Below are 68,325 nucleotides of genomic sequence, written 5' to 3'. Positions count from 1 at the left end.
CACAGTCAAAATCCCAGTTTCAACAACAAGGACAAATAGTCAAAGCTGCCGGAGAAAACAGCAAAAAATCCATTATAAAGATAGAACCATTACAGTTTATAGCACTTTTCAACACACAAATTTAAAGACCAGAAGAGCATAGGGGAAGTTATTCAAGCCCTAAGAATACAACATTTTGGGTTTTTTTAAAGACATGGTCTCACTTGTAGTTAAGGCTGTCCTTGAACTCACTACATAGCCCTGGCTGGCCTCAAAGTCATGGTGATCCTCTTGCTTCAGCTTTTCAACTGCTGAATTACAGGCATGCACTACCTCAGCCAGCTAGAAAAATGACTTTTAACTGTAATATATCTGGCATTATACAACAAGGATATATGCACACCCATGTTTATAGCAGCACAGTTTGTAATAGCTAAAGCAATCAAGTACTACTCTGCCATAAAAAAGGATAATCTTGAGACATTTCTAGGAAAATGAGTGCACCTTAAAACCATACTCTTAAGTGAAATAAATCAGACACACATGTTTAAATATCACGTTGTCTCTCTTGTGTGAGAAATTGAAATGGTAAATAAGAAACTAAATATATATAATAGATATTGTGAAATAGGAAGTAAATGTTCAAATAGGAAGGGGAAATAAGGAGGGAGAAAGAGAGAAAGGAAGGAAAGGGAAAGGAAAAAGAGAGTAGAAGGAAAAAATGGAAACAAAGAACTGGGCATGGTTGGCATACACCTATAATCTCATCACTTGGAGGCTGAGGCAGGAGAATTATGTTGATTCAAGGCCAGCTTTGGCTACAGAGTGACTTCAAGGACAACCTGAACTACAGAGTGAGACCCTGTCTTTAAAAAACTAGTTATCTACAGAGTATTCGACGCTACTGCCATAGAATACACATTCTCAGCAGCATATTGATGTTTTCTGCAAAATCCACCACAAAGCCCAAAAATCTTGCTTAAATAAATACACAAGAATAAAAATTATCCCATGTACATTATCAAATCATAGGACACTGAAACTAGAAATCAATTTCAAAAGAAACAACATAAATTTTGCAAACACCTGGACATAAATAACACAGGCTGGAAAACTCAATGGATCACAGAAGAAATCAGGAAGAAATTAAAGAATTCCTAGAAACAAATGATAATATCAGGGCCAGGGATTTACCTCAATGGTTGTGCCACCTGCCTTGTAAGCACAAGGTCCCCAGTTCAAACTATGGTGCCAAATAAATGATGCCAGAACAACATGCCACAACCTATGGGACACAATGAAAGCACTCCTAAGACAGAAATTTATTTCTGTGAATGCTCACATTAGAAAAACTTAGTGAGCCCAAATAAATAATCTAATGATGCACATGAAGTGCCTAGAAAAGCAGAAACAATCCAAACCCGAATCTAGGACAAGGAGGAAAATCACAAAGAGCAGAGTGTAAATTAATGAAATTGGGACAAAGAGATACACTAGAAAGAATCAATGAGTTGAAGAACTGATTCTTCAAAATAATTAACAAAATAGACAAGTCTTGAGGTAAACTTACCAAAGAAGGAAAAAGACCTACATCAGTGATGGTGAACCTTTTAGAGACAAGTGCCCAAACTGCAACCCAGAAAACCACTTGATGATCACAAAGTGCCAACATTGCAATTAAACTCAAATATGAGTGTTTAGTTTAGAAGAAATAACCATACATTGATATCTTTGTTTTAAAAGAAAACACAAATAACACATGTGCTTTACGTTCACCACCACTGACCTTTATCAAGGCAATTAGAAATTTAAAAAGCAAAAATACAACAGATACCACTGAAATCCAGAATCATTACTAAATAATGTGAAAATTTACACTCCAGCAAATCAGACTGTAGAAAAAATGGACAGATTTCTAGATACATATGAATTATCAAAACTGAATGAAGAAGATGGAAAATCCTGAATGTTCCAGTAACAGGGAATAAAAATTGGGGCAGTAATAAAATGTCCTACCAATCAAGAAATCTCAAGACCCAGTGAATTCACTGCTGGATTCTACAAGAACATCATGGAAGACCCAATGCCAGTACTCCTCAAACTCTTTAATAATGTGGAAAAGAAAGGAGTACTTCCAAACATATTTTTGAAAGTGACATTAACCTGATTCCAAAACCAGATCCAGTGAGAAAAGCATCTAGTGAGAACTGGATCCAACGATCCAAGGATCCAATGAGAAAAGAATAATACAGGCCAATCTTTTACTGAATACAGGTGCAAAAATGTCCAACAATATACTGGTAGTGAGAATGCAACACATTGTCGAAAAGATCATACATCATGACTAAGTTTCATCACAGAAATGTAACTTGGGTTCAACATATGTAAATCAATAAATGTAGTACTCAAAATAAACAGAACCAAGGATAAAAAATCATCCCAGAAGATGCAAAAACAAATCCCTTTGATAAAATACAATATATATTTGTGATTTTAAAAAACCTTATGTAATCCATTCATGACAAACCTAGTGACAACATCATATTACATGGGGAAAAACTCAAAACATTTCTTCTGAAATCAGGAACAAAAGAAGGATGTCTACTATCATTATTCCTGTTTAATATACTACTTGAAACATTTGCCAGAGCAATCACCCAAGAGAAAGAAATAAAAGGGATATGTATAGGAATTGAAGAAGTCAAACTATCATTATTTACAGATGATATGATCCTCTACATGGAAGATCAAAATAATGACACCAAAAGATTCCTAGAATTAATAACAAAATTCATAAGTGCAGCAGGATATAAATACAACACACAAAAATGAATAGCATTCCCGTATATCAATAATGAATTCAATGAGAAAGAGATTAGAAAAGCAGTACCATTCACTGTAGCATCAAGAAAATTTAAGCACTTAGTAACTAACCTAACCAGGAAAGTGTAAGGTTTAAATGAAACAACAGTAGTCTGAAAAATGAGAACAAAGAGGGATGAACAGATTGTCCTTTGTCCCTGAATAGGTAAAACCAATATTGTCAAAATGGCTATTCTTCCAAAACTTATTCATCGATTTAATGTAATCCCAATAAAAATAACAACCGCATTGCTCACAGAACTAGAAAAAAATTCTAAAATTTATATAGGACCCCAAAATACACAAAATAGCAAAAGCAGTCCTGGGCAACTTAAACAAAGCAGGAGGCATCACAATCTCAGATTTCATGTTATACTACAAAGGTAAAAAATAGTGATAAAAAAACAGCATAGCACAGGTATGGAAACAGACATATAGCTCAATGGTGCAGATCGAGGTTGAAAAAACAAATCTATGGACACTAAGTCATCTGATCTTTGACAAAGGAGCCAAAAGCACATGCTAGAGGAAATATAGTCTCTTTAAAAATAGTGCTGGAAAAGCTGTTTACACAAAGGCAAAAGACTGAATCTAGAACCATATCTATCACCATGTATCATAACAAAATCAAAATGGATCAAAAACATAAATATTAAAACAGAAATGCTTAATCTGCTGGAAGTTAAAATAGATAAAACTTCTTAAAGACATAAGCACAGAAAAAGAATTTCTGAACAGAATCCCAGTTGCACAAGAAATAACTTCAAGCATAACCAAATGGAATTATATCAAATTAAAAAGCTTTTACACAGCAAAGGAAACAACCAGTAGAGTAAAATGACAATATATGGAATTGGAAAACATCTGTGGTAGCTACTCTTTGAAGAGAGGACTAATGAAAGAACACATGAAGAACTAAAATAAAAAAGACCCCTCAAATAAAATACCCAATCAAAAACTAGATCACTGAAATGAATAGACATTTCTCAGCAGAACTACAAATGGACACAATAAATATATGAAAAATGTTCAGGATCTCTGGCATTAGAGAAAAGCAAATTGAAACACCATAAAGATTCCCTTTGTACAAGGAAGAAAGGCTGTCATCAAAAAATCAAATAATAAGAAATGCCAATAAATGTGCAGGAACAGAAGCCTTCTCGATTGTTGGTGGGAATGTACACTAGTACAATCACTATAGAAATTAGTATAGGGTTTCCTCAAAAAGCTAAAAGTAGAAATTCCATTTGATCCAGCTATTGCCCTTTTAGGTATCTTCTTCATAAAGTTAGACATCATATCACAGTGTTACATCCATGCCCATGTTTATAACAGCACAAATCATCTAAATCTTGGAAGCAGCCTTATGCTCACCAACAGATTAATGGATAAGGAAAACATGATATTTGTTCATAACCGAGTAATACTCTGCCATAAAGGAGAAATTTTAATTAGTTGTAGAAAAATAGATGCACTTGGAGACCATGTTAAGTGAAATATACTTGACACACAAGCTTAAATATTACATGACTTCTCTTATATGAGAAACTCAAAATGCAAATGATTTAAAAATCTAAATAAAAGGAAATGGGAAATGGGGAGATGGATCTTTTGCAAATAGGAATAGCATCTAGAGATGAAGGGCATGGAGAGAGTTGAGAGTAGGGGAAGAAAATGAATAAAGATATTTTAAGTAGATGCACCTACACCCTAAGATGAATGTAAACACTATATACTCCAAAATGTACTAATAAAATAAATAAATATAAACTACTGAAAAAATCAATACCATTCCTGTATACCAACAATGAGCATACAAAAAAATAAGGAAAATCATCCATTCCTGAAATAAAGTTTTGGGAACTGTCTCATTCTTAGTAGATACTTAGCACCCTCTTGTCAAACACCAAATATTCCTAGGTGAATTTTATCTCTCATGGAGAACCACTGACCCAGAGTTTTAGATCTATCATGATTTCAGAATTCAAACCAAAGTCCTATTAATTACTTGATTTATAACATTTTTAGCATTCTTTTTGCAGGAGAGATGGGAGCACTACAATATCATAGAATAGACATTCTAAAAATCAAAGTTATACAATCTTTATTAGGTGGCAAGCTCAGGTTATAGTGGAAAAAAGAATTAAATGAATCTCTTCTAATTAAACATTTCAAAAGGAGAAACTACAGATTTGTTATTTTAAAATCTTATAAGTTTTGGAAAAAAGAAGGCAAGAGGCAGTTCAAGGATTTATACCAAATAAACACTATTCTCTCCCTTGATAAAGGAGGAAATGGTGATTTCTTTGGAGGTACCAGGTGCTTTTACACACCAGGAAACAATGCTTTGAATATCCAGTAGATGTAACTGAGCTAGGTTCGTGTGTCAGACTTATAAAACTACTTAAAGGAGTGATAAGGTGCTAGGAGGTTATACCTGTAAAGGGTAGGTGAGTTCATAGAGGTGTAAGAATAAAAAGCAGCTTTCCTGGATTGTAAACTGGTGACTTGGGAACAGAGAATCAGCAGGAAAAATTTCTTTTTTTCCATCCCAGTTTTCCACAGAGACACCAGCCAGATAGAGGATGATGTAAAAGTGGGAAAAGTGCCTAATGAGCAGTTATAGGGAGCTGCAACCATTTATTTTGATGTCCCCCATGAGTACCGGCTTGGAATGGACTGGATCTGATGGTTTCTTCTAGGGAACCAACACCTGACTCTTTTCATTTGTCTTTTCTGGAGATAGAGCTTCAGTATTTACGTCAACCATTCAGGGAAAAATTAGCACTTTTATGAGACTTTCCTCTCAGAAACTGTATCCAGGTGAGTCAAATCTAACAGATACCGCAGGTGAGGATCAAAAAGAATAGAATGCAAGAATGTTTATCTGAGGTCACCTGAAAGCCACTCAGACCTAACTGAGAGCAGGGAGTGCTGTGGTTCCTTGCTATTCTGATGTATTAATTATTCATAATTATGAATTTATAATGCTAAAATGTGCAATGAATATTGAACTGATTAATGCAAGTTTCATTGGTGACAATGAAATTATGGTCACAGAGGCCTGAATGGAATAGGGAATGTGAGACAAAAAGTCCTTCCAGGAAAAGAATGAAAATCCAAAGATCTTTGCAACTAGGATGAATACATAAATGGGGTGTTAGTTAAGGAGAGAAATGCAGTGTAACCAGGATATTTTTTATGTTTGAGATGAGACATATGTTTCTGTATCGATGAGAAAGATCCAGAGAAAAATTCTTGCAAATTTTATCTTGCAACAAAAATTCATGAGACATACTTTTCAAAGTATGAATTTTGGAAGACTTCCTGTCATATGGTAATATTTTGAAGTCTCTGGCAACTTAATCATGAATTAGCAACCCATGTTGAGATCATTAAATAATTACCATTTTTATCTTTTCTGATAGATCTTTTAGATTTTCCTTCCATTTTGTTTAAATTGGCACATGCTGTATACATATTTATAAATACCACACTGAACCACTCTAACATATGCAATGAATGTATGCTAGTCAAAAGCTTAAAAAATTAAAAAATAAATTCAGTGGAGGGTAGATTAGAGAGCTCTTGAAATTAGGCAGGCTAGGGGGAAGTGACAATGGGAGTTTGAAAAAGGGATATCCAAATATATTTATATTGACGAAATAAGTTCTAGAGTTATATGGCATTGTGGGGCAATAATAATTTACAATGTATTACATATATTTTTCTGTGAATGATTTTTATAATCATATAAAGCAATTATAAAATTACTTCTAAAGGGGTTATGCTAGGTTTTTATTATATTCTTAAAAAATAGAAAATAGAAATGCAAAGTTCCCCAACACACAAAATTCATAAGTATTTAAGGAAAGGGAAATACTACTTTCTGAAAATAAAATACTCATATTCACTGCATAAAGAAATATACTTAATTCCAGTATACTTAAACTAATTTAATTGTCACAGTCATTCTTTATTCTGTAAGTTTGTGGTTTATTTTACAGATGTACAAATTGGATTATGTGCACATTGTAAATACTGTTAAATTGCTCCCTTACAGTCTCAATAATTCCTTACTGACTTCTCTGCAACCATCATAATGAGGGAATAAATGTTTTAGAGCATGTATAATATTTCATAATGGGCTTGTATTATTCACACTTTTCATAGTCTTTCATGTTTTTTCTCACTAATTTGCTATATGTTGCAAATATTTGCTAATGTTGTAAAAATATTTTGCTATTTTTAAATTCAAAGTCCTGAGACAGGAATGATTTTGTTCCCCAAGGGACAATAAGTAATGTCCAGAGAAATGATTGACTTCTACCTAGGTCCAGAGTCATTTGAGGTCAGCCATGCTGCTGACCATCCTATTATGTACAGATTACTCCATCCCCAACACACACACACACACACACACACACACACACACACACACACACACACTACAGGAGAACAGTCTGCCTAAGAATGTCCACAGTGTTAAGATTGAGAATCCTTGAATTATATACTTGCAATTATAATATTCACAGCTGTCTTCATATTGTGCCCCAATACAGGGTAACAAATCATGTTCCAACACCAAGTTATAGAGTACCCCCTTAACTATTTTATTTGAAATTCTATTACCAATCAATCTAACTGCTCTTTAGGTTTGTTTTTCTCTAGGCTGGAGGGTATGAGAAAACATTTCTTGCCCCCCTTAAACTATTTTTGACTTTAACCAAATATATATATTTCATCACCATGCTGAGTTCTCTATTATTACCATTATTATTTCATATGACTTCTATTTTACAAATTATTGTTTCTCCATTGACTTGCAGGGTGATAATTTTGATCCAAAAAAAAGGTTTTAAATTATATTTAGGTGTACATGTATGTCTTCTTATTCTTGAAGGTTTTTTTCTTGCCTCCACATGATTTTGCTCAGTGGATTATATATACAGTATAATTTCCAGGTGTTCACCTAAATGAAGTGTGCGTTTTCAGATGAAGTCATTCAGTCCTGTCATTATTGGGTGAGACAGGATTGTGAGATGGGGGAATCAACTTTACTTTCTTCTAGAATTATAGGCACTTCCATTTGCTGTCATTCCACAAGGCAACCGTTTCTTATTACACTGAAACATAATATTTCATATGTTGAGAGCCCTCATACATGGAGACTCAATTGCTGCTTTTTTCAACAAATGATAACTGAATATCTGTTACAAGCCAGAATGATAGGGTCATTCTATGTCATATGCTAATATTTCAGAGGTTTTGTTAATTTCATTGTTAGTGTGTGTTATTTTTAATGTCTTTCACGTAGTTCCTTAAGAAATGGTGGTGTTGAGGGTGGAAGCCAGAGCGTCACCCATGCTAGGAAGGCACTTTGTCGCTGAGCTACGCCACAGCCCCCATTTCAGTTAGTTGTTGAGGCTCCATGACATTTTATTTGTCTTTTTTTTTTTTTTTTTGGTACAGGGGATGGAGATTGAACTCCGGTCCTTGCACTTGTGCAGCAGGTGGCAAAACCACTGAGCTAAATCCTGGGCCCAACACAGTCATTTTGAATCAACTCTATTCAACCTGATTTCATTTACATGACTTCTTATTGTCTTAAAATGCATACATATTTACATAGGTTTGGAAAAATACAAAGATGAACAAAGCAGGTGAGTTTTCTGCTCATTTGGATCTTGTAATAGAATGGCATAAACTGAGTACAGTGAAATAAATGTGTGAATGACACAGTACCCCCAGGCATAAATTAGACAGGTCAAGGTATCCTGGCCATGACATGTACATGACCTTATAGAATGCCCTGGGGAGGTCATTTCATCTTAGATGGAGACCCAAATGAGGGCTAGTGTGTACCATGGGATTTGTTGAAAAATAAATTAAAATCGAAAACCCAAAAATAACAAAGAAAATATACCACGAGAGAGATGTATCAAACCCCTTGCTGAATTTATTCATTGTTATCACAAATATACACTAATAAAAAATTGAGAAAAGGACCTGCCTCAGTCATCACTGGGCTTTATCAAAACTGAATGGTCAAATAAATATGAAATAAGTATAAGAAAATGTTTGTTCACATAAAAATGTGCTGAACTTTTGTTTTACTTTGTACTATACGATTTTGGGAAAATTTTTATTTATTCTCCATCATTTTTTGTCTTAGAGTCATTTTTATATGGTGTTTAAAACCATGAAAATTTCACAATGTTAGAAAAGATATAAGCATATTTTTTCTGTCTTCTTGTTTTTGCAGGGCATCCAGGAGATGGAAATTTGGTTGGAATTTTGCCAAAACCAAGGGAGCATTTTTTTCTCTTAGTCTCTCAGGAAATGTGACTTTCTTTCTTGCTTTATCTTTTGTGTCCCTTTCATTCCTCTCTTATTTCTCACTCGGTGTTTATTGAACTGAATTTTTTTGGTGTGTGTTTCTATAAATATAGAGCTGGAATTTGAAAATGAAGCAAAAGTTAGCTCATACTTGTTGTTTATTGGAGGCTTACAAAATGGGAATTCTGGGCCCCATTTCCACATTAGAGGAAAGATAACCCAGTCTGCCCAGTCCACTAGTAACTCACACAGGGTGGTGAGAAGACCAAATGGGCAAAGTGTAAAGATGGTGGTTTGCACCCAGTCCTGACATTGCAGATACCTGGGCTCTGGATTCCAAGGTGACTCTGCTAATACAGAGGTAAAACTCAAACATCGGTAGTAGTAGGGAGAGTTTCCGTTTGAATTCAGAGGGTGCTCTTGCCATAAAATTAATAATGTGCATTCGGTACATAGTGTGGATGAAGTTCTCCCTGAGTCTTGCAGTTTCAGCACCACTCATTACTCAGCATCCTCTGACACCATCTCTTTCACTCTCCCTCTTTCTCATTGACCTCCACACACTGGCTCTCCAAAGGCCTTGAACATGTTAAACAAGTACTTGCCACTGGGATTTTGCACTGGCTTCTCCCTATATCATGTAACATTTCTGGAGAGGACCTTTCAGCTCCTTTTGTCTTCTTGAGCTCCCTGATCAAATGGCTCCTTCTTGTTAATCTGGCCTAGATACCCATGACAAATGACATCCTCAGGGTTGGGTATAAGGATCGATGGTAGAGAAACTTCATTTCATTCATGCTGTCTGGGGTTCTAAATAAAGGTACTCTGAGCACTTCACAAAATGGAACTTGCTACATACCTGCTTTCATTCTCTATATGGTAACTTCACTGCCTGGCATATTACATGATTATTCCTTTTAATAATGGCTTCATTGAGATATACTTCGGATTCAGTTAATGTGTTGTCATTTGATGAATACTTGCATATACAAATGTGATGCCTTTACCACAAAAGTGAATAGATATGTGATGTCCTTGTTTGCATATATTCTTAGTTCATCTTTGGAATGTAAAAACTTCTGTTTTACAGCAGCCTAGTCAGGGCTGGAGCATAGTCAGCACTCACTATCCCTAAAATGTGAGAAATAGTTTCTCAGTACAGCTGTACATGACATGACTTCCTGGGGAGAAGGCTTACAGTGGGACAGATATTCCTAATTAGGAATGACACTAGGGATCCTCTAAGGGGAACAGATCTTCAGAAAAAGTAGAAATTAATTTATAGACCAGAAAATATAAATTGGAGTATTACAACTATAGAAGTAACATCCATTTGTGTGAATAGTACTCATGCTATATTTTTTCCTTTTCCCTGGTAGTTTCATCCACCATATGGAACTAAGAAACAACACAAGAATTTCACAATTTCTTCTATTGGGATTTTCAGATGACCCAGAACTGAAGCCCCTCATATATGCACTTTTCCTGTCCATATACTTGATTGCTGTGCTTGGGAACCTGCTCAACATACTGGCCATCATCTCTGACTCACACCTGCACACACCCATGTACTTCTTCCTCTCCAACCTGTCCTTTGCAGACATCTGTTTCACCTCCACCACCGTGCCCAAGATGGTGGTGAACATACAGACACAGAGCAAGATTATCAGCTATGCAGGCTGCATCACCCAGATGTACTTCTTCTTGCTCTTTGGAAGCTTGGACAACTTCCTCCTGGCTGTGATGGCCTATGACAGGTTTGTAGCCATCTGTCACCCCCTACATTACATGGTCATCATGAACCGCCCACTCCATAGGGTGCTGGTGTTGGTGTCCTGGGTCGTGAGTATCCTGTATGCCTTGTTACAAAGCCTGATGGTGCTGCGGCTGTCCTTCTGTACTGACTTGAAAATCCCACACTTCTTTTGTGAACTCAATCAGGTAGCCCAACTTGCCTGTTCTGAAAACTTTTTAAATGACTTTGTGATGCACTTTGTACCTGTGCTGCTGGGTGCCAGTTCCTTTGCTGGTATCATTTACTCTTACTCCAAGATCGTTTCCTCCATATGTGCAGTCTCATCAGCTCAAGGAAAGCATAAAGCATTTTCCACCTGTGCATCTCACCTCTCAGTTGTCTCCTTATTTTATGGCACTGGCCTAGATGTGTACCTTAGTTCTGCCCCAGCCCATAGCTCACACTCAAGTGCAGCAACCTCAGTGATGTACACTGTGATTGTTCCTATGCTGAACCCGTTCATCTACAGTCTGAGGAATAAAGATGTAGAGAGAGCTCTGAAAAGACTCTCTGGAGGGGAACTTTAGAAGGGCCCATTGGACATGGCTGAAGAAGTGCCCTCGCTGGCTCCATTCTAATCCTCAGAGTTGGAAATTGTGATTCTTGGATTCAATTGTGAATGGAAACTTAGTCTTTCTATTTATTTCCTGGTGTTTTCATCACTCTGATTGCAATCTTTCTTTTTAAACATTTGGTAGTACATGTTGGCTGTACATAACGATTACATTCATTGTGGAGAATTGGTACATGTACAGAACACACCTTAATTCTTTTTATTTCTCCTTCCTTGGCCCTCCTCCCATCTCTAGAACCTCTTCCAATTTAAAAGAATCTAACTCTCCATTTCCTACTATCTATCTTTTATTTTATTCTTTAATCAGTTATACTTTGAGTTTCTTATATAAGAGAAACAATGTGATATTTAGGCTTGTGCGTCTGATTTATTTCTTTTAATGTTACCTTCTCTAGGGGCATCCATTTTCCTCCAAGTGGCTCAATTTGTCCCTCTTTATGGCTGAGAAGTACTTCACTGTGTATATATACTATATATCCTTTCTGATGTCAACTTTCTTAAAAATATCAACTCAATTTTAATTAATTAATTTATAACAGTGTGTATTAGTTTACAGACTAATGGGTTTCATTTTGACATATTTGTACATGAGTGAAGCATACTTCATTCATTTCCAGCTCCTTTTACCCCTGCTTTTACATTCCGTGATTTTTTTCTCTCCTCCAATAGTCTCCTTTCTACCTTCAAGGCATTTTTTAATGGATTCCACATATGAGAGAAAACTTACAAAGGCTTTCTTTCTGAGTCTGGCTTATTTTGCTGAACACAGTGGCCTCTAAGTCCATTTATTTTTTCTGAAAATACCTGATTTCATTGTTGTTTAGGATTGTATAATGCCCTATTTTGTCTGTCTATCACCTATCTATCTATCTATCTATCTATCATCTAGCCTCTGTCTTCTTGTCATCTATATCTTCTATTATCTATCCATCTCTATCACATTTTCATTGCTATTCATCATTTTATGGGCATTTAGGCTGATTCCATAGCTTGAGTGTTGTGAATGAATTGTGCTACAATAAGCATGATTCTGCAGGTATCACTATAGTACTGTGACTAATTTTTCTTCTATATACTGAGGATTGTTACAGTTTGATCATATGGTTCATCTATTTTCATATTTTGAGGACTCCCCACACTGATTTCCATAGTTGCTGTACTAATTCACATTGCCCCCAATAGTACACAAATATTCCTTTTTCTTCGCACATCCATACCAGCATTTGTTGTATTCTTAATGATACCTACAAGAGATATGTAAATAAAATGTACATTGAGACTTTACTTTAATTTAATTTAATTCATATATTTTAGGTATACAATGTAATGACATTCATCGCTGGAAATTTGCACATTTACATAATCTCTCTTGGTTCTTATTTTTTCCCCCTTCCCCTGTGCTCTCTTCAACCACTCTGTCTCTCCTTATATACAAAGACTTTGTTTCCATTTTTTCATTTTCTCATATTAATTCCATTCCCTTCTTTCCTTTCCCCTACCCCTCCCACTTCCTCTTCCCTTTTGCCCCTTTTCTTCCTATTTCACATTATCTATTATACCTTTTAGTCCTTATTTACACTTTCAGTTACTCACACTAGAGAAGCTACTCAGTATTTACACATGAGTGTTCTATTTATTTCACTTAAGAGTATCATCTCAATGTTCAACCATTTAGCTATAAGTATCTCTAATTTCTCATTTTCTTTGGCTGAGTAGTACTCCATTTTATTAAAAAACCACATTTTATCCAGTCTCCAGTTGATGGGCATTTTGGCTGCTTCCAAGTTTTAGCTATTACAAACTGTGCTGCTATGAACATGGGTGCACATATATCACGGTGGTATGATTCTTTTAATTCTTTGGGGAAGATCCCCAGCAGTGGAATAGCGGGGTCAAATGGGACTTCCAGTCCTAGTTCTTTGAGGAATCTCCATACTGATTTCCACAGTGGTTGCACCAGTCTACACCCTCACCAGCAGTGGATCAGGGTTCCTCTTTCCCCACAGCCCTGCCAGCATTTGTTATTCATTGATTTCATGATAGCAACCATACTTTCTGAAGTGAGGTGGAATCTCAGCATTGTTTTCATTTACATCTCTCAAATGACCAGTGATGTTGGACGTTTCTTCATGTTTCTTTGCTATTTCTACTTCTTTATAATGAGAACTGTCTGTTCATTTCAGATGCCAATTTTTGGATTGAGTCTTTCAATTTGAGAGATCTGATCTTTTTTAAAGTTCTTTATAGATTCTAGAGAGTAAACCTTTGTCTGAGGAATAGCAGGTGAAAATTTTTTCCGATGTTCTGAGTTGTCTCTTCACACTGCTGGTGGTTCCTTTTGTTGTGCAGAAGCTTTTTAGTAACAAGAGATTGCACTTCTTGATTGTTTTTGCTAGTTCACAGGCAACTGAGGTTTTGTTCGTATAATCTTTTCCTACACCAATGTCTTCAAGAGTTCTACCTAACCGCTGTTTCCAGCCGGTTCAGTGTTTCTGTTTTAATATTTAGATCTTTAATTCATTTCGATTTTAGTTTAGTGCATAATGAGAGATCTAGGTCTAGTTTGAATCTTTGGTAAGTTAAAACCCAATTTTTCCAGCACCATTTATTAAAGAGGGTATCTTTCCTCCAGTGAGGGTGTTTGGCTCTTTTTTCAAAGATGTGGTGGCTGAGTGTGTCTGGAGTTGTTTCTGCAACTTCTACTCTGTTCCATTGGTCCTTTGGTCCATTTCTTTCCGAGTATCATGCTGTTTTTATCACAGAAACTTTGTAGTATAGTTTCAAGGTTTGTGTTGTAATACCCCCTGCCATGTCTCTGTTATCTAGAATTGCTTTTGCTATTCTAGTTCTCTTCTTGTTCCAAATGAATTTTTGAATTGTTTTCTCAAGGTTCATGAAGTATGCTGCTGGAATTTCAATTGGGAGTGCATTGAATCTATATAGCAGTTTTGGAAGTATGGCCATTTTCACTATGTTGATTCTTCCTACCAAGAGCAAGAGATGTCTTTCCATTTTCTGATAACATCTTCAATCTCCATTTTCAGAGTGCTATAGTTTTCAGCGAAGAGGTCTTTGATTTCTTTGGTAAGTTGATTAATAGGTATTTTTGTTTTTCAGATGCTATTATGAAAGTAATTGCTTGCCCTATTTCTCTCCCAGTCAGTCTGTTGTTTGTGGAGATGAAATCTATTGATTTTTGTGTTTTGACCTTGTATCCAGCTACTTTACTGAATTTTGTTATTAAGTCTAGAAGACTTTTGGTGGAGTTCTTGGGGTCTTCTATATAGAGTATCATGTCATCTGCAAAGAATGACAATTTGACTTCTTCATTTCCTATCTTTATTCCTTTTATTTCTTTCTCTTGTCTAATTGCCATGGCTAATGTTTCCAAAACTATATTGGGCAGGAGTGCTGGTAGTGGACATGCTTGTCTTGTCCCTGATTTTAGTGTGAAGGATTTCAGTTTTTGACCATTTAGTGTGATATCTGTATTGGGTTTTCATAGATGCCTTTTATCAGATTGAGGTAGAGACTATCTATTCCAATTTTTGTAGGGTTTTTTAAATCATAAATGAGCGTTTGATTTTGTAAAATGCTTTTTCTGCATCTATTGAAATGATCATATGGTTTTGTCCTTAGCTCTATTGCTATAGTGCATCAGATTTTTTTATTTTTCATATGTTGTACCATTCCTGCATCCCTGGAATGAATCCCTCTTGGTCAGGGTGTATGATCTTCTTGACGATCTTCTCCATTCTATTTGCCAGTATCTTATTAAGGATTTTTGCATCTATGTCCATTATTGAGATTGACCTATAGATCTCTATTTCGGTTGGGTCTTTCTCTGCTTTGGATAATCAAACTGATGATTGCTTCCAGGAATGAAGGGGTGTATTTAGGAGTATTCCTTTCCTTTTGATTTCACTGAAGAGTCTAAACACTAGTGGCAATAGTCCCTCTCTAAATGTCTGGTAGAATTCAGCAGTGAAGCCATCATACCTGGGCTTTTCTTAGTTGGTAAGTTTTTAATTAGGTTCTCAATTTTGTTTATTGATATTGGGTTGTTTAGAAATTTTAGGTCTTCCTTTTTCAACTTTGGTAATTCCCACATATCTAGGAATCTGTGCATTTCTTCTGGTTTTCAATCTTATTGGTGTTTCTGCTCCTGAAGTAGGTATTGATTATCCTCTATATTTCTGCTGCATCCATTGTAATTTCAACCTTTTCATTCCTAATTGCATGGATTTGGGCCTTTTCTTTCCTTTTTTGATAAGGTTGGCTAAGATTTGTCAAATTTTGTTTATTCTTTCAAAGAAGAAGCTCTTGGTTTGATTGATCTTTTCTATCATTCTCTTAGTCTCCATTGCACAGATTTCTGCTCTGGCCTTTATAATTTCCTCCCTTGTATGAGCTAGGGGTATATCTTGCTCTTCTTTTTCTAGAATCTTGAGATTCAGCATCAGGTTGTTTAATTGGGCTTGCTCTGTTTTCCTAATATGAATATTCACTGCTAAGAATTTCTCTTGTAAGCCTATTGCCATTGTTTCCCATAGATTCCAATATGTTGTATTTCCAATGTCATTTAATTGTAGGGACTGTCTGATTTCTTCTTTAATTTCCTATGTGACTCATTGGTGATTCAGAAGTCTATTGTTCAAGTTCCACATGTTTATGAAATTCTTGCAGTTTCTTTTGCTATTTATCTCCAATTTCATCATGCTATGGTCTGATAATATATAGGGGTATCTTGAATTCCTTTGCACTTAAGCATGTTCTTTGAGCAAGTATGTGGTCTATTTTTAGATAACAACTCATGTGCATCTGAAAAGAATGTGTATTCTCATTTTGTGGGGTGGAACACTCTGTAAACATCTGTTAAGTTCATTTGTTCAAGAGTTTGATTTTGTTCTAGTATCTTGTTTATTTTTTGTCTAATAGATGTATCTATTTGTGAAAGTAGTGTATTAAGTTCCCCCACCACTATTGTCTTAGTGGTTATTTGATTTTTCATGTCTGTTAGTATTTGTTTTATATAGTTGGGCACACGAGAGTTTCCTGCATAAATATTTGTGATTGCCATCTCTTTCTCTTGGATTGTTCCCTTTACAAAGATGTAGAGTCCTTCTTTGTCTCTCTAAATCAGTATTAGTTTCAAATCCACTTAATCTACAAAGAGGATAGCTATTCCTGGTTTTTCAGGTTCCTGTCACATGGGATATTGTTTTCTACACTTTAATTTTCAGTGTATAAGTTTCTTTTTTAATTAAGTGTGTTTCTTGAATGCAGCATATGGTTGGATCTTGCTTCTTGACCCATACTGCCAGTCTATCTCTTTTGATTGGTGAATTGATACTATTGACATTGATGACTATAACTGATATATATTGACTTATCTTTGTCATGACTTTTTCTTTTTGTTGGATTTTCCCCTTTTGGATTTAATTTCTTGTTGTGCCTGATGGATTCATTCTGCTGGGATTCCTGTGGTTGTGATCTTCATTGTCTTTTCCTAGGATACTGTCAAAAATTTTTTGAAGTGCTAGTTTGGTATTCATGAAGTTCCTAAGGTGCTCTTTGTCATGAAAATATCTTATTTCTACATAAATTTTTGAAAGATAGTTTTGCAGGGTACATCAATCTAGGTTGGAGGTTGTTTTCCTTTAATGCTTGAAATACATTGCTCCAGGCTTTTCTTGCCTTGAAGGTTTGTGCTGAGAAGTCTGCTGTGATTCTTGTGGGCTTTCCTTCATATGTGATTTGTTTCTTTTCTCTCACTGCTTGTAGAAATTTGTTCTTCTGTTGGGTTTCTGGAATCTTAACAGTTATATGACTATGTGCAGATTTTTTTTGATCAAGCCTATTTGGAGTCCTATATGCCTCACTTATCTGTATGTCAATCTCTTTTCCCCTGCTTGGGAAGTTTAATGCCATTACATCTGTGAAGAGTTTTTTTTTTTTTTTATGTTGTCTGTACTCTCTCCTGTTTCTTCATTGACCCCAATCAGCCTTACATTATTCTTCTTTGCATCATCTAGCAGCTGCTGGATTGATTTCTCATGATCCCTTACTATTTTAAAGAAATTTTTGTTTTCCTTGTCACTAATTGCAGTCCTATCTTCTATATCTGAAGTTCTGTTCCCTCGTTCAGTCATTTTGCTGCATAAACATTTAATGGAGTTTTTAATCTCCTGGGAATCGGTTTGGAAAGGGAATCTTTATGGATTCCATTTGTTTCCTATGTTGGGATTCCATCATGTTCCTCAGCTCCTCTATGTTTTTTATCCCTGTCTGCTCTAGACTTATTAATCATGTCTTGCACTGTGAAACAATCTCTGTTGTTATCTGAGAAATTTTTTCTAATTTCATTTATTCAGATCCTCTTTCATTGCCAGCTCAGGGAGTCCATGTGATTGACTGTGAGACTGTTCCATCTTGTTGCCCTTTGGGGTTGCCTTAGGTGATCTGGAAGTCTGGTTTTGAGGCTTGTTTACATGTCTTCTCATTTCAACAGATGTAGCCAGTTGTGCCTTTGTTGAGGCAACTTTTTGCTCACCCAGTGGTCTTCAATTCTCAGTGAACCACCAAGGGGCCTTTGCTCTGCTGCTCATTAATGTACCAATTCCTGAGTTCAGAATAGTTGCCTTCTGGATCCCTGATCTGACTTGTTGTTTGAGTGGGCTTCTGGCTGGGGTTTGTGCACACTTGGGGTGGTATCTAATTTTGCCTCTGGCTAGGGCTTGCTCCCCTATGTAGCTGTTGCCTGAGAGGCCTTTGGCTGGGGGCTGTGCTGCTTAGGGTCTCCATGCACTTAAAGATGGTAACAAGGCAAACCTCTGGCTGTTTCTTGTGTGCTTGTGCAGCTCTATTTCAGGCAGGCTCTTGGATTGGGATTATTTGCTCAAGCAGTGGGGGTCAGGGTAGGGCCCTGGCTGGATCTGCCTGAAGCCTGGCTGCTATGGTCCACACAGATGCTCAGTGGGATCTGCAACCAATTATGGATGGTATGGGGTGGGCCTCTGGCTCATGTTTGTGCACCTGTGCAGCATTTTTCAGGGTATCCCTTTGGCTTGGTCTTGTGTGCCCAAGCCCCTGAGGTCCAGGTGGTGCCCTGTCTGGGATCTGCCTGCAGCTGTGCCTGCCTGGTGCACACTGCTGCTCACTGGAATCTGAGCCCACTTACAATGGTCCAGTTCTCTTTTTGGTTGGATCCTTCTCTGGTTTTTGTATCAGGGTAATACTTGCTTCCAGGAATAACTTTGGGAGAACTGTTGCTCTTTAAATTTCATTAAAGAGTTTGCAGAGTAGTCACTTTAGATCTTCTCTAAAGTTGTGGTAGAATTCAGCAGTGAATCTATTGGGATCTGGGATTCTCTTTGTTGGTAAGCTTTTAATTACATCTTCAATTTATTGACTGATATTAGGTTATTTAGCATTTTTGTATCTTCTTGATTCAGCTTTCTATCTAGAAATTTGTTCCTTTCTTCTGTGTTTTCCATCTTATTAGAGTACAGTTTCTTGAAGTAGATAGTGATGATCTGGATTTCTGCAGAACAGGTTGTGATTTCACCCTTCTCATTCCTAATTGCATGGATTTGAGTCTTTTCTTTCCTTTCTTTGGATACAGTTGACTAAGGTTGTATCAATTTTATTTAAGCTTTCAAAGAACCAATTCTTTGATTCTTTGTATTGTTTTCTTAGACTTAATTACCTTAATTTCTGCTCTGATTTTTATAATTTCCTTCCTCATACAAGCTTTGGGCTTGGACTTATTGTTCTTTTTCTAGAAGTTTGAGGTTCAACATTAAGTTATTTATTAGCTTGTTCTGTTTGCCTGATGTGAAAGTTCACTGCTATAAATTTCCATCATAGGACTTCTTTCTTTGTGTCCCACAAGTGCTGGTATGCTGTATCAATATCATCATTTAACTGTAGAAAGTGTCTAATTTCTTCTTTAATTTTATGTGTGACCCATTGGTTGTTCAGCAGAGTATTATTTAATTTTCATGTGTTTATGAAATTTGTATGGTTTCTTTTGCCATTGAGTTCCAATTTCATTACACTGTGGTCTAAAAATATACATGGGATAATTTAAATTCATTTCCATTTAATTAAGCATATTCTATGAGCTAGTATGTGGTCTATTTTGAAGAACATCCCATGCATAAAAGAATGTGTATTCTGGGCCATACTACAGCCCCAGAGCACCAAGGAGGTAAGCCTCTCATGTCACCATATTATTGCCCCAGATGGGCAAAGAGGTGAGCCTCACAGGCTGCCATACCACCACCACAGAGCACCAAGGAGGTGAGCAGCATGGGTACCAGCACCCACTTACCAACCCCAGCTGTGCTGAGCCATTACCAGGATCCACACTACAGAGTTGCAAGGGTGGTAAAGAACATTGTTTTGAGCTTGAGAAGATAGGGCAGAAGTGAACAAAAGAAAGAGGGCCTCTCTGAGGCCCCTTGATGAAAATTAAAGCCCACCAGAAAAGTGAAGAAAATCTCTGCATTAAAGGCACACCAGACCGCCTCAGTTGGGGGAGAAACAGAGTGGATCAGAGCAGGGTGGCTGCAAGCAGATCCCAGCCAGGGCTCCACCCAACCCGAGAGGATGGCACACTGGCCCAAGCCAAGGGCCTTCCTGGAAAAGAGCTGCACAGGCACACAAGCAACAGCCAGAGATTCAACCCAATACTATCAGTAAGTGCACAAGACCCTAGCCAGAAGCTTACTCACATGACAGGAACTGGGGTGCACAGCCCCAGCCAAAGACCCTCCCAGCCAACAGCTACATAGGGACCTGGCCAGTGGCACACCTAGATATCATCACAAACATGCACAAGCCCCAGTCAGAATCCCACCCAGACAACAGATCACCTCAGGGATCCAGAAGGCCACCTTTCTGAACCCAGGAATTAGTGTACTGGTGAGCAGCAGAGAAAAGGCACCTCTGTGGCTTGCTGAGAATTGAAGAGCACTGGGTGAGCAAAAAGTTGCCTCAACAAAGGCACAACTGGCTACATCTGTTGAAATGAGAAGACATGTAAACAAGCCTCAAAACCAGACTTCCAGATCACCTAAGGCAACCCCAAAGCACAACAAGATGGAACAGTCTCACAGTCAATCACATGGACTCCCTGAACTGCCAACAAAAGAGGATCTGAATAAGTGAAATTAGAAAAAATTTCTCATATAACAAGAGAGATTGTTTCATAGTGCAAGACATGATTGACGAGTCTAGAACAAACAGATAAAAAAAATAGAGGAACTGAGGAACATGATGGAATCCCAACATAGGAAACAAATGGAATCTGTAAAACAGATACATACAGATTTCCAAGTGATTGTTAAAACTCCATTGAAAGTTTACGCAGCAGAATGAGCCAACGTGAGGACAGAATTTCAGATACAGAAGATAAGATTGGAAGTAGTGACCAGAAAGAGAAAAAATTTAAAAAATAGTAAGGGACCATGAGAAAGCAATCCAGCAGCTGCTAGATGATGCAAAGAAGAATAACATATGACAGATCAGAGTCAATGAAGAAACAGGAGAGACTGCAGATGACAGACAAAAAACCTGTTCATAGTAGTGATGGCATTAAACTTCCCAAGCAGGGGAAAAGAACTTGACATACAGATAAGTGAGCCATATAGGACTCCAACTAGCCATGACCAAAGAAAATGTACACATAGGTATACAGTAGTTAAGGTTCCAGAAACCCAACAGAAGAACAAATTTCTGCAAGCTGTTAGAGAAAAGAAACATATCACATACAAAGGAAAGCCCATCAGAATCACAGCAGACTTCTCAACCCAAACCCTCAAGGTGAGAAGAGTTTGGAGTAAGGTACTTCAAACCCTAAAGGAAAACAGCCTCCAACCCAGATTGATGTACCCTGTAAAACTATCTTTCAAAATTGATGGAGAAATAAAATACTTTCATAACAAAGAGCACCTTAGAGACTTCATGAATACCAAACCAGAATTCCAAAATACTTTAGACAATATCCTAGGAAAAGACAATGAGGATCACAACCCCAGGAATCCCAGCATATTGAATCCATGAGGCACGACAAGAAATTAAATGCAAAGGGGGAGAATCCAACAAAAACAAAAAGTCATGACAAGAATAAGTCAGTATGTATCAGTTATAACTATCAATGTTAATGGTCTCAATTCATCAATCAAAAGAAATAGACTCGCAGAATGGGTCAAGAAGCAAGATCCAACAATAGGCTGCATATAAGAAACACACTTAAGTTAAAAAGAAACTCATAGACTGAAAGTTAAAGGGTGGCAAACAATACTCCATGTGACAAGAACCCCAAAAAATCAGGAGTAGCTATCCTCTTTGCACATCAAGTGGATTTCAAAATCTGAAAGTCTCTGGTCCCATGAATTTCAGATAAGGTATAGTCAACCTGCATGTACAAATCTACTGCGAACATGTGTTTTCATTCCTCTTAAGTAAAAACTTAAGAACAGAACTGTTGATTCTTAACAGTAATACCAGAAATTTCTATATTGTTTTCCAAAATGGTTTAATCATTTTATATTCATATTAGCAGTATTGGAAAGTTCTAACTGGTTTACACCTAAGCTGACATTTTCTCTTTCAAAACCTTTAACTTAAATCTCCCTAATGAGTGTATAATATGATCTTGTTGTTATTTTGGTCAGTATATTTCTGATTCTACTGTTGCACACATTTTCTTGTGCTGTACTGGCTATTTATCATCTTCTTGTGCCTACTTTTTAATTGGGTTTTCTATTAATGAGATGTAGGAGTACTTTATATATTCTGGTCATAGGTTATATGTATTATAACTATATTCTGGTTAATAACTACTTTTCATTTCCTTAACTATGTCTTTTAAAGGTCTAAATTTGGATGGAATTTCATTTATCATTTTTTTTTCTTTTATACATCATGTTTTTTGTATCCTAGGAAATTCTTGTCTACCCTAAATTAATGAACATTTTCCCTTATAATTTCTTCTTAAAGTTTTATAGTTTTAGTCTTTTATATTTAGGGTCATAGATCCTTTCAAGTTATTTTTATATATGGAAATACAGGGTTGAGGTTAATTTTTTACATACAGATACCAGGTGTTCTAGTGCCATTTGTTGAAAACTTTATCTTTTCCTCTGGTCTTCAGTTGAGTTCATGTTCTATAAAATGTTAATGGTAAATAATCTTTCAACAATCAGTGGACCATCACTGTTCTAGTTCTATATTCTCTGTTTCATTCTATTGATCTATATGTCTTTCCTTACACCAACATTGCCTTGATTATTGTAGCTTCAGAAGAAGTCTTAAAATTAGGTAATAAATGCCTTCCAATACTGTTATTTTTTTCTTTTTACTTTTCCAGGTCCCTTTACTCCCACATAACTTTTAAATTTCAATATCCATTACTTCATTTATAGCAAGTATACACAGACCTGAATTTTTATATATACCTTGTGTTTTCTAATCCTGCTAAATTTAAATACAAGTTATTCCTGGAAATTTATTACTATTTTCTCTGTAGATGATCATTTCATCTACATATAAAGATTTTACTTCTACCTTGCCAACCCTATGCTATTTGTTTCTTTTTATTGCCAGGCTATTTTGGTTTGGGCCTATGTTTCAAAGTTTAATGGAGAGATGAAGAGTAGGCATATCTGCCCTTGTTCTCCATGTTAGGGAGAAAACATTGTATCTTTTCCATTCATGTAAGCTGTTTTTACTGAAAGTATGGAGTACATGTCTTTGATCTGTTGAGAAGGCTCTGTTCTACTTCTAGTCTCCTGATAGCTTTTACCATAAACAGCTGTAGAAGTTAGTCGAGTACTTTTTCTGCAACTACTGATAGGATCATATGGCTTTTTCCTTTCCTCTATTAAAATGATGACTTACGGGGTTGGATCTTCCAATGCTGAACCAACACTGCCATCCCTACACTAAAACCACTTACTACATACTGCCAGATCTGACTTCTAATAGTTTGTTTTGTTAAACAAATTTTTATTTATATTCATACTTTTCTCTTCTATTATCTTTATTCAGTTTTAGTATTAGCACAATGTTGATTTCCTAAAATGAGGGGAGATATGTTCCTTCTTTTTTCTGCTTTAAATGTTTGATATAATTTATCAGTTAAAATGTATATGAGCCTGTTGTTGCCATATAGGTAGATTTTCAAGCTAGGAATATACTTTCTTTAATAGGTGCTATTCAAATTTTATATTTCCTCCAGAGTTAGTTTCATTAATTTGTCTTCCAATGTGCTTCATAGATGTTGTCAAATTTATTTCAAAAATGATTTTTGTAATATGCTTGTATATCCTTTTAAATGCTATAAAATCTGTGGTAATGTCCTCTAAATCTTGATACTGTAATTTAAAAAAATGTATAATTGACATTGTGTAATAGGAAGAAAAGGTCTAAAGTAGTAGGGGAATGTTCAGGGGTAGGGGAAAAGAAAGAAGGGACAAAAATATGAGAAGAGGGAAAAAATGGAAACAAAATCTTTGTAAACAGGGAAGGGTGGAGGGGTGAAGGGAGGGCAAGGGAATGGGGAAAAATAAGAACCAAGATATGTCATGTAAAGTTGCAAAATCCCAATGATAAATGTAACTGTATTTTCTACCTAAAATGTACTAATAAAATTAATGGGAAAAGAAAAGAATGTGTATTCTGATGTTTTGGAGTGGAACACTCTGTAGAAATCAAATAAGCTCTAATACAATTGTAATTGGGGATCTCAATATCCCATTGTCACAAATAGACAGATCAACTCAACAAAAAAATCAACAAAGAAATATTAGAATTGAACCAAACCTGTGAACAAATGGACTTAGTGGATTTCTTTGCATGTAACTGTGAAAGGAATATTCACTCACTCTATACAAATTATTCTGTTTCATCAACACAAAAGTTGAAATACTTAAATCATTAAGTTTTTTTCTTTTGAAAAATCATAACATAACATTTGAACAGGTTTATATGTTGCTTTTAGGCAACTCAGTATGACTTCGTAATCTGCAATAATAAAATCATTGATAATAAGCATTTCCTTTTCCTAATCATTAGTTATTTGTATGTGTGGGCAATTTGTGAACTTGTTATTTCCTTTTTCCTTTTCTTGTTTTATGGATGAATGCAGACCTTTTCTATCCTTAAAAATGGTAAATTATTCTTATTTTAATTGTACATATTTATTAAGTTTACAGTGGTAGCTTTATACTTGTACACAATATAAATGAACAAGATAGCTAGCATTTCCTCCAATTTAAACACTTAAAATTTTTGATTAATACACAATAAGTTACATAGTTATTGTGCAGTGTGAGAATCAATACATGTATACAATGTGAACTGATCAAATTAGGTATTTTCATCTTATTATGAATTTAAGTTTGTACTGTAAGTTTGCTAAAGTTTTTAAATTTAGAAAACACACACACACAGCCTCTAGCAATGTGGCATTTAAAATTCTCTCTGACTTCAATTCTTTGGTCTCCCTCTTCCACATGTAGAAGATTCTTGTGATTACAGCAGAGCCATTTGGAAGACTCAGGCTACTCTTCTTACTCAGATAACTGTCTAATTCCCCATGCTCCCTTTTCCTCTTTACCATGTGTTTAGATTTCTGGAGGTTGGGATGTGCACTTCTTTTGGAGGCCTTTATTTTTCCTGATACAAAGTTCTTTTCAAAAGTATATTGGTTGATGTCACTCAAGAGTCCTTATGTAGAACAATTTGATTGATTGATCGATTAATTAATTGGTTGATGAATTAATTAACTTTTTTTGTTTCTTTTTTTGAGATAGGGTCTTGCTTTGCAGTCCAGGCTGGCCCTGACTTCATTATGTAGATCAGACTGGCCTCAAACTTGCAGTGATTCTCCTGCCCCAGCCTCCCAAGTGCTGGGATAACAGGCATACTCCACCATGCTCAGATGACACAAAATATATAAAAGCCTCCAAGATGGATGAATATATATTTCTCTAAAAATTACATGCAATGGTAATTCCTTATTGAGAATATGAAAATTATCTATACCTAATTTTGTTGTTTTTGGTCCTCAGAATTGGACCCTGGGTTTTGTGCATGCTAAGTACAAGCTCTACTGAGCATGACTTCCAGCCCCTGCATCTAATTCTCACACAGGATAACAGTCCTGTTACTCAAACTATGGTGCCCAGACTTGGGTTTGCAAGATCAACATAACCACTGATGTTTTTAGAAGTGCAGATAATCTTCAACCAAAGAAAGGGCTGCATCAGAAATTGCATTTGAACTTGAATTCTTGGTAATTTCTTATACATTATAAAGTTGGTATTGAATAGGTGTTCTTACCTTACTATTCACATTTGGGTCAAGATAATTATTTGTGTTGGGATGTATTCTATGCTTAAAAGATATTTAGCACCTTCCTTCAGCCATTTTCCTGTATTCCTAGGAGAAAAATGTTGCTAGTTGAGATCCATTGGTCCAGAGTTTGAGAAATGAAAGTGTTACTCCAGAATTCAAATCAAGGTTGTATCCTTATTTCATTTACATTTTTAGTCCCACTTCTGCAATGGAGAAAGGTGTTCATAATAGTATTACAGTATCATAGAATAGGCATTCTAAATATCAGAGTTACACAATGTGTATCAAATTGTTAGTTCAGAAGTGGGACATAAAAAGTCTAAAGGTATTTGTCCTAATTATTAACAAACATTTCAAAATGAGAAACAACATGAATTGTTAAATTGTGTCAAAACTGTGAATCCTAGGAAGCAAGAACCATAGTGTAAAAGGCTTAACACCGAAAGAATACTATTCTCTCCATTGCTATTTAAGAGGAATGTTGACTTTCTGGCAGTTGCCAGGTGCTTTTTACAGACCACAAACCAATGCTCTGAAGATCCAGGAAGTATAATTGAGATAGATTCCACAGTGAATTCCACCTTTGAAAAACACTGGAACCCTAAGCAGGGAAATGTGCTAGGAGATCATTTCTCTGATGTATGTGAGTTAACACAGAGAGAGGAACAAGAAATAGGTTTACTGGATCATAAACTGGTGACATGGGAATGTAGAATGAGCAAAAATAACTCTTGCCTTTACAGGCCAGTTTTCCACAGGGAAATCAAGGACTTAGAAGATGATGCAACAAGTGAGAAAGGTGTCCACTGAGCAGTTATAGGCAGCTGCAACCATCTCTTATGATCTTCCTCAGAGTGTGCAGATCTAAGCTGCAGAGGGCAAGGTGCTTTCTTTTTGAGGTCTCAAGTGTATGTAGGGAAGAAATATTCTTTTTTGTTGTATCTTCTTGGGGGATAGAACTCAACCGTCCAGAGAAGAATTTTCACTTCTGCGTAGAGAACTTCCTCCTAAAGATTTTATCCAGGTGAGTCTGAGGTCACAGTAGATACTGCAGGACAGAGCCAAAAAGAATGGTACCCTAGAAGGTTTATGTGAAGTCATTTGAGAGCCAGCCTGACCTAAACCTTGCTACGATTGCTTGCTTTTCTGATGAACAATTCATAACGCTGCATTAATTCATAATGTTAAAACAAATTTTAATAATGCAGATTCATTGTTAACAATGACTTGGTGGCAACAGGAACTCAAAAGGAAGGGGAAATAGTGCCTAAAAGTGCTTCCGGGAAAAGAACATAAGTTCAAGTATCCTTACAATTAAGGGAATGGATCAATGGAGTGTTAGTAATGGAAGAAAAGGAAGTGTAATGAAGTTGTTGTTATGCTTAAGTTGAAATATATTTGACTACTTTTCTGTATTGAGGAGAATGATGTAGAGAAAATAATTCTTACATATCACGTCTTGCAACAGCAGTTCATGAAACCACATTTCCAAAGTTTTATCTCTATTTTTGGGTACTCACATACAAATTCTTTAATAAGGGAATAAAAGTTTTCCTAAAAGCTTTTCTTTGCTTCAATACTTGTGAGGCTAAATATACCATGGGTTAGTTAAACAGGTCTTTTCTCTATTACAAAGTATCTATGCCAGTCTTTCCCTTTCATTCTCTGTGGGAGTGTTTTTGTTTCTGCTTTTTCCAATATATTTTTCAAATGAAGTATTGGAGTATTCAAATTTTCTTATACAAACATTTTGCCATTTAGTTCTCTTATGTATGTATAGATGCATGTGTAGGGTATGAAAATTTATACTTCTTTTTGTCAAATGTATCGATTTGCCATACAATATCCCCATATCACTTATTTTTCTGAAAGAAGTAATTCAATAGTGTTCAGGTGTAAGTCCTTGGTTTTAATCAAAACATAATGAAGGTTTTTCTGCATTTCTAGGTCTAGAAAGTCATATTTTGTACATATATTCAACTTTTTTATCTCTGTTCTTTCTTATTGAGTCTTTTGTCTTTTGGGGCTAGGAATACTTCTAAAAGAGGCAACAGATTCAGTCATCATCTGGAAGGCTTTCCTTTTTTACCATTTGAGGTTAAGGATGTATTTGAATACACATCTTTATAAAAGACAAATTATAACTCTAGATAATGTTACTTCTATGTATTTTAGAAGACTTCCTGTCATATTCCATTATTTCCAAGTCTCTGACAATATAATCTTGAATTAGTAACTCGTATTCCTATCATTAAATTATTATTATTTTATTATCATTCTTTTAGGTGTTTTAGATTTTCATTTGTTTTAAGAGTGATACTTTATGCACATATTTAAATATCACAGTCAATATTATTAATATAGGTAATTAATACATATTAATAAAATTTTTTCAGAAATTAAAAAATCACTGTAGTAGAGAATATAATACTGGTCACTAGAAGTTAATATAAAATATGTCTTGATAGTTTTTTCCCCTTTCCCCACTCCATATCTTTCATCCCTTCTTCTAGTCCAAGAAGTCTGCCTTTATTTTACTGTTTAATTTATTTACAATTGGGTTTGTCACATAAGATATTTAACTTTCTGCATCTCACTTATTTTACCTTATATTGTGGTCTCAACTTCATCCATTTTCCTGCAAATGACTCAAGTTCATTCTTCTTTATGGCTGAATGAAATTCCATTGAAATCATAGTACTTACACTAATTTAATTAACAAGGTCACTGTCTGTTGTGTAAGTTCTTAGTTTAAGATTTTTCTCTATTATGTATTCATTGATACTCGTATAATTTTTAAGTGAATGCATAAATAGAATTGGTTATAATTGCACATTATAAATGGACCCTATGATCAGTGGAGTATTCTTTAATAGAACACTCTTCCTTTACACATAAAACCTATGAACTTCCTTTAAATCAAGTGTTGTAGTGTAGATTATTTATTTCAAAGTCTGTATAATATTTCACAATAGGGCCATGCTATTTACACTTTTGATATCTTTCATATTCTTTCTCCTTAATTTACTGTTTTTTAAGTATTTCTTTTTATTTTATTCGTTGATGTTTACAGAACTAATACATTTTACATTTCTCTTGGGAAATAGGTAGATGTATGTAACACAGCTTGTTTCCTATTAAATTTCTTAAAATGTAGTTTGTTGGTACATGTTTTCTTTTTAGTTCCTTTCCCTTTCCCACCCACCTCACTCCTTCTGTCTCTAAATCCCCTTTCCACATTTTCATTCTTATTGTTATAATTCTTAGTTCATATTTATGACTTATAATGTTTATATTTATTGTGACTGATAACTTTTGTGCATGGCATATCTTAAGCTTTCTTATATCAATGCTGCAAGAATAATTTATTCTTGTTAGGTTCAAACTGCAGTTCTTCTTTAGGAGTAATTTTGTCCCCTAGGCAGCATTGAGGAATTCCTAGAAACATTTTTCATTGTCACACAGGGAAGGTGTCATTAGAAGTCAAGAATGGAGTCGCACAGAACACACCGAATAAGCCCGCTGTAGACAGGCAGGTCTGTGCATGCCCTACCGAGGTCCTGAGTTGCGCAGAAGATGATGAATCACCCCGCTGCAGACAGGCAGCCACCTGATCCCACACTACAAAGATGCAGAAGACACCAGACCACCAGACCAAGGTATTGAGTCCCACTGTTCCCGGCCCAGAGGTAGGGGCTTCTGAGCTGCCATCCCACTGCTCCTGGTTCAGAGGAAGGGGCTTCCCAGCCACCATCCCACCGGCTGCTCCCAGCCCACAGGAAAGGGCTCTTAGGTCACCATCCCTACCGCTGTTCCCGGCCCCTGTCCCACCTCACCCAGCTCAGAGGAGGTAATCCGTGCAGGCGCGAACAGTCCCCCACCCCAGTCGAAATGAGAAAACATGTAAATAAGTCTCAAAACCAGACTTCCAGATCACCTACAGCAACCCCAAAGGGAAATGAGATAGAACACTCTGATACTCAACCACCTGGACCAACTGAACTGGCAACAAAAGGGGATCTGGAAAAAATGAAATCAGAAATAATTTCTCAGACAACAGGAGAAATTGTGCCCCTAGTGCAAGACATGATTAATAAATCTAGAGAGGAGCTCAGGAACATGATGGGATCCCAACATAAGAAACAAATGGAATCCATAAAACAGATGCAAATAGATTTCCAGGACTTGAAAAACTCCATTGAAAGTCTACACAGCAGAATGAGCCAATGTGAGGACAGAATTTCAAATATAGAAGATAAGATTGCAATTAGTGACCAGGAAAAGAAAAATTGCTTCAACATTATAAGGGAACATGAGAAATCGATCCAGCAGCTGCTAGATGATGCAAAGAAGAATAACATAAGACTGATTGGGCTCAATGAAGAAATAGGAGAGAGTGGATATGTCATAAAAAATCTCTTCACAGAAATAATGGCAGAAAACTTCCCAAGCAGGGGAAAAGGGCTTGACATACAGATAAGTGAGGCATATAGGACTCCAAATAGCCTTGATCAAAAAAAATCTACACATAGGCATATAATTGTTAAGATTCCAGAAACACAACAGAAGAACAAAGTTCCCCAAGCAGTGAGAGAAAAGAAACAAATCACATACAAAGGAAAGCCCATCAGAATCACAGCAGACTTCTCAACACAAACCATCAAGGCGAGAAGAGCTTGGAGTGACATATTCCAAGCCCTAAAAGAAAACAGCCTCCAACCCACATTGATGTACCCTGCAAAACTATCTTTCAAAATGGATGGAGAAATAAGATACTTTCATGACAAAGAGCACCTTAGGAACTTCATGAATACCAAACCAGCACTGTGAAGAATTTTACACAATATCCTAGGAACAGACATTGAGGATCACAACCCCAGGAAGCAAAGGAGAATGAACCCATCTGGCATGACAAGAAATTAAATGGAAAGGGGGAGAACCCAACAAAAAGTAAAAGTCATGGCAATGACAAGTCAATACGTTTCAGGTATAACCATCAATGTTAATGGTCTCAATGCACCAATCAAAAGAAATAGACTGGCAGAATGGATCAAGAAGCAAAATCCAACAACATGCTGCATACAAGAAACACACTTAATTCAAAAGGAAACTCACAGACTGAAACTTAAAGGGTGGAAAACAAAACTCCATGTGACAGGAACCTGAAAAAAAGCAGGAGTAGCTATCCTCTTGGCAGATCAAGTAGATTTCAAACCAACACTGATTAAGAGAGATGAAGAAGGACACTACATCCTTGTAAAGGGAAGAATCCAAGAGGAAGAGATGACAATCATAAATATCTATGCACCAAACACTAGTGCACCCAACTATATAAAACAAATACTAATGGACATGAAAAGGTATATATGCACTAATACAATTGTAGTGGGGGACCTCAACAGCCCACTGTCACAAATAGATAGATCAACTAGACTAAAAATAAGTAATGAAATACTAGAACTCAATTGAACTCTTGAACAAATGAACTTAACAGATGTTTACAGAGTCTTCCACCCCACAAAATCAGAATACACATTCTTCTCAGCTCCACATGGGTCATTCTCCAAAATAGAACACATACTCACCCACAGAACATGTTTAATTAAGTGCAAAGGAATTGAAGTTACCTCCTGTATATTATCAGACCATAGTGCAATAAAATTGGATATCCACAGCAAAAGAAACTCAAAAAATTTCATAAACACATGGAAATTGAACAACACTTCTGATTAACCAATGGGTCACAGAGGAAATTAAAGAAGAAATCAGACAGTTCCTTCAATTAAATGACAATGACAATATAACATATTGGAATCTATGGGACACAATGAAAGCAGTCTTAGGAGGGAAATTCATAGCAGTGAATATGCATATTAGGAAAACAGAATGAGCCCAATTAAACAACCTGATGCTGAACGTCAAGCTTCTAGAAAAAGAAGAGCAGGACAACCCCAAAGCTCATACAAGGGAGGAAATTATAAAGATCAGAGGAGAAATCAATGCAATGGAGACTAAGAGAATGATACAAAAAAATCAATGAAGCGAAGAGTTGATTCTTTGAAAGAATCAACAAAATTGACAAACCTTTAGCCAACCTTGTCAGAAAAAGGAAAGAAAAGGCCCAAATCCATGCAATTAGGAATGAAAAGGGTGAAATTACAACAGATCCAGTAGAAATACAGAGGATCATCCATACCTACTTCCAGAACCTATACGTCAATAAGATGGACAACACAGAAGAAATGGACAGATTCCTAGATACATATGAATTACCAAAGTTGAACGAAGAAGACCTAAAAATTCTGAACAACACAATATCAACCAATGAAATTGAAAATGTAATTAAAAACTTATCAACTAAGAAAAGCCCAGGCCCTGATGGCTTCACTGCTGAATTCTACAAGACATTTAGAGAGGAACTCATGCCACTGCTGTTTAAACTCTTCACTGAAATTGAAAGGGAAGCAATACTCCCAAATTCATTCCTGGAAGCAAGCATCACCTTGATCCCCAAAGCAGAGAAAGATCCAACGGAAAAAGAGAACTATAGGCTAATCTCACTAATGAACATAGAGGCAAAAATCCTTAATAACTTAATGACAAACACAATGCAGAAGATCATCAAGAAGATCATACACCCTGAACAAGTGGGATTCATACCAGGGATGCAGGGATGGTTCAAAATACACAAATCGATCAATGTAATACACTATATCAATAGAGCCAAGGACAAAAACCATATGATTATCTCCATAGATGCAGTAAAAGCATTTGACAAAACCCAACATGCATTTATGATAAAAACCCTACAAAAAAATTGGAATAGATGATCTCTACCTCAAACTGATAGAAGCCATCTATGAAAAACAAACAGCCAATATCATACTAAATGGTCAAAAACTGAAATCCTTCACACTAAAAGAGGAACAAGATAAGGATGTCTACTATCACCACTCTTGTTCACTATAGTTCTGCAAACATTAGCCACGGCAATTAGACAAGAGAAAGGAATAAAAGGAATAAAGATAGGAAATGAAGAAGTCAAATTGTCATTCTTTGCAGATGACATGATACTCTATATAGAAGACCCCAAGAACTCCACCAAAAGTCTTCTAGACTTAATAACCAAATTCAGTCAAGTAGCTGGTTACAAGGTCAAAACACAAAAATCAATAGCTTTCCTCTACACCAATGACAGACTCACTGAGAGAGAAATAGGGCAAATAATTCCTTTCACAATAGCATCCAAAAAACTGAAATACCTAGGAATCAACCTAATGAAAGAAATCAAAGACCTCTTCTCTGAAAACTATGGCACTCTGAAAAGAGAGATTGAAGATGATATCAGAAAATGGACAGACATCCCCTGCTCCTGGGTAGGAAGGCTTAATATAGTGAAAATGGCCATATTTCCAAAACTGCTATATAGATTTAATGCAATTCCAATTGAGATCCCAGCAGCATACATCATAAACCTGGAGAAAACAATCCAAAAATTCATTTGGAACAAGAAGAGACCCAGAATAGGAAAACCAATTCTAGGTAACAGAGACATGGCAGCGGGAATCACAATCCCCAACCTGCAACTATACTACAAAGCTTCTGTGATAAAAACAGCATGGTACTGGCAAAGAAACAGACTTGAGGACCAGTGGAACAGATTAGAAGAAGCAGAAACAATGCCAGACACACTCAGCCATCTCATCTTCAATAAAGGAGCCAAACACCCTCACTGGAGGAAAGATAGCCTCTTTAATAAATGGTGCTGGGAAAATTGGGCTTCAACTTGCCAAAGATTAGAACTAGACCTGTATCTCTCACCATGCACTAAACTAAAATCAAAATGGATTAAAGATCTAAATATTAAAATAGAAACTCTGAACCAGTTGGAACAGAGGTTAGGTAGAACCCTTGAAGACATCGGTGTAGGAAAAGATTTTATGAACAAAACCTCAGTTGCCCGTGAACTAGCACAAACAATCAACAAGTGGGATCTCTTCTTATTAAAAGGCTTCTGCACAGCAAGAGAAACCACCAGCAGTGTGAAGAGACAACCCACAAGGTGTGAAAAAAATCTTCACCTGCTCTTCCTCAGACAAAGGTTTACTATCTCGAATCTATAAAGAACTTAAAAAGATCAGACCTCCCAAATTTAAAGACCCAATCCAAAAATGGGCATCTGTAATAAACAGACATTTCTCAGATAAAGAAGTAGAAATAGCAAATAAATACATGAAAAAATGTTCAACATCGCTGGTCATTCGAGAGATGCAAATGAAAACAACACTGAGATTCCACTTCACTCCAGAAAGAATGGCTGCTATCATGAAATCAACCAATAACAAATGCTGGTGGGGCTGTGGGGAAAGAGGAACCCTGCTCCATTGCTGGTGGGAGTGTAGACTGGTGCAAGCACTGTGGAAATCAGTATGGAGATACCTCAAAGAACTAGGACTGAAAGTCCTATTTGACCCTGCTATTCCACTGGTCGGGATCTTGCCCAAAGAATTAAAAGTATCCTACCACAGTGATATATGTGTGCCCATGTTCATATCAGCACAGTTTGTGATAGCTAAAACTTGGAAACAGCCAAATGCCCATCAACTGGAGACTGGATAAAAAAAATGTGTTTTTTTTTATAAAATGGAGTAGTACTCAGCCATAAAAAATGAGAAATTAGAGACATTTATAGCTAAGTGGATGCACATTGAGGCAATACTCTTAAGTGAAATAAATAGGACACAAATGAATAAATTCTGAATAGTTTGTCTGGTGTGAGAAACTGAATGTGTAAATAAGGACTAAATATATAAGAGGTAATGTGAAATAGGAAGAAAAGGGGCAAAGGGGAAGGAAGTGGCAGGGCTAGAGGAAAGGATAGAAGGGAATGGGATTAATATGAGAAAATGGACAAATAGGAACAAAATCTTTGTAAATAGGGAGGAATGGAGGGGTTGAAGGGAGGGCTGGGCAAGGGTGAAAAGTAAGAACCAAGAGAGACTATGTAAAGGTGCAAATTTCCAATGATGAATGTCATTATATTGTATACCTAAAATGTACCAATGATTAGAATGAATAATCGAAAATGTAAAATAGGAAGAAAGGGTCCAAAGGGGCAGGGGTAGTGGGAGGGGCAGGGGAAAGGAAAGAAGGGAAAGGAAAAATGATGAGAAATGGAAAAAATGGAAATAAATTCTTTGTAAATAAGCAAGGGTGGAGGGCATAATGGGAGGACTAGGAATGGGGAAAAAATAAGAACCAAGATGCATTATGTAAAGGTACAATTCCCAATGAGAAATGTAATTGTGTTGTATACCTACAATGTACCAATAAAAAAATTTAATTAAAAAAAAAAGATGTCAAGAATGCTGCAAAACTTCCTCAAATGCACATGACAGTTCTTACCACAAATAATCACCTGGTCTAGATTGCCAGATTGAGTTTCTCACATAAAGGAAACCATGGTAGATTTAACTTTCTGTGTTTGATTAATTTCATTTTACATTGTGGTCTCAAAATTCATCATTTCTGAAAAGGACTCAAGTTCACTCTTCTTAATGGCTATAAATATCCACTAAAAATAAGAGCACTAATAATAATTTAATTAATATTGTCATTGTCTGTTGTGTAAGTTCTTGGTTTAAGGTTTTTTCTATAATTGTGCATTCATACATGCTCATACACTTTTTACGCACATTGTAAATGCTCTTTATAGTAGTGGAGTATTCTTTACTAGAATGCACCCCCTTCTCACTCAATAAAACCAGTGAACTTTTGGCAAGTCAACTGTCACACTACAGAATAGATATTTCCTTTTTATGTTTTTTCTATTTTATGAAAAAATAAAACAAATTTTTGTAATCAAACAATAAGAGAATAACAATACTTATTACATTGTGTATGATTATGTTCAAAGTAGTTACTTAGTACAAGATATAAACCTAAAAGATTCTTACAAACAGAAACAGGCGATAACACAAACTTTCTTTTCAACAAAATAAGACAAACTATTTGTGCAAATGAGATAAATTAGCATATATATTGAAATATTTGCAGATTAGATATTTCAAAGGCTTTAAAATATTTCACAGTGGGGTTTTGCTATTTACACTTTTGATGGTCTTTCATATTCTTCCCCTTTGTGTACTGTTATGTTAATGCTGCAAGAATACTTTATTCTTGGGCCAGAGATTTAGCTCAGTGGTTCCGCTGCCTGCCCTGCAAGCACAGGGACCCGAGTTTGATCCCTGGTACCAAAAAAAAAAAAAAGAATACTTTATTCTTGTTAGGTTCAAACTGCAGTTCTTGGTCAGGAATAATTTTGTTCCCCAGTTGACACTGAGGAATATCCAGAGACATTTTTGACTGCCACTCAGAGGAGGGGATGTTGGAGGTCAGAGATGCTGCAGAACATCATGAAATGCACAGGAAAGTTCTTATCACAAAGAATCACATGACAATCACAGATTGTCAATTGTGTGGAAATTGGGAAACCTTGAGTTAAATCATACCTGTACTTTTAATTTTATAGCTGTCTTCAAATTGTCTCTGCAATGCATGGTAGCAAGTTACATTTCTGCCACCAAATTAGAGACTACCTCTTTTCTGTTTAATAAGTGCAATCCCAATCATATACTTCTTCTTGGGATTTTCCCCCTTGAGGCTGGAATGTGTAAAAATATTCCTTTTTGTTTTCTTAAACTATTGCTGACTTTGAGCAAGTGTTCATATATATATCACCATTTTGATTCCCCTGTTATTATTATTTGCTCCTTTTCTGCTGTTTCCAATATTTGAAGTAATCTTTATATATTATAGTTTTTCTGTTGATTTTGAGGGTGATATTTTGACCATTAAAAAACTTGAAATTTTATTTAGCTATGGATATCTACCTACTTACTCCTGAGTTTCTTCCCTTAACATGGTTTTGCTCACTCTAGATTTTATATATTGTTTCTTGGTGTTCATATGTAATGCATTTTGTACTTTTACACTGGGGTCTTCTCCCTTCTGAATTTTGTTCAGGAACCAATTCTATATTTTTCCAGGTAGCCATTTATGTCAGCTTTGATCCCACAATCCAATCTCTCCCTACTTAGTTGAGATGCAACTTGTCATATATTAAATGTCCATGTATACTCAGACTTAATTCCTAATTAATTGAACAAATGATAACTAAATATCTCTTATATACTAGAATATTACAGGACCATGATATGTTATATTTTAAGATGTCAAGACCTTTGTCGATTTAATTATTAATTCATGTTGGATATTTTTAAGTTGTTAATGCTTTGTATCTTGGATTAGTTAGATTTTTCTTGCTGTTGTGACTCTGGGGATGGAACCCAGGGCTAGGAAATTGCTTTACTACTGATATGCTATTTTTTCAGTTAGTTGTTTTTTGGGGTTTTTTTTGGTACCAGGGATCGAACACAGGACCTTACGAATCCCTGGGCCATTTTTCAGTTGGTTATTGAGACTCAAATAATTTTTTAAAAATGTACCAAAAACTCTGTTTAGCCTGTAATTGTTTTAGTTGTATAAATTTTCATTTTAAAAACTTTGTTTCTATGTAACTGCATTTCTATATATGTACCTACCTTTGTGGAAATGAACAAAGCAGGTGAGGTTTTGGATCTTGTACTTCAATGACATAGACTGGGTAGAGTGAAATAAATGTGTGCAGCACAGTATTCTCAGTCACAGATCACAGAAAGAAAAGAACCGAATAGCCCTTGACACCGTATGGTTTCATGGTGAATGGGCTGTAGATGCTTTTGCATATTTTACACCAGAACCAGAGTTAATTGTACCTGTGGGATTTTTTTCCAAAAAAAAGACGTTAAATTTCAAAGCCCAAGAATAAGAAAGAAACGATGTCACATGTGAAAAATGGGAACGGGGCCTGCTCCATCGTCAATGAACCATGGCAAAACTTAGTGGTAAAATAAGTATGGAAAAAGGCATAGGAAAAATGAATTCTTCTTTTCATATCAAAATACACTCAACTTTTGTTGCACTTTGTCAGTTATAGTTTATTCCCTTTGATCCTTTCTCCCCTGGGGTCATTTTCCTACATGCCATTTTAAACCATAGATATTTCACAACTTTTGACTTTGGCTACATTTATTTTTGCTCTCCTATTTTTGCAGGGCATCCAGGAGATAGAATCTTCTTGGATGGTGCCACCACCAAGTGTGCATTTTCTTCCTTTCAGTCTTGCAGTGACAACCTGATTTATTACCTTATTTACCCGGGTGTGCATTACATTCCTATTTCTCACCCCACATTTATTGAAATTAATTTTTGTATACATTTCTTTAAATGCAGAGCAGAAGCTTTAAAAGTGTACTAAAATTTAGCCTAATGGTTATTTGTTTATGGAAGGCTTACAAATGGAAAATCTGAATATCATTCCTACATTAGGGGAAAGATAATCTGGTCTAGCCAAGGTACACTGTATACAGTAGAAGCGTAAACAGTGTGTTGAGCTGGTCAGAAGGCCTTGGTAGCTATGGCAGTGTGTGCGCATTCCTCAGAGCAGAGCTGTCCAGACTCCATTTTCCCAGGTGGGTCGTATAAGAGGGAAGAGGGCTCAGCTGTCGATGGCATTAAGTTGGGTCTCCATTGCAATTCATAGGATGGCTTTGCAACACAACGTGCAAAATACATAGTATGGATGAAGGTTTCCTTCTGTTTTCAGTTTCAACACCACCTCATCCTCTGACAGCATCTTTCACCAAAATTCTTTTTTCTCATTGACCTCCCCACACTGGCTTCATTTATATATTTGTTGTTGTTGTTACCGAGGATCGAATTCGGGTCCTTGCACTTTTTTTTTTAACAAAGAAAAGTCAATTTTAATAAGTTCCTCTGAAAATAAAATGTTACATCACAATTTCCTTTTGTTGCAACTCAGATTTGTAAGAACTAAAAAAATCTGTCCACCCTTGGCGTTCATCACAGACTTCAGGCTTTAAAACACTGAGAAGACTTGAGACCTACTGGAGCCTTGCTGGGTCAAATGAAGTCAAAGGGCATTGTCGTCATTCATCCCACAGATCGTCTAAGACTTGCACCTACACTGACTATGTTGTAATCACTCCCTATTCTAGTGTTCTCCAAAGGGTCCCATGCGTAAGAGACGCAGAAGCTGCAGATGCACTTGAAGGGGATGCTTCTGGGTTCATCTTTCGCTACCTTCAAACGCTCCTCTCCGAAGGCCTTCGGGAACCACCGGGCGTTCGTGAGCATGCGCGCCATGCGCGCCATGCGCGCGGACAGCACGATCTGTACTCCGCGACTGCTTGCGCGGGGGTACGCCAGCCCCAAGCTCCGGCCGCGCCGTCAGTCGCCCTCGCTGCTGCCCCAAGACCCCGTGGGTGGAGGGGAAGGGCGCTGCTTGGCAGCTTTGAGAGTCAAGTTTCGGAAGTCCCTGAGCAGCATTTGGGAGCTCTCTTCGTCCCGCGGCGCGGCCTCCTCCTAGGCGATGGGCACGGGCGCCGGGCTCGGTGGCGCGGGCTCCATGGGCTGCGGGGCGCTCCAGTGTGACCAGGAGAAGGTGCTGGGTTCCAGGCGGACTCCGAGCTCAGGGGCCAAGGACTGCGGGAGAAACCGGACGTCCCCAAACCGGTAGGGGCTCCTTTTAAACCCCAGGTAAGCCCGCCTTCCAGGCTATTTTGATGTTAAATATATATATATATATATAAATATATATATAGTTGTTGTTATTACCGGGGATCGAATTCGGGTCCTTGCACTTTTGAGGCAGGCGGCAGAACCACTGAGCTAAATCCCCAGCCCATTAAATATACTTTTATATTATTAATTTTATTGGTACATTTTAGGTGTACAGTGTAAGGACAGTCATCATTGGGAATTTGCTCCTTTACGTACTCTATTTTGGTTCTTATGTTTTGCCCGTTTTCCTGCCCTCCCTTCAACCCTTCTGCCCCTCCCCATATACAAAGACTTTGTTTCCATTTTTTCATATTCTCTTATTAATTCCATTCCCGTTTTTCCTTTCCACTACCCCTCCCGCTATCCCTTCCCCTTTGCCCCTTTTCATACTATTTCACATTATCCATTCTTTTAGTCCTTATTTACGCTTTGAGTTTCTCACACTGGAGAAACAATTCGGTATTTATACATATGTGTCCTATTAATTTCATTTAAGAGAATGGCCTCAATGTGCATCCATTCAGCTATAAATGTCTCTAATTTCTCATTTTTTACGGCTGAGTAGTACTCCATTTTATTAAAAAGAACACAGTTCTTTGTCCGGTCTCCAGTTGATGGGCACTTGGTCTGTTTCCAAGTTTTAGCTATCACAAACTGGCCTGTTATGAACATGGGTGCACATATATCACTGTGGTATGATTCGTTTAATTATTTTCAGAAGATACCCAGCAGGGGAATAGCGGGATCAAATGGACTTTCAATTCTAGTTCTTTGAGGTATCTCCATATTGATTTCCACAGTAGATGCACCAGTCTACCCATGCACTACCAGTGGAGCAGGGTTCTTCTTTCCCCACAGCCCTGCCAGCATGTTATTGGTTGATTTCAAGATAGCAGCCATTCTTTCTGGGGTGAGGTGGAATCTCAGCGTTGTTTTATTTGCATCTCTTGAATGACCAGTGATGTTGAACACTTTTTCACATGCTTATTTGCTATTTCTACTTCTTTGCCTATTCATTTCAGATGCCTGTTTCTGGATTGGGTCTTTAAATTTGGGCGGTCTGATTTTTTTTAAGTTCTTTATAGATTCTAGAGAGTAGACCTTTGTCTGAGAAACAGCAGGGGAAAATTTTTTCCCACATTGTGGGTTGTCTCTTCACACTGTTGGTGGTTTCTCTTGCTGTGCAGAAGCTTTTTAATAAGAAGAGATCCCACTTGTTGATTGTTTGTGCTAGTCCATGTGCAACTGAGGCTTTGTTCATTAAATCTTTTCCTACGCCAATATCTTCAAGAGTTCTACCTAACCTCTGTTCCAGACAGTTTAGCATTTCTGTTTTAATATTTAGATCTTTATTCCATTTTGATTTTAGTTTAGAGCATGGTGAGAGATATAGGGTTAGTTTTAATCTTTGGCAAGTTGAAACCCAATTTTCCCCGCACCATTTATTAAAGAGGCTATCGTTCCTTCAGTGAGGGTGTTTGGCTCCTTTGTCAACGATGAAGTGGCTGAGTGTGTCTGGGGTTGTTTCAGCATCTTCTAATCTGTTCTACTGGTCGTCAGGTCTGTTTCTTTGCCAGTACAGTGTTGTCTTTATCACGGTGGCTTTGTAGTATAATTTCAGGTTGGGGGTTGTGATACCCCCAGCCCTGTCTCTGTTGTCTAGAATTGCTTTTGCTATTCTAGTTCTCTTATTGTTCCAAATGAGCTTTTGGATTGTTTTCTCAAGGTCTGTGAAGTATACTGCTGGAATTTCAGTTGGGATTGGATTGGATCTATGTAGCAGTTTTGGAAGTATAGCCATTTTCACTATGTTGTTTCTTCCTACCCAGGAGAAAGGCATGTCTTTCCATTTTCTGATGTGCTCTTCAATCTCTCTTTTCAGAGTGCTGTATCAAGAAGAGGTCTTTGATTTCTTTCCTTAGGTTGATTCCTAGGTATTTCAATTTTTTGGATGCTGTTGTGAAAGGAATTGTTTGCCCCATTTCTCTCTCTGTGTGTTGTTCGTGTAGAGGAAAGCTATTGATTTTTGTGTGTTGACCTTGCATCCACCTACTTTACTGAATTTGTTATTAAGTGTAGAAGCCTTTTAGTTGAGTTCTTGGGGTCTTCTATATAGAGTATCATGTCATCTGAAAATAATGACAATATGTCTTGTTCATTTCCTATCTTTATTCTTTTTATTTCTTTCTCTTGTCTAATTGCTGTGGCTAATGTTTTCAAGACTATATTGAACAGGAGTGGTGATAGTGGATATGCTTGTCTTGTTCCTGGTTTTTGCCACAGTGGCTTTTTGATGGTCTTGAAAGTCTTAAAACAACCACCCACAGCAGACCTTTGCACTGGCTATTCCCTCTGCCAAGTGAAATTTCTGCAGAGAACCTCCTGGATTGTGCCGTATCTTCTTGAAGTCTCTGTTCAAATGTCACTGTCTCTGCTGATCTTGCCTGGACACCGAGAACAAATAGCACCCCCAGGATCTGGGAGTGGAGTCAGTGATAGAGAGCCTACTTAGCATGAATATGGTCCTGGGTTCCATGCCCAGCATAAAACACACACACACACACACACACACACACACACTATCCTATCTATTCTGTCCCTCAAATCTTTCATTTTCTTTATGGCATCTTGAGCATGCTACATGATCATCTCTGTTTTTAAACAGAGGTATAATTATTGAGCCATCATTGATATTTAAAGGGTCACACACATTTGATATGTTGAATTCTGTGAGTGTATGCATATGCAACTATATATGACAACCTTACCACAAAATGGTAGTGATATATGATGTTCTTATTTGCATATATTCCTTGTCAGCAAACCAGGATGTAGGAAATTTTATTTTTCAGCTGTTGATACTCATTACCAAGACAGTACATAGAACAGGGTCATCACTCAATATATATCCCTTAATTGTAAGAAATAATTTCTTAGGAAAACTGTCAAAGACATAATTTTCCATGGAGAAGGCTCAGAGTAGGACAGAAATTTAAAATCAGGAATGCCACTAGGGATTCCCTAAGGGGACCAGATTCATAAAAAAAATATACAAATGAATTTATAGACTGGAAAATATAAATTTGAGCATTTCAACAATATTAGTAATACCCATTTATATGAATGGTACTCATATTATTTTTCTTTTTCCTGGTAGTTGTATCCACCACATGGAACTAGGGAACAACACCAGAATTTCAGAATTTCTTCTTTGGGATTTTCAGAGGACTCAGAACTGCAGGCACTCATATATGGACTTTTCCTTTCCATATACCTGATCACACTGCTTAGGAACATGCTCATCATCCTGCCCATATTCTCCAGCTCCCACCTGCACACTCCCATGTACCTTTTCCTCTCCAGCCTGTCCTTTTCAGACATCTCTTTCACCTCCACCAGTGTGCCCAAGATGCTGGTGAACATTCAGACACAGAGCAAAGTCATTACCTACACAGGTTGCATTACCCAGATATATTTTTTCATGCTCTTTGCAGAATTCAACAGTTTCCTCCTGGCTGTGATGGCCTATGACAGGTTTGTAGCTATCTGGCATCCCCTGCACTACATGGTCATCATGAACCCCTGGCTCTGTGGCTTGCTTATTCTGGGGTCCTGGATCATGAGTGTTGTGCACGCCTTGTTCCAAAGCTTCATGGCTTTGCAGCTGTCTTTCTGTACTGACTTAGAAATCCCTCACTTCTTCTGTGAACTCAATCAAATGGTCCAAATTGCCTGTTCTGAAAACTTTCTTAATGACTTTGTGATGTATTTTGTACCTGTGCTATTGGCTACTGGTTCCCTCACTGGCATCCTTTACTCTTACTCTAAGACAGTTTCCACCACACATGGAATGTCATCAGCTCAAGGGAGAAATAAAGCCTTTTCCACCTGTGCATCTCACCTCTGAGTTGTCTCCTTATTTTATGGCACAGGCCTAGGAGTTTACATCAGTTCTGCCACCGCCCATAGCTCACACTCAAGTGCAATAGCTTCAGTGATATACACAGTGGTCATGTCCATGCTGAACCCCTTCATCTACAGTCTGAGGAATAAAGATGTAAAGAGAGCGCTGATAAGACTCTTTGGAATGAGACTATAACAGAACCCATCACCTCAGGGCTGATGTGGCGCCTGTGACTGCAGGGACCCAAACCTTGGAAACTGAAGTTTTGATTCTTTGATCAGATTATGAATGTAAACTCATTCTTTCTGTGTTTTTCTTGAAATTTCCATTACTGTGATTTCAATCTTTGTAAAAAATGTAAACAATTCAATTTTAATTATTTTATGACTGTATATCAATTGTGCAGCAGAGTGCACTTCATTTTGGGGTGTTTGTACATGCATTAGAATGGTTTGTTCTTCATTTCTGGTTCCTGTTGCTCTACTTACCCTAGTTCCTCTCTCTTCCCACAGATTCCTTTCCTATTTAATAGTCTCCTTTCTACTTTCGTATCATCTTTTTCTTTTTAAAGTTCCATGTAGAAGAGATAAACTTGCAATAATCTTCTTTTTGAGTCTGGCTTATTTTGCTTAACATGATTGTCTCCAGTTCCACCCATTTTTTCCTGCAAATGACATTATTTCATTTTTTTATGTCTGTCTGTCTGTCTCTCTCTCTCTCTCTCTCTCTCTCTCTCTATATATATATATATGTATACATATATATATGTATATATGTATATATGTATATAGTGTGTGTGTGTGGAACCTGGCCTGATTCCATAGCTTGGCTACTATGAGTTGCACCACAACAAACGTGGTTATACAGGTATCTCTATAGTATAATAACTTTCATTCCTTTGATTATATACTGAGGATTGTTACAGTTGGTTCATACGGCAGCTGTATTTTACTTTTTCTGGAACCTCTATACTGATTTCTTTTTTTTAAATTTTATTTTATTGGTACATTTTAGGTATTCATTATAATGACATTCATCATTGGAAATTTGCACCTTTACGTAATCGCTCTTGGTTCTTATTTTTTTCCCTTCCACTGCCCTCCCTTCAACCACACCATACCTCCCTATTTACAAAGACTTTGTTTCCATTTTTTCATTTTCTCATATGAAGTCCATTTCCTTCTTTCTTTTCTGCTACCCCTCCTATTTCCCCTTCCCCTTTGCCCCTTTTCTTCCTATTTCACATTATTATATGTCTTAGACCTTATTTACACTTTCAGTTTCTCACACTAGAGAAATTATTCAGTATTTACACGTGTGTGTCCTATTTATTGCACTTAAGTGTATCACCTCAATGTATATCCATTTAGCTATAAATGTCTCTTAATTTCTCATTTTTATGGCTGAGTAGTACTCCATTTATTTAAAAAACACATTTTCTTTATCCAGTCTCCAGTTGATGGACAATTAGTTTGCTTCCAAGTTTTAGCTAATACAAATTGTGCTGCTGTGAACATGGGTGCACATATATCACTGTGGTATGATTCTTTTAATTCTTTGGGGAAGATACCCAGCAGGGGAACAGCTGGGTCAAATAGGACTTCCAGTCCTGGTTCTTTGAGGTATATCCATACTGATTTCCATAGTGGTTGCACCAGTCAATACTCCCACAACCAGTGGAGCAGTGTTCCTCTTTCCCCTCAGCCCTGCCAGCATTTGTTATTGGTTGATTTCATGATAGCAGCCTTTCTTTCTGGAGTGAGGTAGAATCTCAACATTGTTTTCATTTGCATGTCTCAAATGACCTGTGATGTTGAACATTTTTTCATGTGTTTATTTGCTACTTCTACTTCTTTGTCTGAGAAATGTCTGTTCATTTCAGATGCCCATTTTTGGATTGGGTCTTTAAATTTGGGTGATCTGATCTTTTTAAGTTTCGAGATAGTAGGCCTTTGTCTGAGGAACAGCAGGTGAAGATTTTTTCCCACATTGTGGGTTGTCTCTTCACATTGCTGTTGGTTTCTCTTGCTGTGCAGAAGCTTTTTAATAAAAAGAGATCCCAGTTGTTGATGGTTTGTGCTACTTCATGGGCAACTGAGGTTTTGTTCATAAAATCTTTTCCTACACCGATGTCTTCAAGAGTTCTACCTAACCTCAGTGAAGCTCAGCCAGTCCCAGCACCCAGAAGGAAGCTCCCGCCTCCATCACAGGCTCCTAGGGGAGTGAAACTCAGCAGGTCCCAGCACCCGGAAGGAAGATCCCTGCTTCCATCCCAGGCTCCTAGGGCACAGAAGGTGAGCAGGTCCCAGCACCTGGAAGGAAGCTCCCCACCTCCATCCCAGGCTCCTAGGGCAGTGAAGCTCAGCTGCTCCCAGCACCCGAAAGGAAGCTCCCTGCTTCCATCCCAGGATCCTAGGGCACAGAAGGTGAGCAGGTCCCAGCACTTGGAAGGAAGCTCCCCTGCTGCTATCCCAAGCTCCTAGGGCAGAGAAGGTGAGCCACGTGGGTGCCAGAAGCACACCCCCCCCCCGTGGAAATGAGGAGACACATAAACAAGCCTCAAAAACAGACTTCCAGATCACCTACAGCAACCCCAAAGGGAAACGAGATGGAACACTCTGATACTCAACCACCTGGACTCTCTGAACTGGCAACAAAAGAGGATCTGGGAAAAATGAAATCAGAAATAATTACTCAGATAACAGCAAAGATTTTGCTCATGGTGCAAGACATGATTAATAAATCTAGAGAGGACACAGATAAAAAAATAGAAGATCTGGGGAACATGATGGAATCCCAACATAGGAAACAAATGAAATCCATAAAACAGATATAAACAGATTTCCAAGAGATTAAAAACTCCATGGAAAGTCTGCGCAGCAGAATGAACCAATGTGAGGATAGACTTTCACATATAGAAGATAAGATTGCAATTAGTGAGGAGTAAAAGAAAAATTGCTTTAAAATTGTAAGGGAACATGAGAAATCAATCCAGCAGCTGCTAGATGATGCAAAGAAGAATAACATAAGACTGATTGGAATCAATGAAGAAAGAGGAGAGAGTGCAGATGACAAAAAAACTGTTCACAGAAGTGATGGCAGAAAACTTCCCAAGGAGGGGAAAAGAACTTGACATACAGACAAGTGAGGCATATAGGACTCCAGCTAACCTTAAATAAAAAAAAAAAAAAATCTACATATAGGCATATAATAGGTAGGATTCCAGAAATCCAACAGAAGAATAAAATTCTACAAGCAGTGAGAGAAAAGAAACAAATCACATACAAAGGAAAGTCCATCAGAATCACAGCAGACTTCTCAATGCAAACCCTCAAGGCAAGAAGAACTTGGAATGATGTATTTTAAGCCCTAAAGGAAAATAGCCTCCAACCCAGATTGATGTACCCTGCAAAACTATCTTTCAAAATTGATGGAGAAATAAGATACTTTGATGATAAAGAGCACCTCAGGAACTTCATGAATACCAAACTAGCACTCCAAAAATTTTTAGACAATACCCTAGGAAAGGACAATGAGGATCAGAACCCCAGGAAACCCAGCAGAAGGAATCCATTGGGCATGACAAATTAAAGGCAAAGGAGGAGAATCCAACAAAAAGAAAAAGTCATGACAAGGCTTTTAAAACTTTTGGCTTCATCTCCCTAATGAGTGTATAATTCAATCTTATTATTGTACTGATTAGTACTTTTCTAATTCTAGAGTTGCACACCATTCCTTGTGCTATACTGGCTATTTATCATCTTATGTCTACATTTTAATTGGGTTGTCTATTAATGAGCTCTAAGAATTCTTTGTATATTCTGGTCATAGGTTATATGCATTGTAAATATGGTCTGTTTAAGGACTACTTTTCATTTTAATGATGTCATTTAAAGTTCTAAATTTTGATGGAATCTCATTTATCAATTTTTTTCTTTTATACATCATGTTTTTTGTATCCTAGGTACTTCTTGCCTACCCTGAATTCATAAATATTTTCTCTTATAATTTCTTCTTAAAGTTTCATACTTTTAGGCTTTCTTATTTAGGTTCATAGATCCCTTCAAGTTATTTTCATGTATGGAAAAAAAGGGTTGAGGTTAATTTTTTATATACGGATACCAGGTGTTCTAGTGCCATTTGCTGAAGACACTATCTCTTCCTCAGCTCTTGAATCGAGTTTATATTCTATAAAATGCTATTGTTAAATAATCTTTCAAAACTCAGTGGACCATATATGTGTAGTTCTATTTCTAGATTCTCTGTTTTATTGCAATGATCTCTATGTCTTTCCTTACACCAACACTGCCTTGATTACTGTAGCTTTAGAAGAAGTCTTAAAATTGGGTGCTATATGTCTTCCAACACTGTTTTTGTTTTTGTTTTTGGCTTTTCTGGGTCCTTTGTACTCCTACATAACTTTAAAATTTCAATACTCAGTTCTTCATTTATAGCAAGTATACACAGACCTGAATTTTTATATATACCTTGTGTTTTCTAATCCTGCTAAATTCAAGTACAAGTTCTAGGGGCTCCTAGAGATTTCTTAGTATTTTCTCCGTAGATGATCATTTCATCTACGTATAAAGATTTTGCTTCTGCCATGCCAATCCTATCCTAGTTGTGTCATTTTATTGCCAGACTATTTGGTTTAGACCTATGTTTCAAAGTCTAATGGACAGATGAAGAGTAGGCATATATGCCCTTGTTCCCCACTTTAGGGAGAAAGCATTGTATCGCCTCTATTCATAGAAGGAGTTTTTGTTGGAAGTATGGAGTGCATGTCTTTGATCTGTTGAGAAGGTTCTGTTCTACTTCTAGTCTCCTGATAGCTTTTACCATGAAGAGCTGTAGAATTTAGTCCAGTACTCTTTCTCCAACTAGTGACGGGATCATATGGCTTTCTCCTTTCCTCTGTTAAAATGATTACTTTTGGGGGTGGATCTTCCAATGCTGAACCTATGCTGCCATCCCTATAATAAAACCACTTTTTACATACTGCCAGATTGGACTTCTAATAGTTTGTTTTGTTAAACAAATTTCTATCTATGTTCATACTTTTTTCTTCTATTATCTTTATCCAGTTTTAGGATTAGCACAATGTTGAGTTCCTAAAATGAGGAGAGAAGTGTTCCTTCTTTTTTCTGCTTTAAATGTTTGATATAATTTATCAGTTAAAATGTTTATGAGCCTGCTGTTGTCATATAGGTAGGTTTTCAAGCTAGGGATATACTTTCTTTAATAGGTGCTATTCAAATTTTATATTTCCTCCAGAGTTAGTTTCCTTAATTTGTCTTCGAAGTTACTTCTTAGACGTTGTCAAATTTATTTCAAAAAAGATTTTTGTAATATGCGTTCTATTTCCTTTTAAATTCTATAAAATCTGTGGTAATGTTTCCTAGATCTTAATATTGTAATTTAAAAAATGTATAACTGATATTGTGTAACAGGAAGAAAAGGTCTAAAAGAGCAGGGGAATTGGGAGGGGTAGGAAAAGGGAAAAAAGGGAAAGGAAAAAATATGAGAAGAGGAAAAAAATGGAAGCAAGGTCTTTGCAAATAGGGAAGGGTGGAGGGGGTGAAGGAAGGCCAAGGGAAGGGGAAAAGAAAAAAGAACCAAGAGACTCGTGTAATGGTACAAGATCCCAATGATGAATGTAACTGTATTTTATACCTAAAATGTACCAATAAAGTTAATGGGGGAAAAAAAAAGGAGTTCTACGTAACCTCTGTTCCAGGTGGTTCAGCATTTCTCTTTTAATATTTAGATTTTTAAATCCATTTTGATTTTAGTTTAGTGCATGGTGAGAGATACAGGGCTAGTTTTAATCTTCAGCAAATTGAAACCCGATTTTTCCAGCACCATTTATTAAAGAGGCTATCTTTTCTCCAGTGAGGGTGTTTGGCTCCTTTGTTGAAGATGAGGTGGCTGAGTGTGTCTGGAATTGTTTCTGCATCTTCTAATCTGTTCCACTGGTCCTCAGGTCTGTTTCTTTGCCGGTCTATACTGATTTCTATAGTAGCTATATTAACATACATTTTTTTCCAATCAAATATAAAGTTATTTTATCTCCCACATCTACATTAGCATTTGTTGATATTTGTCCTCTTGATGATTGCTCTTCTGACTGGGGTGAAATGGATCTCATATAATTTTAGTTTTCACTTTCTTGATAGCTAAATATTGTACAATTTCCATGTAATTATTGGCCACTTGCACTTCTCTTGAGAAGTGTCTGTTCAGTTAATTTACCTATTTTTAATTGGATTATTATTATTATTATGTTATTGTTAATTTTTTGAGATCTTTATATATCCTTGAGATTATTTTCACAAAAGTAGCCAGTAAAGATTTTCTCCTATTATGTAGGATGTCTGTTCACCCTGTTGTTTCCTTTGATGTGCAGAAACTTTTTTATTTAATCTATTCTCATTTGTTGGTTCTTGCTCTTAGTTTTTGTGCTATTAAAGTTCTTTCTGGAAGTCATTACCTCAGCTTATAACCTGAAGTGTTTTCTCTACTAGATTCAAAGTTTCAAGTCTTATACTTAGTAGGTCTTTAATGTTTTTGAGGTGATTTTCATATCTGGTGAGAGATAGAGATTTAGTTTCAATCTTCTACATATGAATATCAAGTTTTCCCAGAATTGTTTGTTTAAAAGGCTGTCTTTTCTCCAAAATCTATTTTTGGAATCTTTGTCAAGAACCAGAGGGCTTTAGCTGCATGTATTTATTTCTCTGTCCTCTATTCTAATCCACTGATGTACATGTCTGTTTTAACGTATCGAGCTGTTTTTTTATGTATTATAACTTGAAATTGAGTAGTGGGATACTGAGAAAGCTAAGAAGCACCCGACTTTCCAATTTTTCTCAGTGGCAACTGGAGGAAGTGTGTGGTTGGCTCCCTTTCCTTTCACTTCCCTTTGTTCTCCCTCTCCCTCAAATGGACTGGGACTGTCTGTTTCAGAGTCCTCTCTGGCTATCTAGCGGTGTTCTGCTGCCTAACAAGGTGCCACTCTCCACTCCACCATGGACAGGAACAGAGTCTGTCTAGCATTTGTGGAAATAATCACAACTGATTTTTGGTTATATTTGGAATATAAACACCCAGATAAGTTACGATACATGGGACCAAGAATACCTAATGTGGTCAACATGTACTTTGAGAGTGACAGTGTATCAGAGATGGGATTTTGCAGCATACAATATTTAGCGCCATGGACTGTCTGGGTCACAAACCCAGAAAATCATGCTGCCATCACTGGGAAAGATTTCATATTTGACTCATTCCATGGGGATTTCATTTTTTCATACCATCAAGAAAAGATTTCTGGTTTCAAAAGTTTTACCCAGACAGCTCATCCTTCCACATACCAAGATGACATTTTTCTCATTCTCCTTTGGGTGTAGAAGTTTGGATGCTCACTCTCTGAGTCTGACTGCAGTGACGAACTGTTCACCTAATGCCTCTCTGGCCTGGCTGCCTGTGAGTGAATTTGAAATGACCATTACTGAAGAGGATGGCAATATATACAATGCTGTGTTTGCCTTGGCACATGCTGTCCATGATATACTTCAAAATGTACAAGAGTAACTAATGGAAAATGGGGACAGGGTAGTGTTTTCCCCCTGAATGGTATTGTCTCTCCATTGGTTGACATGTACTGTCAACAAGCTACCTTCTTTAAGGGATTCCACAGGTGCTCCAGCCAAGTATTTCAGAATCCTTCCTCCCAGGTTCATGATTCATTGCTAGTTTCATTGTTGAGGAAATTGACCTCTAGCCCTCAATAAAAATTGTAATGGGGAACACGGTGCCAGGGCTTTGGATGTAGCTCAGTGGGAATGCTTGCCTGGCATCTGTGAGGCTCTAGCTTCCATCTGCTGCATCATAAACACAGAAGCCAATAAATCCCTAGACAATGAACCATACCCAGAGAGACACAAAGACAGACACATACAGACACAGACACACACACAACATCACCCACATGCATCCACCCCCAAACACAAAACTGCAGCATTGTGCATAGAGAAAACAATACATATACATAATTTATGTTTTAAATATCAACATAATTCTATCTAGTATTATCAATAAGAAATTTTAAATATCTCCATCAACTTTTAAAATGAAAACAGAAAAATGTGTAGTTTTTTATGTACAAAAGTAGTGCTAAGCAACAGAGTAGTACATAATGTAAACATGTGATTTATTTCTGAAAGTGCTTTTGGTACCGATTACCTAATTTCATGGTTTTCTTGGGATCATAAACAAAAAGGTGTGTGAAGTTTGGCCTGACAGTTGAGATTTGCCTATCCTCCCTTACCTTGTTTAGATGGCTTATTGGGTCATTTTTTTTTTCATACTGACGGAAATTCTGGAAACTAATTGCTAATGAGAAGCCATCCTGAGGTACAAAATTTATCAATTTCCATGATTTATCAAGACATGATTAATGGCAATTCATGTCAGGGACAATACGTCTTTTCAAGCTATATCAAGTTGCAGTTTTTCCCACAGAACCATTTATTTTTTTCAAATGCAGTCAGTCAGAAGGTCCCATTGGACAGTAGCAAGTCTCTTTTGTTTATGGAGTCTGTCCATCCATGAACTTACATTATTCAATCACCAGTTTTTTTCTAAATGATTCTCTATAACTTATTTTTAGAATGTTGCAAAACTTTCATAGGATTTATCTTCAGACATTTCTTACTCATAAGGATGTAGTAACTGTCATCTTTCAAAAGTTTCATTTATGAATAGTTTATAATTATTAGGTAGTCTTTTGGTACATTCATCTCAATGTATTTAGTCACTATTACTCTCAAGTACTTATTCATTACTTTACCTGGATTTCATGCTTATATATTACCACCATTGGAAAGATTTTAGCCATTGTATTCATTTCCAGTGAATTTTATATTTTACTTCTTTTCCTGAAAATATTGTATTAGGCAGGCACTCCCATATAATGTCTCTTAGGAATGTTCATTTGTGACGCTTATCTTGTTCTTGCTCTCAACATTGAATAAGAAACTATGATGTTTGCTTTAGAATTTTTTAAATGCCCTTTATGAGATTACCACAGCTCCCTGATAGTCCTAATTTAGTAAGAATTTCTTGACACTTATTTGTAAATCATGGAAAGTTGATTATATGTATTCCTCATTTATTTTGATTAATTCTCTTTTGTAGAGATTAGCACACTGAATTATATTGAATTATATTGTATAAGCCAAATTAGGACATGATAGAAGCTCCTTAAAATATACCTCAATTTACAATAGGACATGTGAATTTAATTTAAGAAGTAAAATGCTGTGTAAAGTCTGTGTCTAGTAAAAGCACTGCCAGGCCTATATGTAACAAATGCGAATTACTCTCAGAAATGAATTGATAATCCCAATTTTCATTCTTCTCTGAAGAAGCTTGAATAAATCAATACTACTATGCTATTAAATGCTTACCAGTTCTCCCAGGGCTAATATTTATTAGCATCAAATTGGTGTGAAAATGTTACACTACAAGTCACAGATACGGTATTATGGAGGTTTTTTTCATTTTGTCTTGGGACATTTCTGCCAACTGTTATCCTGTGAACTTGTAACTATCATCTAAATTTTCACATAGACAATGGTGAAATAATTTATATTCTATTATCATATGAGATATTTTCTATAATCTACACAAATGATGCCTTTTCCTGGATTGTTATTTTATCATTTTGCAATTGTTCTCTTCTTGATCCCATTAAGGACTATCTATTTTAATTTTGTTACTCTAATGAACTTTAGCATTTTCTCTATTTTTTATTATTTTATTTTCTTAAGTTACCTGTCCTACATTTTTTACTTTACTTTTTTGCAGCACAAGTGATTGAACCCAGAACCTTCTCACTGAGCAACCTATTCAGGTTTTCATTTGTTTTCATGCATTATTTATTTTTCAGACAGGCTCTTTGTAAGTCATGAAGTTGCCTGGACTATGCTCAAACTTATGATGCTCCTGCATACTCCTATGACTCTGTATTCAATTAGCTCTTCATTTATTCTAGTTTATAATGAATATTGAAATTCAGAACTTCAAGCTTCCTCTATCCAAACATATGTAATTCTGTGTCTGTGAAAATAGTATTGGCTTTAAGCCACAATACTTAATAGTCAATATTTTAAATTTTAGGCCATTTGTCATTGATTTAATAAAAACTACAAACTACAGAGTAAGAAAAATGTTTTATTTGAACCAAAATTTGGTTGTTTTCCTTAGGTGTACACAGAAGATAAAACACAACATACCATCTTATCTTTTCAAGAAATATATGTATACATTGACTACATGTAATACAATACTGCCAATATCTAATTTCACAACAAATTGAAATCATACCACATATCATGTAAAATAATCTACATGTCACTCACAAAACACCAAATTAGAACATGTCACCATTTAGTATCATAACTTCAAGTACTACCAAACTGATAACTGCTATATGCAAGAATCTTCCGTACTGGCTTTCTGTACCTTTTCTACACTACATTCTAACTTTCTTCACCACATTTTCTGTGTTTCTAATTATTAACAGTGAACCTGCTTTTAGGTTCATGGAATACAACTTGGGAATCTGTCACTTTTACCACTTCTGCCTATCCTAACAAGAATACATTCCAGCCCTCAATACAAATGCTACTGCCACTGTGAGGAAATTTTTTTCAGTCAATTATGCTATTAAAATATGGTATTTACAGCAGTAATAACTGATGTTAACTTCTTTCTTATAGTGTGTTGGTCATTCCAACCTATAGTCAACATCTTTTCAATTTGAAATTTATTCTGGATAAATTTTGTTTTGTCCTAGCAAAATTGGTATTCTTCCTATTTTTTCTGACTCTGATTATACTATCTACTTTTAACTTGTCTTCCCTTTGGCTTTCTCAATATTATTTTTCTAATTATTGAAAAAAATTTTCCTGTACATCACTGTGTTTCTGAATCCTTTTGATATATTTTATTGTTCTTTTTTTCTTTTGAAGTAGTATACTGCTTTCAATATGCTGGTCATACTACATTTCAGTAGTTGTTTGTATCTTTGTCTTCTCACATTTCTCTTTTGTGCTATAAATGACACTTTTTGGGAAGCATTTCTGACTCACATGGCCTTTAGAATTGTAGAATTGGGCTCCTTTGTCCCAGCCCGGTGGGGGATGGGAGGGTGGGGAGGGAGGGGTTCCGAGCCCCGCCCCCACCCCGCCATACCCTCTCCTTCTGTGACACTGCCCCTGTCTCTAGGCAACCCCTGCAGTGGGGGCTCAACAAAGTGGCCTGGAAGCACTCAGCTGGCCCACTGGTCTCCTGCGGAGTCCTAGACCCTCAGAAGCTGAGAGCCATGGTCCTGCCTTTGCTGCCGGGCTATAGCTTCAACCGCAATGTGGGAAAGGAGAAGTTTCATAAATCCCAACACTGGGGCTTTTGCAACAGTGTTAGGATGCTGGTGAGTGAAGAGAAGCCTGGAATAGGTGGAGAACCACTTATTGGGCAAAAAGTGAAGACTAAATATAGCATATATCCGAAAGGAGAAGGAACTGATAAACCGTCTTGGTTAGCTTTTGATAGACAGATTCTATGTTTTGATGCCTATTTGGAAGACAGAGTGTGTGATAAAAGCCAAGAAATATGTAGAATCAGATTCTATAAAATCTACTTCTACCTTGAAGATGATACAATCAAAGTACATGAACCTCAAGTGAAAAACAGCGGACTGCCTAAAGGGACTTTTATTCGGCGTCATCGGATTTCTCTCCCCCCTCCAAATGATGATCAGTTTTATACTGTGTATGATTTCAATATCAACATTGACATCATCTTCCATGGCTGGACATTCAAGATTTATGATTGTGATAAATTCACAAAATTTTTTTTGAGAAAAATAGGAGTAAAATTAAATCCCCCAGGACAGCGTCCACAAGATCTGTATTTGAAGATGCGGAAAGAGACATTGGAGCGTGCGGAGCCTCTTCGTCCCTATGAATCCACTGACACCCGGAGACAGTTTTTGGAGTACGATAGGAAAGTTTTGCGTTTCTTCTGCCTGTGGGATGACTCAGGCTCATTGTTTGGGGAACGTAGAGAACTCGTCCTGCATTACTTCTTGTCTGATGATACTGTTGAAATCAAAGAAATATTGCCAGAGAACTCAGGCCGGGATGCTAAGTTGCTCTTCCTCCGGAGGAGTAAACTACCCAAGTATGGCCCACCTAGACTCCATCAGCCAGGCCAGATAACAGATCGTTCATTTCTCAATTTTGATGGCTTGTCCAGCAAGCAGAAGTACAGTTACATGTTGGATAAGTACAAGCTGGGAAAAATAGACCAAGCATTTTACAAGGATAGTGACCTGTTTTTAGGAGCCACCATCAATGTGTGGGGAAGGAAAGTGATCCTCTGTGACTGTGATGAATTTACAAAGTCTTATTATAAGACTAAATATGGAATCGAGAACTTTACCCCCCTTTCATACAAGCCTCGTCCTCCTCCAAAAATAGAAAGGAAATTTCCACCTTACACTGGCTTTGGGTCTGAGGAGGATTCTCTCCGTTCCTGTCTGTCCCTCAAGCCTGTGCCTTACCAGAAGAAGTTCTCAAGAGAAGGCAGCTATGGTAACATAGGCAATGTACTCCGTTTTTTTGCAAGACTAATCACACCCCCATGTGCTGATGCAGACAGGAAGTTCATTATTTCATACTTTCTCAATGATGGCACACTTGCGGTGTTTGAACTGATAGAGAGGAATTCAGGCTACACTGGTGGGCTGTTCCTGAAAAGAAGTCGTGTGAAGAAGTTTGGGCAAGAAGTCTTTAAAAGTGAGCTTCCAGAATATATCAACGTCGAGGACCTGTATGTTGGAGCCAAAGTGAATGTGAACGGCAACCTGTTTGCGTTGCTCAGTGCTGATGAGTACACCTTAAACTACATGGAGAAGAACGTAGACAGGTTCCCATTTAGTAATATTGAACTCACGCTACAAAAGCTGAAAGAAGAGGAATCAAAATCAAGAGAGATCAAGCAGGTATTTTCAGCTGCTGACTGTAACCACACGAAGATGGTGGATTTTAATACATTCAGAGACCTGTTGTTGGATATAACTGTCAATAAGCTCACCGACCAGGAGATTTTAACCATTGCACGTCACTACCGTGTCCCTGAGGACATGGGTTCAGATAGGAATCTCTTAATTGCACAGGCCCAAGAAAAGCTCAAGAAAAATATGTTTGAGCATTTTGGCAGACTCATTTCTAGCTGTGTGTATGAAGATCGGAAAAAAAAAAATGTATTGCCCAATAGAGACATCAGAAGGCTCTGCAAGTCCCACAGGTTTCCTTTGACTGATGATCTTCTGGAAAACTTACTGGCCAGGTTTGAGGACAGTGAAGGACAAATAAATTATAAATCATTTTTCCTGGCCCTGAACTGGAGAATGAATCCAGTGTCGGAATTGGAAGCCCCGCATTATGTTAAAGAGAGAGGTGAAGATGTTTGTTTCGGGATGCCGTCACCTATTCCTGTGAAATTCATTCGATACTTAGACCTTTTGAAGGATGTATATGGCTTAGACCAGGAGGGACCATGACAGTTTCGGTCAGCTTTCTTTAATTCACTGCTTTAATTTTGCCAAGTTTCTTTTAGTAGGTATAATTTAGTTAACAAAAAAGAAACAAGGATTGATATTGAATGGAAATCCATAAACCACAATTAATTTTCTTTTGTCACTTTAGTTTTTCAGAATATCATATATTGCTGATGTGATGTACCGATGCTATTAAAATGCAATTTTTCCTTGTATATCCTTTTATTGGAACTTTTTAGGTGTATAATATAATGACATTTATCATTGGAGATATGCACCTTTACATACTCTCTTGGTTCTTATTTTTTCCCCCTTCCCCTGCCCTCCCTTCAAGCCCTCCAGCCCTCCCTATTTACAAAGATTTTGTTTCCATTTCTTCATTTTCTCATATTAATTCCATTCCCTTCTTTCCTTTCCCCTAGCCCTCCCACTTCCCCTCCCCTTTGCTCCTTTTCTTCCTATTTCACATTATCTATTATATCTTTTAGTCCTTATTTACACTTTGTTTCTCCTACTAGAGAAACTATTCAGTATTTACACATGTGTGTCCTGTTTATTTCACTTAAGAGTATCGCCTCAGTGTGCATCCACTTAGCAATAAATGTCTATAATTTCTCTTTTAAAAAAAAAGAATTCTAATCATGTCTTTCACTCTGTTCACCCTGTCTTTATTTATCTGGGAGATTATTTCTGTTTTGAAATTTTCTAGAGCCTCATGCATCTGCTTTGTTACTTCCTGTGCTATCAGTTCAGGGTATCCAAGTGGTTGCTTATCAGACTTGCCCACCTCATTTCCCCCAGAATTTCCTTTTTGTGGCGTGGAAGCCTGGGTTTGTGCATTGCTTAAGTGTCTTCTTATTTTTGTTTTTGGTACTGTCCTTGATTTAATTCCTGGGTTGATATTTCAAGATTGCTTAATGTAGGTATCTTTGTTGCTTGTGTTTAAAACCCTTGTGGAATGATTGCTTTTCAGAGGTGTCTTCCAGATATAGCTTGTGTTTGGGTTTTGAGACTAATGACTCTGAAGCTATTATGTTTTTCTTATACCAGGAAGGAAAACTAATTAGATCAATCACAACATGTTAGCCCAAATGTCATAGTCAGCAATACCATAGCATCAAGCATAGCTTAGAAAATGACAATTTGTGGTAGTTATTCATCTGTCACTTTTAATTATATGAGTTAAATTAAAACCAAGGACCAATCTAACGTATGTTTATAATGAATAAGCTCTTCAATATAGCATCTTTCCCCTTCGGGGTGGGGAGTTAAAAGGAGTTGGGGAGGGAGGGACAGGTAGAAAGAACAGGTAAGATTAGCGGTGAAGCCAGAAGACACAGAAAGATCACAGAAACTCTAAGAAGTTGTTACAGGCAAGAGAAAATGGCAGAATGAAAGAACAAAGATGTGAATAGAATCACCTAACAGCAACAGGGAGGCTAGGTACCAACTTTACTTTCCTTTAAACCTAATGATAATCAAGAGAAGGAAAAAGAGAAGAAAAGAACAGTAAGGGAGAAATCCGAATTCAGTGCAGAAAGGAACAAATGGGGAGATGAGGAGCAATGTGGAACAGTGAGAGAATGAGTGAGAGAGAGAGAAAGAAAAGATAAAAGAAGGAAAAGTAAAATTTTGAAGAGTAGAAAAAAAGTGAAAATTAATAAGAAAAATTTTTTTTTCTTTTTTGTAAATAGCACTAGAAATTATGGGCCTCCTTCAGGGTGTGTCTCTGCTGTCACAGTAGGCAGCATAGGAATCCCTGTGCATATACAAGTCAATGAGTCTCAGCAAGCCAGCAGCAGACCAAATACAGTGGTCTGATGTGCCTTTATTGTAGAGGTTCTCTTCACTTTTCTGCTGAGCTTCAGTTTTCTTCCAGGAGCCTGGGAAGCCCTCTTTCTGTTACTAACTTCTGCTCTATCTTGTGGTGCTCAGGACAATCTTCGTTATAATCTCCTGTACCTCTGTAGTGTGGGACCAGGTAGCAGAAAAACCAGAAGGTAGACAGTGCAAGGGGAAGGGGGCCGGGGAAGAACGGGACGGGGACATGGAACACTGAGCAGTGGAGGCGGCCACGCAGCTAAGCTGACCTCACCTTGCCCGGGGCATGGACCGGGACTGCATCAGGAGCTTGAAACTGCTTATCCTGTATCACCTGGCCTGGACAGCCACAGGAGCTTGAAGCTGCTTGTCCTATCTCACCCTGCCAGTTGCTGAAGCTTAGGGAGCATCAGGACGGGTGGGGCTGCAAGAGGCCTCTGCTACCTCACCATGTCCTGGGCATGGCCCGAGAGGGCCTAAGGAGCTTGAATTGAAGCTGCTTGGCCTGTCTGGCCCGGCCTGCAGAGCATCAGGAGCTTCAAGATAATTGTCCTGTCTCACTGGGATGGTTGTGGCAGCCTAGGGAGCCTGGGGTGGGGGTGGGGCTGCAAGATGCCTCTGCCACCTCACCATGCCCTGGGCATGGCCAGGGAGGGCCTCAGGAGCTTCAAGCTGCTTGTCCTGTCTCACCAGGCTGGGACGACCGCAGGAACTTGAAGCTGCTTGTCCTGTCTCACAGGGCCATGATGTCCCCAGGAGCTTGAAGCTGCTTGTCTTGTCTCACTGGGCAGGTTGTGGCAGCATAGGGACCCTGGGGAGAGGGTGGGGCTGGAAGATACCTCTGCAAACTCACCATGCCCTGGGCATGGCCCAGGAGGGCCTCAGGAGCTTGAAGCTGCTTGTCCTGTGTCACCTGGCCTGGATGGCCTCAGGAGCTTCAGTCTGCTTCTCCTGTCTCAATGGGCTGTTTGTAGGAGCTTAGGGAGCCTGGGGTGGGGGTGGGGCTGCAAGATACTTCTGCCAACTCAGCATGCCCTGGGTGTGGCCCAGGAGGTCCTCAGGAGCTTGAACCTGCTTGTCCTGTCTCATCTGGACAGGAGGGACTCAGGATCTTGAAGCTGCTTGTCCTGTCTCACTGGGCCAGGAGGACCTCAAGAGCTTGAACCTGCTTTTCCTGTCTCATCTGGACAGGGGGGCCTCAGGAGCTTGAAGCTGCTTGTCCTGTCTCGCCTGGCCAGGATGGCCTCTGGAGCTTGAAGCTGCTTGTCCTGTCTCACCTGGCCTGGATGGCCTCAGGAGCTTGAACCTGCTTGTCCTGTCTCATCTGGCCAGGAGGGCCTCAGGATTTTGAAGCTGCTTGTCCTGTCTCACAGGGCCTGGAGGACCTCAGGAGCTTGAAACTGCTTTTCCTGTCTCATCTGGACAGGAGGGCCTCAGGAGCTTGAAGCTGCTTGTCCTGTCTCACCTGTCTAGGATGGGGCCCCATGAGGTTGAAGCTGCTTGTCCAGTCTCGCCTGGCCAAGATGGCATGAGGATCTTGAAGCTGCTTGTCCTGTATTACCTGGCGTGGACGGTCTCAGGATCTTCGACCTGCTTTTCCTGTCTCATCTGGCCAGGAGGGCCTCAGGAGCTTGAAGATGCTTGTCCTGTCCCACTGGGTCAGGAGTCCCTCAGGAGCTTGAAGCTGCTTGTCCTGTCTCACTGTGCCCGGATGGCCATAGCGGCTTGAAGCTGCTTGTCCTGTCTCACCTGGCCTGGATGACCTCAGGAGCTTGAAGCTGCTTGTCCTGTCCCACTGGGTCAGGAGTCCCTCAGGAGTTTGAAGCTGCTTGTCCTGTCTCACCTGGCCCAGATGGCCACAGGGGCTTGAATCTGCTTGTCCTGTCTCACCTGGCCGGGTCGGAGCCCCAGGAGCGTGAAGCTGCTTGTCCTGTCTCATCTGACCAGGAGGGCCTCAGAATCTTGAAGCTGCTTGCCCTGTCTCACTGGGTGAGGAGTCCCTCAGGAGCTTGAAGCTGCTTGTCCTGTGTGACCTGGTCTGGATGGCCTCAGGAGCTTGAACCTGCTTGTCCTGTCCCACTGGGTCAGGAGGCCCTCAGGACCTTGAAGCTGCTTGTCCTGTCTGACAGGGCCAGGATGGCCACAGGGGCTTGAAGCTGCTTGTCCTGTCTCACCTGGCCTGGACGGCCTCAGGAGCTTGAAGCTGCTTGTCCTGTCTCATTTGGCCAGGAGGGCCTCAGGAGCTTAAAGGTCCTTGTCCTATCTCACCTGGCCTGAATGGCCTCAGGAGCTTGAACCTGCTTGTCCTGTCTCTTTGGTCCAGGAGTGCCTCAGGAGCTTGAACCTGCTTGTCCTGTCTCACTGGGCCAGGAGGGCCTCAGGAGCTTGAATCTGCTTGTCCTGTCTCATTTGGCCAGGAGGGCCTGAGGAGCTTGAACCTGCTTGTCCTGTCTCACTGGGCCCGGATGGCCACAGGGACGTGCAGCTGTTTGTCCTGTCTCACCTGGCCTGGATGTCCTCAGGAGCTTGAATTTGCTTGTCCTGTCTCATTTGGTCAGGAGGGTCTCAGGAGCTGGAAGCTGCTTATCCTGTCTCATCTGGCCAGGAGGGCCTCAGGAGCTTGAAATTGTTTGTCCTGTCCCACTGGGCCAGGAGGGCCTCAGTTGCTTGAAGCTGCTTGTCCTGTCTCACTGGGCCCGGATGGCCACAGGGGCTTGAAGCTGCTTGTCCTGTCTCACCTGGCCTGGACGGCCTCAGGAGGTTGAAGCTGCTTGTCCTGTCACACCTGGCCTGGACAGCCTCAGGAGCTTGAACCTGCATGTCCTGTACAACTGGGCCAGGAGGCCCTCAGGAGCTTGAAGCTGCTTGTCCTGTCTCACTGTGCGCGGATGGCCACAGAGGCTTGAAGCTGCTTGTCCTGTCTCACTTGGCCAGGAGGGCCTCAGGAGCTTAAAGGTCCTTGTCCTATCTCACCTGGCCTGGATGGCCTCAGGAGCTTGAACCTGCTTGTCATGTCTCACTGGGCCAGGAAGACCTCAGGAGCTTGAACCTGCTTGTCCTGTCCCACTGGGCCAGGAGGGCCTCAGGAGCTTGAACCTGCTTGTCCTGTCTCACTGGGCCAGGAGGGCCTCAAGAGCTTGAATCTACTTGTCCTGTCACACCTGGCCTGGACGACCTCAGGAGCTTCAACCTGCATGTCCTGTCTCATCTGACCAGGAGGGCCTCAGGATCTTGAAGCTGCTTGCCCTGTCTCACTGGGCCAATATGGCCACAGGAACTTGAAGCTGCTTGTCCTGTGTGACCTGGTCTGGATGGCCTCAGGAGCTTGAACCTGCTTGTCCTGTCCCACTGGGTCAGGAGGCCCTCAGGACCTTGAAGGTGCTTGTCCTGTCTGACAGGGCCAGGATGGCCACAGGGGCTTGAAGCTGCTTGTCCTGTCTCACCTGGCCTGGACGGCCTCAGGAGCTTGAAGCTGCTTGTCCTGTCCCACTGGGTCAGGAGTCCCTCAGGAGCTTGAAGCGGCTTGTCCTCTCTCAATGTGCCCGGATGGCCACAGGGGCTTGAAGCTGCTTGTCCTGTCTCATTTGGCCAGGAGGGCCTCAGGAGCTTAAAGGTCCTTGTCCTATCTCACCTGGCCTGAATGGCCTCAGGAGCTTGAACCTGCTTGTCCTGTCTCTCTGGGCCAGGAGTGCCTCAGGACTTTGAACCTGCTTGTCCCTGTCTCACTGGGCCAGGAGGGCCTCAGGAGCTTGAATCTGCTTGTCCTGTCTCATTTGGCCAGGAGGGCCTGAGGAGCTTGAACCTGCTTGTCCTGTCTCACTGGGCCCGGATGGCCACAGGGACTTGCAGCTGTTTGTCCTGTCTCACCTGGCCTGGATGTCCTCAGGAGCTTGAATTTGCTTGTCCTGTCTCATTTGGCCAGGAGGGCCTCAGGAGCTGGAAGCTGCTTGTCCTGTCTCATCTGGCCAGGAGGGCCTCAGGAGCTTGAAGCTGCTTTTCCTGTCTCATTGGGCCAGGATGGCCTCAGGAGCTTGAAATTGTTTGTCCTGTCCCACTGGGCCAGGAGGGCCTCAGTTGCTTGAAGCTGCTTGTCCTGTCTCACTGGGCCCGGATGGCCACAGGGGCTTGAAGCTGCTTGTCCTGTCTCACCTGGCCTGGAAAGCCTCAGGAGGTTGAACCTGCATGTCCTGTACAACTGGGCCAGGAGGCCCTCAGGAGCTTGAAGCTGCTTGTCCTGTCTCACTGTGCGCGGATGGCCACAGGAACTTGAAGCTGCTTGTCCTGTCTGACCTGGCCTGGATGTCCTCAGGAGCTTGAATCTGCTTGTCCTGTCTCATTTGGCCAGGAGGGCCTCAGGAGCTTAAAGGTCCTTGTCCTATCTCACCTGGCCTGGATGGCCTCAGGAGCTTGAACCTGCTTATCCTGTCTCATCTGGCCAGGAAGACCTCAGGAGATTGAACCTGCTTGTCCTGACTCACTGGGCCATGAGGGCCTCAGGAGCTTTAACCTGCTTGTCCTGTCTCACTGGGCCAGGAAGACCTCAGGAGCTTGAACCTGCTTGTCCTGTCCCACTGGGCCAGGAGGGCCTCAGGAGCTTGAACCTGCTTGTCCTGTCTCACTGGGTCAGGAGGCCCTCAGGACCTTGAAGCTGCTTGTCCTGTCTGACAGGGCCAGGATGGCCACAGGGGCTTGAAGCTACTTGTCCTGTCTCACCTGGCCTGGACGGCCTCAGGAGCTTGAAGCTGCTTGTCCTGTCCCACTGGGTCAGGAGTCCCTCAGGAGCTTGAAGCGGCTTGTCCTGTCTCACTTGGCCAGGAGGGCCTCAGGAGCTTAAAGGTCCTTGTCCTATCTCACCTGGCCTGGATGGCCTCAGGAGCTTGAACCTGCTTGTCCTGTCTCACTGGGCCAGGAAGACCTCAGGAGCTTGAACCTGCTTGTGCTGTCCCACTGGGCCAGGAGGGCCTCAGGAGCTTGAACCTGCTTGTCCTGTCTCACTGGGCCAGGAGGGCCTCAAGAGCTTGAATCTACTTGTCCTGTCATACCTGGCCTGGACGACCTCAGGAGCTTCAACCTGCATGTCCTGTCTCATCTGACCAGGAGGGCCTCAGGATCTTGAAGCTGCTTGCCCTGTCTCACTGGGCCAGGAAGACCTCAGGAGCTTGAACCTGCTTGTCCTGTCCCACTGGGCCAGGAGGGCCTCAGGAGCTTGAACCTGCTTGTCCTGTCTCACTGGGCCAGGAGGGCCTCAAGAGCTTGAATCTACTTGTCCTGTCATACCTGGCCTGGACGACCTCAGGAGCTTCAACCTGCATGTCCTGTCTCATCTGACCAGGAGGGCCTCAGGATCTTGAAGCTGCTTGCCCTGTCTCACTGGGCCAATATGGCCACAGGAACTTGAAGCTGCTTGTCCTGTGTGACCTGGTCTGGATGGCCTCAGGAGCTCGAACCTGCTTGTCCTGTCCCACTGGGTCAGGAGGCCCTCAGGACCTTGAAGCTGCTTGTCCTGTCTGACAGGGCCAGGATGGCCACAGGGGCTTGAAGCTGCTTGTCCTGTCTCACCTGGCCTGGACGGCCTCAGGAGCTTGAAGCTGCTTGTCCTGTCCCACTGGGTCAGGAGTCCCTCAGGAGCTTGAAGCGGCTTGTCCTCTCTCACTGTGCCCGGATGGCCACAGGGGCTTGAAGCTGCTTGTCCTGTCTCATTTGGCCAGGAGGGCCTCAGGAGCTTAAAGGTCCTTGTCCTATCTCACCTGGCCTGAATGGCCTCAGGAGCTTGAACCTGCTTGTCCTGTCTCTCTGGGCCAGGAGTGCCTCAGGACTTTGAACCTGCTTGTCCCTGTCTCACTGGGCCAGGAGGGCCTCAGGAGCTTGAATCTGCTTGTCCTGTCTCATTTGGCCAGGAGGGCCTGAGGAGCTTGAACCTGCTTGTCCTGTCTCACTGGGCCCGGATGGCCACAGGGACTTGCAGCTGTTTGTCCTGTCTCACCTGGCCTGGATGTCCTCAGGAGCTTGAATTTGCTTGTCCTGTCTCATTTGGCCAGGAGGGCCTCAGGAGCTGGAAGCTGCTTGTCCTGTCTCATCTGGCCAGGAGGGCCTCAGGAGCTTGAAGCTGCTTTTCCTGTCTCATTGGGCCAGGATGGCCTCAGGAGCTTGAAATTGTTTGTCCTGTCCCACTGGGCCAGGAGGGCCTCAGTTGCTTGAAGCTGCTTGTCCTGTCTCACTGGGCCCGGATGGCCACAGGGGCTTGAAGCTGCTTGTCCTGTCTCACCTGGCCTGGACAGCCTCAGGAGCTTGAACCTGCATGTCCTGTACAACTGGGCCAGGAGGCCCTCAGGAGCTTGAAGCTGCTTGTCCTGTCTCACTGTGCGCGGATGGCCACAGGAACTTGAAGCTGCTTGTCCTGTCTGACCTGGCCTGGATGTCCTCAGGAGCTTGAATCTGCTTGTCCTGTCTCATTTGGCCAGGAGGGCCTCAGGAGCTTAAAGGTCCTTGTCCTATCTCACCTGGCCTGGATGGCCTCAGGAGCTTGAACCTGCTTATCCTGTCTCATCTGGCCAGGAAGACCTCAGGAGATTGAACCTGCTTGTCCTGACTCACTGGGCCATGAGGGCCTCAGGAGCTTTAACCTGCTTGTCCTGTCTCACTGGGCCAGGAAGACCTCAGGAGCTTGAACCTGCTTGTCCTGTCCCACTGGGCCAGGAGTGCCTCAGGAGCTTGAACCTGCTTGTCCTGTCTCACTGGGTCAGGAGGCCCTCAGGACCTTGAAGCTGCTTGTCCTGTCTGACAGGGCCAGGATGGCCACAGGGGCTTGAAGCTACTTGTCCTGTCTCACCTGGCCTGGACGGCCTCAGGAGCTTGAAGCTGCTTGTCCTGTCCCACTGGGTCAGGAGTCCCTCAGGAGCTTGAAGCGGCTTGTCCTGTCTCACTTGGCCAGGAGGGCCTCAGGAGCTTAAAGGTCCTTGTCCTATCTCACCTGGCCTGGATGGCCTCAGGAGCTTGAACCTGCTTGTCCTGTCTCACTGGGCCAGGAAGACCTCAGGAGCTTGAACCTGCTTGTGCTGTCCCACTGGGCCAGGAGGGCCTCAGGAGCTTGAACCTGCTTGTCCTGTCTCACTGGGCCAGGAGGGCCTCAAGAGCTTGAATCTACTTGTCCTGTCATACCTGGCCTGGACGACCTCAGGAGCTTCAACCTGCATGTCCTGTCTCATCTGACCAGGAGGGCCTCAGGATCTTGAAGCTGCTTGCCCTGTCTCACTGGGCCAGGAAGACCTCAGGAGCTTGAACCTGCTTGTCCTGTCCCACTGGGCCAGGAGGGCCTCAGGAGCTTGAACCTGCTTGTCCTGTCTCACTGGGCCAGGAGGGCCTCAAGAGCTTGAATCTACTTGTCCTGTCATACCTGGCCTGGACGACCTCAGGAGCTTCAACCTGCATGTCCTGTCTCATCTGACCAGGAGGGCCTCAGGATCTTGAAGCTGCTTGCCCTGTCTCACTGGGCCAATATGGCCACAGGAACTTGAAGCTGCTTGTCCTGTGTGACCTGGTCTGGATGGCCTCAGGAGCTCGAACCTGCTTGTCCTGTCCCACTGGGTCAGGAGGCCCTCAGGACCTTGAAGCTGCTTGTCCTGTCTGACAGGGCCAGGATGGCCACAGGGGCTTGAAGCTGCTTGTCCTGTCTCACCTGGCCTGGACGGCCTCAGGAGCTTGAAGCTGCTTGTCCTGTCCCACTGGGTCAGGAGTCCCTCAGGAGCTTGAAGCGGCTTGTCCTCTCTCACTGTGCCCGGATGGCCACAGGGGCTTGAAGCTGCTTGTCCTGTCTCATTTGGCCAGGAGGGCCTCAGGAGCTTAAAGGTCCTTGTCCTATCTCACCTGGCCTGAATGGCCTCAGGAGCTTGAACCTGCTTGTCCTGTCTCTCTGGGCCAGGAGTGCCTCAGGACTTTGAACCTGCTTGTCCCTGTCTCACTGGGCCAGGAGGGCCTCAGGAGCTTGAATCTGCTTGTCCTGTCTCATTTGGCCAGGAGGGCCTGAGGAGCTTGAACCTGCTTGTCCTGTCTCACTGGGCCCGGATGGCCACAGGGACTTGCAGCTGTTTGTCCTGTCTCACCTGGCCTGGATGTCCTCAGGAGCTTGAATTTGCTTGTCCTGTCTCATTTGGCCAGGAGGGCCTCAGGAGCTGGAAGCTGCTTGTCCTGTCTCATCTGGCCAGGAGGGCCTCAGGAGCTTGAAGCTGCTTTTCCTGTCTCATTGGGCCAGGATGGCCTCAGGAGCTTGAAATTGTTTGTCCTGTCCCACTGGGCCAGGAGGGCCTCAGTTGCTTGAAGCTGCTTGTCCTGTCTCACTGGGCCCGGATGGCCACAGGGGCTTGAAGCTGCTTGTCCTGTCTCACCTGGCCTGGACAGCCTCAGGAGCTTGAACCTGCATGTCCTGTACAACTGGGCCAGGAGGCCCTCAGGAGCTTGAAGCTGCTTGTCCTGTCTCACTGTGCGCGGATGGCCACAGGAACTTGAAGCTGCTTGTCCTGTCTGACCTGGCCTGGATGTCCTCAGGAGCTTGAATCTGCTTGTCCTGTCTCATTTGGCCAGGAGGGCCTCAGGAGCTTAAAGGTCCTTGTCCTATCTCACCTGGCCTGGATGGCCTCAGGAGCTTGAACCTGCTTATCCTGTCTCATCTGGCCAGGAAGACCTCAGGAGATTGAACCTGCTTGTCCTGACTCACTGGGCCATGAGGGCCTCAGGAGCTTTAACCTGCTTGTCCTGTCTCACTGGGCCAGGAAGACCTCAGGAGCTTGAACCTGCTTGTCCTGTCCCACTGGGCCAGGAGGGCCTCAGGAGCTTGAACCTGCTTGTCCTGTCTCACTGGGTCAGGAGGCCCTCAGGACCTTGAAGCTGCTTGTCCTGTCTGACAGGGCCAGGATGGCCACAGGGGCTTGAAGCTACTTGTCCTGTCTCACCTGGCCTGGACGGCCTCAGGAGCTTGAAGCTGCTTGTCCTGTCCCACTGGGTCAGGAGTCCCTCAGGAGCTTGAAGCGGCTTGTCCTGTCTCACTTGGCCAGGAGGGCCTCAGGAGCTTAAAGGTCCTTGTCCTATCTCACCTGGCCTGGATGGCCTCAGGAGCTTGAACCTGCTTGTCCTGTCTCACTGGGCCAGGAAGACCTCAGGAGCTTGAACCTGCTTGTGCTGTCCCACTGGGCCAGGAGGGCCTCAGGAGCTTGAACCTGCTTGTCCTGTCTCACTGGGCCAGGAGGGCCTCAAGAGCTTGAATCTACTTGTCCTGTCATACCTGGCCTGGACGACCTCAGGAGCTTCAACCTGCATGTCCTGTCTCATCTGACCAGGAGGGCCTCAGGATCTTGAAGCTGCTTGCCCTGTCTCACTGGGCC

The 68,325-nt window shown here is 39.8% G+C and overlaps 2 protein-coding genes and 1 pseudogene across 3 annotated transcripts; all 3 read left to right on the top strand.

Annotated features, from left to right (window-relative positions):
* Positions 1 to 10,572: 10,572 nt before the first annotated feature.
* On the top strand, positions 10,573 to 21,483 carry LOC101696788 (olfactory receptor 7A10-like). 2 transcript variants are annotated; one of them, XM_087210205.1, is made up of 2 exons: positions 10,573 to 11,479; positions 21,452 to 21,483. In XM_087210205.1, exons 1-2 carry the CDS (start codon positions 10,573 to 10,575, stop codon positions 21,481 to 21,483), a joined length of 939 nt encoding a protein of 312 aa, XP_087066331.1. The 2 variants fall into 2 exon arrangements, with proteins under 2 accessions (XP_087066331.1, XP_004875568.2); XM_004875511.2 differs by lacking the exon at positions 21,452 to 21,483 and having other exon boundaries at positions 10,573 to 11,502.
* A 21,286-nt stretch (positions 21,484 to 42,769) lies between these two features.
* On the top strand, positions 42,770 to 43,698 carry LOC147828362 (olfactory receptor 7A5-like; annotated as a pseudogene).
* Positions 43,699 to 54,815: 11,117 nt separating this feature from the next.
* On the top strand, positions 54,816 to 57,327 carry LOC101701600 (EF-hand domain-containing family member C2). Its single transcript, XM_004864279.4, has one exon. The coding sequence runs from the start codon at positions 54,893 to 54,895 to the stop codon at positions 57,131 to 57,133; it is 2,241 nt and encodes a 746-aa protein (XP_004864336.2). The 5' UTR covers positions 54,816 to 54,892; the 3' UTR covers positions 57,134 to 57,327.
* Positions 57,328 to 68,325: the final 10,998 nt, after the last annotated feature.

This window comes from Heterocephalus glaber, unplaced genomic scaffold (assembly GCF_053883595.1).
Source record: "Heterocephalus glaber isolate CG9 unplaced genomic scaffold, H.glaber_assembly_v1.0 deba00001126, whole genome shotgun sequence".
Classification (NCBI taxonomy): Eukaryota; Metazoa; Chordata; class Mammalia; order Rodentia; family Bathyergidae; genus Heterocephalus; species Heterocephalus glaber.
The sequence above is the reverse complement of the archived record's forward strand: the minus strand, read 5'-3'. Positions and strand labels throughout refer to the sequence as shown.

Excerpts from the sequence above, each read along its gene's own strand:
- LOC101696788 (XM_087210205.1), top strand. The coding sequence starts at position 10,573 with ATGGAACTAAGAAACAACACAAGAATTTCACAATTTCTTCTATTGGGA. Across the intron at positions 11,480-21,451 it reads TGTAGAGAGAGCTCTGAAAA|AAAACTATCTTTCAAAATTG; the intron begins GACTCTCTGGAG and ends GATGTACCCTGT.
- LOC101701600 (XM_004864279.4), top strand. The coding sequence starts at position 54,893 with ATGGTCCTGCCTTTGCTGCCGGGCTATAGCTTCAACCGCAATGTGGGA.